Source organism: Lepidochelys olivacea (assembly GCF_965140295.1).
Source record: "Lepidochelys olivacea isolate rLepOli2 genome assembly, chromosome: 6".
Taxonomy (NCBI): domain Eukaryota; kingdom Metazoa; phylum Chordata; order Testudines; family Cheloniidae; genus Lepidochelys; species Lepidochelys olivacea.
In genome coordinates, this window is record NC_140416.1 from 66194633 (window position 1) to 66266721 (window position 72089).

General features: G+C 42.8%; 1 protein-coding gene across 1 annotated transcript; it reads left to right on the top strand.

Moving 5' to 3' along the window:
- Nucleotides 1-7040: 7040 nt before the first annotated feature.
- LOC311521677 (cytosolic phospholipase A2 epsilon-like) lies at nt 7041-44843 on the top strand (the record flags this gene model as incomplete). The annotated part of the gene is made up of 21 exons (XM_084630136.1): nt 7041-7154; nt 7793-7879; nt 11405-11477; nt 12230-12366; nt 12760-12891; nt 15869-15909; nt 16642-16684; nt 17694-17766; nt 20377-20546; nt 20669-20755; nt 21947-21984; nt 22668-22803; nt 35435-35571; nt 36021-36243; nt 37047-37161; nt 37560-37697; nt 40604-40711; nt 41333-41524; nt 42955-43121; nt 43518-43704; nt 44635-44843. The coding sequence occupies 21 exons, from the start codon at nt 7041-7043 to the stop codon at nt 44841-44843; spliced, it is 2607 nt and encodes an 868-aa protein (XP_084486262.1).
- Between the last annotated feature and the right edge of the window lie 27246 nt (nt 44844-72089).

Consider the following 72089-nt stretch of genomic DNA (forward strand, 5'->3'; position numbering starts at 1 on the left):
ATTCCTCCTGCCTTCAGGGGGTGATGTAGGAAGCCTGTATAAAGATACCCCTTCTTTCCCACCAGTTATGTTCCCAGTTCTGAGGTAACACTGAACCCAGGAGGGGGCACCAGACAGCACTTAAGCAGGAGCCATGCATTCAGAAGTGGTGCATATACTGCATAAAGCAAAGTATCCACACCATGCTGGTGGCATTTGATCCCCGAAACTACTTTCAGTTTAGCAATTATCTTGAAGGTCTGTGTCAAAGTGTCTGGAAACGCAATAAGGAGAAATGCCCCACACAGTCATACAAACAGAGCAGTGAATGGCTTCTAGTTGTGTAATGAGCCCTCTTAGATTGGGTGAATCAGACACATAGGTAGAGTAGGATACTGGAGAGTCAAACGCTGTACCTGCAAGCTCCACCCCACCGGTAGCTTGGGGTGGATAGCACCTGTAAAAAGAGTGGTGTTAGCAGACCTATATGTGGGATCAAAGACTGACAGGGCTTGCCATGGGGTTACATTAAAAAAAATACATATTTTTTTAAGGAAAGTGTCTTTCCACTACTGTGAGAGCACCTGGTGTTAGCTGTAAAATGACATACATACTGTAGCAGGCTTTGCATTTCACAAACAAGATATGTTGACAGTAATTCCCACTTTACTAATAAACTTAATGTCCTGATGCTGCAAAGCTACAGCTCAGGGCCCAGATATCAGTTTTTAAGAACTCAGAGTTGTGAATAAATCTGTGTTTTTGTTCCTTTTTTGCAACACCTTCTACAGTAAACTCACTAGCTTTAATCTCTGTACGCCACATCAGCAACATAAGAAATATCACCCATTTGAACCTCCAATCCCTGCTGTGAAGGAAACGATTGGTTGTTTTCAGCCATAGCACTTGCACAAGTTGGGATAAAATGTTAGTTATAAGCAAATATTTCATGTTTTTGTTATGTTGCACAATAAAGGCTTGCTTGCAAAAGGTAAAATCAGCCTCTGCTCATATATTCAACTGATGCACTTCAGAGACAAATTTCATGACCACATCATGTTCTTTGTCACAATAATACAGCCATTATTGGGACAAAGAGCATAACAAACAAAGCTTCATTATGAATATAGTGAATAAAAGAACAAATTATCCACAGTTACCCGATTTCAGCTGTCTTTTTGAAAAGCCTGATATGTGAGTTGATCTGGGGGCATTTGATTCCCCTTAACTGCATTTAGTATGGTTTACAAATGTTATCCATGGTAAGTCAAATCTGAATTATGATTTCCTGCAGCCTATAACTTGTGCAGAAGGATGTATACCATTGTTAACTCCCCTCTGCACAAGGAGCATATATTATACTTTGTATTCCCTGTGGGATTTTCTTGCACTTCATCATCATATGTTCATACAATGTTATGATATCTAAAAAGGACAAGCTGTGTTCTCAGTTGAGTGTCTGTTTATGGGGCCAACTCTTCAGGTAGTATAAATAGTGTAGCTTCATTGACTTAAATGGAGCTATGCTGATTTAGAGCAGCTGAGGATCCAGCTCTAAATATCACAGTTAGTATTTTCATTATAGTATGGGGACCACTGCTGTACATAACACAGCTATGCATTGCACTCTGGAACTGCAGTGCCCTTGCTTTTCCTCATCCACTATTACTAGAATAGGGCGATTTCATTACTAAATGTATTTCAGTTTACCAAGAGCCACCACTGCTAGAGAGCTCTATAAAGCGCCATTACTAACTTGATGGAGCCATGTGTTGCAGTAAAATATGCAATCAGCTCACACTGATTAATGAAAAGCAAGGCTGTGCTATTGAGTGCTGATCTCAGAAATCCAAGCCAACCACTGACACCTGTGGTTGATTTAGTTAGACTACTCTGTGGAAACTAGTTAAGTGTTGCTTTGGGCTAGCAAATTATAGCAGATCCAACTTGTCACCAAGGATATGTGTATGCTTTCTGACTGTCTGAGTTGTGCTCAGCACCATATAATAATGGATAAGAAATGTGATTGAGTACTTTCCCTGATGAGATAATATACTGTGTACTGTCTCCTAGTGTGACTAGTACTCCCACGTGCTGTTCAAATATATACTTGCCCATTGCATATTTAAATTAAAGATTGTAATGAATTCAGATTATTTGATATACATATTTACCCAGCCCGACTCCATGGGAAGAAGAGAATTTCCATAGGGATTAGCCAGAGGAGATTCTGCAGCATCATGTCTTCACCTCAGGAGTTCCCTAGGATCTGCGCAGCCAATGTTCCTGAACCTTTCTTCATACTGAATGGGGCTGGACATTTGTCTGGTTGGAGATATGGACAGTAAGATGGAGGTAGGGCAAGAGGTTGCTTGTTGGAGGGATAGGGAAGGAAAGGGTTAATATCACAGTTTGGAACAAATTTAATTATCTTCCCGGTTCTGATCCACTAAGCCTCTACATTCTGTTTGTTCTATCTATTCCCTCTGAAAGACTCACTTTTTCCATGGTATCCTCAAAAAGTCAGTTAATAATTACTACTTATTGTTACTGGGGGGCATGACTTGAACGAAGATGTGCATATGCCTTAATGGAGTAGCTGGGTGATTTTTATTGCTTTAACACTTCCTCACTCATCCCTCCCTACTGTTTGTTTCCCTACTCTTTGCACCCTCTCCAACACTGGATTGTAAGCTCATTGAGTCAAAGTCCATGTCTGTTTCTTGCTTCTGTTAAAGTATTTGTAGAGACATGGGTTTCTGAAGCAGTGTCCGTTTGGTCTGCATTGGGCCTGGAGACTATAAGCAGAAGCTGCTCCTTTCAAGCACACCCAGTTCTTTGCAGTATTTTTTGAATTTCACTTGCTTTGATGTCAGTACTCATCCTCATACCATGTAATCTTTTAGGGCCTGATTTACAAAGGTACCTAAAGATGCAGATAGGCAGCTAGTAGAATTTCCAAAACTGCCTAAGGGAGTTGGGTGCCTAACTTGCTTATGTACTTTTGTAGATCCCACTGGGGTATAGCTACATATTTAGGCACCTAAATATTTTTATAATCTGGCCCTTAATATTTAAGAGTTGAATTTACAAATTCTTCAGAGATTGAGCAGCTCTTTACTGGAACTGTGCCAGGAATGAACTGCTGTCTTGACTCTGAATAAGCTTAACCCAGAAACCAGAATTTATTTCCTGTTTCATGCCAAACCCTCCACTATCTTCTTTGCTTTCATCTAGCTACACATTTAGGCCTTGTCTAGACTAGAAAAAGGTGCTTTTTTCAATTAAGTTTTAGCAGATCAACTTATAGCCTAGGGTTGTGCCTTAGCTATAACTGACATGTTTGAATCAAGCTAAAGGTGTTAAATTCTACCTACATTTGTGTTAAATGATATTTCCAATTGAGTTAATCTAGCTTGACTAAGATAAATAGACTGAATAAAATACCTTTTTCTTTCTTCTAGACAAGCCTCAGAGATTAGCATTTGTGGTCCTGTTTCAACTCAAATTGTTGACCACTGCCAGTTTGAAATGTGGCAGGAAGTTCTGGTTCAGCCACCTTCCTTCAATCAAGAAGGGTTCCAGATCGCAGTCCATTGGCTCAAGTCTGGGAAGGCACCAGCAGTTTGTAACATCACCCTTGAGTTGCTAAAGACAAATGAGAGTATTGTTGTGATGGGGCTGCATAGAGTCTTCCAGCCAGTCTGGTGCATTAATATCCTCCTCCAATAACTAGAAGAAGAGTATTATTTTGCCTCTGTTCAAAACGGGTGATAAATGTAGCAATTATAGAGGCAAAGGGAAGTCTTTGCTTCTGTGTTAATGTTTGGAATCAGCGATGTACTTTGCGGCAAAGGCCTGGACGTTCAGTGTGTCATTCCACTCTTGATCAGATCTTCACTTTGAGATAACATTTTGAGAAGATGGTTGAATTTAATAAGCTCTCTGCAGCACTTCTGATAGACTTCCATCAGGCCTTTGATTCAGTGCCTTGAGCAAGCTTGTGGCATCTGATAAGGCAACTTAGTGCCCCTAGGCTGATAGAGTCATTCATAGAAGAGATCTGTAATGGAACAGAAAATTGTGTTTTAATTCATGGTAGATACGTGACATGATTTCCTATTTCCAGGGGCGTTTGGCAAGGCTGCATCTGAAACCAGGTTGCAGCCAAACCAGCTTGAAGAACTATTTAAATATTGTCACAGGTGGTGCTTTCTCTCAAGGAAGGTTATGTCCCTTTGGGATTTGCCTGGATTGTGATATAACTCCAGTTAATTGATTGCCAGTTAACTCAAATTCACTAACACATTTATAAATGCTAGTCCAGATTCTCCACAAACATTTGTATACTAGCCTAAACCACAAATGTTTGTGTCTTAGAGCAAATGTATGTAGATTATCAAGACTCGCTTTTGCAGATGTGCTAATTTATTCAGCAATCAATTAACTCTCATTAAAACAGGGCCACAAATTTTAGTCTAGACATCGCCTAAGGGCCTGTTTTTCTATTTCCCTGCACATTAAAGAGTCAACTTTATCATTGCCAAGTGGATGTAGAATGCTGCCAACTCAAAATGGTACTGATTTACACTAATTTTGCCCTTATATAATGACTGCATAAGATGCAGAACAACAGAGAATCAGGCCCTAACTGTACATTCTGAGGTCACCAACGTCCATGATTAAACAAGGTAAAATTTAAGGATAACGATATTAAGCAAATACAACACATTACCTAACACTAGAAATTGGATTTTATTCTGGACTTTTTTGCAACTGTAGTTGATGCTTTCTAGGGAAAATAAGTTAAGGCACTCTTCCCATTCTGCAGCAATTCCCCACAACAATAGACGTCCCATGAAATCCTCCCCTAAAGCATAAAATATCCTTAAATATAATTAAGATATGTTTAAAAAGAAAAGGAGTACTCGTAGCACATTTTTTTCCCCACTACATGCATCCGATGAAGTGAGCTGTAGCCCACAAAAGCTTATGCTCAAATAAATTGGTTAGTCTCTAAGGTGTCACAAGTCCTCCTGTTCTTTTTGCGGATACAGACTAACACAGCTGCTACTCTGAAACCTAAGGTATATTTGCGTCAGAGGGATGCTGCTGATGGTTGCTGTTTTGCACCGAATTCGGAATGGCAAGGTGTACACATGTTATACTTAGTAGTAGAGCTGCTCAGGAATTCGTCAAGATATGCCAGTTCATCAGAACCAAAACTGTTGTGAAACAGACTTGGGTTCAACAAATTTCCCAATTTGAAAAAAATGCTGAGAAAAAAAGTTTCCGAATTGTTGAGACATTTTGCTTCAACATTTTCTCAATTTCAGTTTTCTGGTTCAAGACTTTTCATTTCCAAATGTAAGCTAATTAGACTGAAAAGGGTTTCAAAAAGGGTCAAAATCAAAAACATTTCAAAATTATTGAAATCAACTATTTGATTGACCCAAAATTAAAAAAAATTGTTTTTCCATCTGCGTATATTTTTGAGATTTCAAGGTTTCATCCTGATTTGAGGTGGGAAAATGTTTCCAACTTTTGAAAATATTAATGGAACAGGAAAACTGTTTCCCGTTCGCTCTACTTATCAGCAAGAGCGATGACAGAATGAGACCTAAATAAAAAGTGCATTTCACAATGCTATATTATTATAGCCTGCATACAGAGAAATTGCACAATGCATGCAGGTGTTATACTTTGCAGTGTTTTGAAATAATGTAGCCCATGGCAAGAATTACAATATTGTGCTGACTATGCCAATTGCCAAATGATTTGGCATGGCAGTCAGGGAAAGACTGTCTCTAATTTATGTAACCGATTTGTGATGTAATTATTGGTAATACTAGCTGCACCTATGTTTTAATATATTTGGAAATATACAAGCAGTTTCACATGCCTGGAAATTCTTCATTCAACTGCTCCACCCCAGACAAACCAGAAAGGCAACACAAGAATCACAGTTGTAGCTGATGCTGGCAACTGGCCCATAGTTCTGTTCTTTTACAGAGTAGCAAACCCTGGTGAATTTCAGATCTCTGCATAAGTGATGGCATTGTCTTCAAGTTCTGAGCAGGCACTGAAAGAGATGATAACCCACCCTTATTATAGGAAGCCTCACATAATCGTCTGGAGTGGTCACAAGTCATTCCCCAGCATTCAGCTCCTCCCTGATGCCAAGTGAACAAACAGGCCCAAGAGAAAAAGCTCCCAACTGTGGTGGCAGGGCATATACTGAAGAAGTTGGCCTCTGAATTAGATTCTAAGTCCTTGTTCCGAGATACTACATTTGTAGCCGTTAGAAGATCTGGTCTTTGAGGTTGCTGAGCTATGTAATTCAGACATCAGCTTGAACTTGTCCCTTGAACTCCTGATCACTCCTTCAGTGATTCAAGCACTAATGACAGACGCAGAGGCTAATGAGCACCAAACACGCAAACACAGTGGAGAGGAATCCCTTAACAGCAATGTAGGTCAGGGATCTTGGGGACACTCGAAGCAGTTTTAAGCAGTTCAACTCAAGAGGCCAGCAGTTTCTTGTTCCTGGCCAATGCTATAACTATTATTCACATCCAGCTGATTTGACCTCTCATGAAGATACAGAAGACCAGTGTCTTTGATAGCTCCTTGTCTTCAAGTTCATGTGGGGTTTGGGCCCTACCATGCTGTCTGCTAATTGGTTACCGCTGTCTACAATCAGAGGTACTTACGTTTCAGTGGTGCTCTAAGTGCATAGTTTGCACAGGTCTTTTTTGGATTCCTTTGAGAGGAAAAGTGCAGTATAAAGGGGAAAAAATAAATTTTGTTATTTATTACTATTTCCTAAAATCCCCATCACTGGGAAGAATAGGGCACTGTGGCTTCAGCATCTCCGGTCCTCCAACCACTGTATCTGCAAAGGAAATCTTCCCCCTTGCAGTCACCCAAAAGACTCACCTTCCTAGGGTGAGGAAACGGGGGAAGATTCTTTTCGTTTGCGAAGTCAGAGAGGGGTGAGGCTCTGAGTCAGTTTATAAAATAGCTGGTCAGCTGCTTCTGCTGGTTTAAAAACTATAAATATGGTTCAAGAGTCACTACCCTTGAATACTGGATGTGGTATCCAAGTGCCGTTGATCGCATTGGACTTGCGTGTAACAGATATCGCAATGGAATCATGTGCCAGTTTACCTCAGGTAAGAATGCTTGAAATTCCAGTCCATTGAGGTGTGTACAGCACAAAGCAGGTGCTGTTCATCCTGCTTGGTCGTTAATTATTGTGTGTCGCTCTTTCCAGACAGGGGAGAAGGTCCTTGTCTCAGGGAACTTACAATCTCAATGAGAAATGACAACAGGCTGGGAAGAGAGGGGAAACCTCTTTGGAGAGAGAGAATTCACTTACAAAGATATCAGATGGCCTGGGGCTTTTTGTGTGTTTCATGTTTTTCTTGTTTTGATACGTTAGTTTAAACTGTGATATGATTAGCCCCTAGGGAGGGAGTAGGCAGCTGAGATTCAGGTGGAAAGCAAGGCGGGTGAGTCTACAGGGGGCAGGTTTACTGTTCCTTTTATAGAGACAGGTGAGAGGAGCCTTCATCCTCTGCTGTTTCGTACAAACAGCCTACATTCATACCAATTAAAGTAACTAGGGTGTGCAAAATGACAGTATTTGGTGCATCAGACGAGCATTGCCACATTCTGGGGCTCTGTGATCCACAGCTCTGAATCTGGCCTTTTCAGCCTTTGTTATAGCGGTTATGCATTTATAATAGTGAATGATACTGGATGGTGAGAAGTTTCTTTTCAGTGTTACCATTTTTCTCTCTTGCTTCAGGACCTGAACACTAAGACTAATCCATTGGGAATGAGAGAAGCCAAGGAGAGGGATCTGTACACAGTGCAGCGGACTGCTGACAATAAGGTACTATACAAGAGAATTTCAGAGTCAAACCATGTTAGGGTTGTTTCTGCCGGTTGAGGGAAGGGGAGGACAAATTTATTCACTGATAATTTGAATAGCTCCTTAATGGCTAAGCAATCCCAGCTTCGTGGGTGAAACATGCTGATGTTTAACATTTGAATCATTCTTTGTTCATATTAAAGTTCTGTAGCTTTGGTGCATGGAAAATTTTAGTATCTCCGTTACTTGAAAAGGGACTGGTTTAATGGACTTTCTACTGTAAAATATGTGTTACTACAGACGAGGACAAATTTACTGCTGGTGTGAGGGGTAACTGACATCAATGAAGTGGGGCTATTTGCATCTTCAATGAATCTGGCGCAGTGTCTCATTGGTTTTTCAAATGGTGTAAACCCAGTTTCATGGGTCAACATTACTTCTGGCCTCTGCTGGAGGGAAAGTCATCATAACACAGAGCTTCAGGGGGAATTAATACACATTATATTAAATCCTCCAACGGGAAGTCAGGGTACCAGCTTTACTCAAGAAGACACCTCTTCACGCTGGCAAACTCTCCAGTTTTCACCCTGTCTCTAACCTTCCCTTCTGTTGGTGAAGTGTATTGAGATGGTGACGCTAGTGTCATCCAGAATCCTTGCATTTCACTTGGTCCCTGGCTTTAGACCTGGGCATGGTACAAAGACCACACTGGTCTCAATAGTTGGTGATCTCTTCTGAGGAATATATTATGTTCATGTGTCTGTGCTGTTTATCCCTTTTGCCTTAGGTGCAAATTGGAATGGTTCACCTGTGTGTACAAGAGTTTGCACCTGCAAAATGTGCTTTTGTTTACCCAAGTGGAGGTTGATGACTAAAAATCAGGCCCTATAAACCAATCTGTCAAACACAACTCTGATGTATTTGAAGTGCCACTTAACCGTAGAATCATAGAAGTGTAGGGCTGGAAGGGACTTGGAGAGGTCATCTAGTCCAGCCCTCTGTACAGGCGCAGGACAAACCAAACCTGGATATTTATATTTTATGTATGTTAATATTTGATAAGACCTAATCCTGCATCACTGAAGTGAATGGGAGTTTTGCCACTGACTGCAATGGGTGCTGGATTAAGTCCATAGTGCATAAGAGAGTTAAAAAATGGTCCTATTGCTCCCTGTCCATCCACTGTAGAATACACTTCTATTACGGAGCCTCTGAATGTGGCATGGCTGAATAGATTAAAAACTATATATGTAAATGACAGACTTTGTGTTTGTTAGCAATAAAGGGAATATGCTAACACTGAATAATAATTCTCAGATCATGAAGGATTTGAATGGTTTTCTCTCGAATCTCCATGGGAAAATTAGCAGAATTAGAATCAGAGAATCATAGAATAGCAGGATTGGAAGGGACCTCAGGAGGTCATCTAGTCCAATCCCTGCTCAAAGCAGGACCAATCCCCAATTTTTGCCCCACATCCCTAAATGGCTCCCGTAAGGATTGAACTCACAACCCTGGGTTCAGCAGGCCAATTAAGAGAATCTAGCTCTCTAATGTCATGGCATTTATTAAACTATTTAGGAAACACCACCTATTTTTGTCAGGTGGGATCACAAAATATTGAGTTACAAACATCATACTGATTGTTTAAGAAATTTCCCCCTTCTGTTCATTAATTAGATGTAACACATTAATAGAAAAATAATGCTGCACTTCCCTAGAGTCTTTCATCCACAGTTTAAAAATTGCTTTACAAACTTTGAACCAAATCCTTCAAGCCTTCTTTAGGCAAAACTGCCATGGATTTAAATGGGAGATTTGCATTAGTAAAGACTGTGTGATTTGGTCCACTAATTATTTAAGCCCTCACAATAGCCTCTGAGATCTCTTGAGTATATAACTTGCACTATGTACAGTGTGTTAAGTTGGAATGTTTTGAGTAATGATTTACTTCAATTAATGTTGTGTCCTATTTTGTTTTTTTCCCTTTCTGGAACCTTTAAAATGGAGGGTTCATCGTAAGTAAAGTGTGAACTGAATGAAAAATATAAATAAAATGGGGGAAATGAAGACGACCCCAAGAAAGGATCAGGGGAGCAATGTGAGAGGTTGGGGGAGAAATGTTAAATCTCACCCCAGGAGACACAGTCTGGTTAAAAGTAATTAAACAGCTGGGTAGAGGAGATGAGGGATTTTTATGTGAAACAGGGTTAAACATGGTAGTTTCACCTGAGTTTCACTTCACATTTCTGGTGCAAACTCCAAGGGTCCAAACCCAGGTAATTCAAAATTAAAGGAAAGATTCTCACAAATCTCTGGTTTCAGAGTAGCAGCCGTAGAGCTTAGCTCAGTGCTCTCATGCAGTTACAAGAAATCACTTCAAAGGAATCCATATTCCATGGTGGGTAGCATGAGGGAGGTATCAAAGTAGAGAGAACTGAAATTGAGACTAGAAGTAACCTGGGGACCCTGGAGTAAATATTGCCCGCTGGAGGCTTCAACACACTAAGAAGAGCTCTGCTGAGAATAGCAGCCATTTCCCCTGACTCCCAAACCATGTGTGCTGCACCAGTGGCAGCTGGATCTCAAAGAACTAAAATTGTACCGTTTATAAAAACCTCTACAATTTTTCCTTTTCTCACCTAAAAACTTCATGAAAAATCCAGCTCCCAACTAGGCCCTGAATTATACATACTAACACAACTGGACTTTAGTTAGAAACCAAACCAAGCTCCCCTAAGGGGGCCATTTGGGGATCTGGGGCAAAAATTGGGGATTGGTCCTGCTTTGAGCAGGGGCTTGGACTAGATGACCTCCTGAGGCCCCTTCCAACCCTGATAGTCTATGAAATTGTATGAATCTGTGTCTCATATTGTTTTAATCACAGAATCTGGCTTAGATGGTTAGTAGTAAAATATCCGGGGGTAGCCGTGTTAGTCTGTATCCAGAAAAACAACAATGAGTCCGGTGGCACCTTAAAGACTACTGTGCAGAGAAAAGCGGGTGACGGCGGACAGAGGGCTCGCTCCGCTCTCTCTTCTTGTCCCGTGTCACCTTCCTCCTCCACAAAGCTCCTTTGCATGCCCCCTGCTGTCCCCTTCCTTTCCTCTCTGGGCTCTGCCCCGCTGGGCAGCGGCCTAGCGCTATGGGCCACTGCACCTTGTCTGGGTACCCCAGTGACCTGCTGTGGATGTGCCTTTCTCCCCTTAGCCCCCTTCCTTCCCCGTCGGCATGTCCCTGGCGCTCCACAGCCATGTTGCTCAGACATCAGCAGGGCCTCTCCCTGTCCCCCCCGGCAAGTTAAATGCAGGGACCCTTCCCAGTGCCCTTGGCTGTGAGGTTGTTGGCCCTGTGAACCCAGTCCAGCTTAGCCCCCAGTTATCCTTCCCCAAATAGATTTGTTGACCATTTTATTATCATACAGAAGCTGCCTGAGCAGGTTGCTTATTTGTTAGGTATTTCTCCCTCCCTCATGACCATTTCTATCTACTAGATCTACCCCACATTTTAATGTTCACCCTGGCCTTTTGTATGTTTATTCTGCAGACAGAATCATCTCCTTGTTACTTACTCACTGTAAGAGTCATAAGGGCAAGGAATCTCCATCAGACAGATACCTGTGAGTAACTTTCCTGATCTAGAGGTTCCACATAGTTCTGCACTGGGAATGGTGCTGAGCTGTTCTGCTCCAGGGGGACCTGTACTCCTCCAGGGAAGAAGAAGGCTTCCTAGACTTCCTCAGTGCCCAGAAGGAGCCCACCCACTGCTACACCCTTTTAAGAGATGCAGCATATTTACTTTTGTGTGCTGATCCAGGGTGAAGTGCCAGAGTGGAGGGGGAGCAGACAGGGCAATTGCCTGCACCTATTGCACACCTCTCCTCATGCTCAGAGGGAAATTGAGGAAGCAGTTCCTGCTCTCCACTGAAAGCAAGGACTGCAACTGTGTCTGACCCTTATGTAGGTTGTGCAAAGGTGGGGGAGGTTCCTTGGGCTCTCCCCCATACTGTGCCCTTACGTTAGGGCCAGGCATAGATTGGTGCAGTATAGCTATGTTTTTTCTCACAGGCTATATAAAATATTCATGCTTTTTTCCAAGAAAAATAATAAAAAGCTTAATAAGAAAATAACTGCTTCAATGTATAAAATGGAAAAGCTTCTTTTAAAAAAAATGTGTTTATTGCTGCAGTTATATAAAGAAGGATCAAATTCCTCCTCTTCTCCATCCCTATTATCTGGACTGGGCTGGATATGTTGGACAGAAAAGAAAGCTTTCATTTTGTTCAGTGTGTTCATTCCCCCTGGTGCCAATTAGCACTGCATAAATTGCTGTGTTGTCATTTAGCAAGGTTGTTTTTGTTTTAATATGCAGTAAGCCAGTCTGATTGCTATGTGACCCTGTGGCTGCCGACAGCTTCGGCTGAAAAGTTCTGGACTAAAACCATCAACAACTGCAAAGACCCAGTCTGGAATGAAACTTTCTACTACAGGATCCAGAGCCAGGTCAAGGTAAGGCCTTGAGAACTCTCCCTCTTATCTGTGCTCTAGAGAGTTCTCTCCTGCAGAAAGGATGATGGTAATGTTCCTGGCTGGCAGAAGATGTGAAAATGACACATCTCAACTCAAAAGTTTGCCATCTTGCCCCAGGCAGTGGAAGCCAAATGTATCAGTCAGCCACATGCCTAGCTTTGGGCTGGGGAAAACCCGCATTACTTAGAGTTAGAAGATGTCTTTTCAAAGGTAGATGTTTCCGTCATTTCCTCATTCCTCCTCTCTCCCACCATACACTCTCTTTCTCTCTCCCCCCCTCTTTGTGCAATATTTTCCCCAGGAGTCCCTGCTTCCTGGGCTCTGTGAAAGCCAGAATGCAGAATTTCTAAACTCCCTCATCTCCCTTTCCAGAATGTGCTGGAGCTGGGTGTCTACGATGAGGATGATGTTACCCAGGACGATCACCTCTTCACTGTGCGCTTTGATGTGGCTAAACTTCCACTTGGAGAAAGAGTTCTCATGTACTTCAAGTCTGACCCACAGGTGAAGTATGAAATAACAGGGAGGGCTGGGTGAAAGGGACGCACTCTCCTGGGTTTTCTGCCTACACTACTATTTGTAATGTATTACTGTTTTCCTTCCTGCATGTTGGATTACCCACCCTAGTAGTCTGTCATTCTAACCCTCTGGAAAGGCCTCTTTGCTGGCGCTTCCTCCATTACAATGAAGGCTTTTGCCTTCATGCTCTTGGGCAATGGAGGCTGGCGGAAGTGGGATGCTCTTTGCAAAGCAGTCTCTTCAATGAGTTTGCCGCCAAAGATGACCCTAGTGGAGATTATTCTTCCCTCCAACGGGTATCACTTGAAGTTCTCTGTCACAACTTGTTGGCACCAACCCAGCAATTATGAGGTAGTAGTTCTGAGATCTGGAACTGATACTAGACTGTATCTAGTACTAGTTTATGCATAGCTTATAATTATACACCGTGACACTAATTTTGGCACATGGCTACCTAAACAAGATGTCTAAATTGCACAGCTGATTACTTAAATTGACAAATAGCTGTATAAAGTCCTATTTAAAGTCACATCTGGAAAATTGTTACTTTTTTTAACAAGTTTCCTAAATGATCAATTGCAGTGTAATATACAGCTGGTGTGAAGGGGCAATTAACAGGAAAGCTTGGTATCAAGAGATCTATCAGGTATCTTATGTCCAAGCCACCTCACTGGCATTGGTACTATCCATGCTAAGGTAAAGAGTATTGGCTAGGTAGGAGAGAGGAGAATATCCTTTGGGTGTTCATGTGGAGAATCTCTGTGTACTTTCACAAGGTCAAAGCAACAGGGGCATAGGACTATAGTATTTATATAAAGTATCCCCACATGGACACAAACAGTGAGAACAGCTCCTGTGTTGCAAAATAATGTCAGGTACGGTGTTTTTTGTTTTTTTTTAAGACTTGAAAAGATGAAATAAGCTGCATCTGCTGCAAAAAATTGAAGGTGACTTTGCAACAGCACTTTCTATACTGGGGTCAGGTTTATACACGCAACAGGGATTTTCTGAACAGGAAGCATTATCATGTTCAGGGGTTCTTAACGCTTTTCATATCATGGACCAAATCTATTGGAGGGATTGTCACATTTGCCTCCCAACATCTCAGTCATCATCCCATTTGCGATCCCAAAACACTCCTGAGAGAGCTACAATAATAGCTTATATGCAAAAGTAATAGTTGGAAAGAATGTGGGTATGTTTTTAGCTGTCTTTAATGTGATAAGTGTATTGTCCTTTTTAAAAGACTATATTAATCACACAGAATCCTTTCACTCTTCAGTTATCCATCTCCTCTCTTCCCATCTGATCCTCCCACTCCTTTGGACATGGTTTCCTGCCAGTTGATCCCCTTCTTCTCCAGGCCCCATCCATGCTGCCCTAATTCCAGATTTCCTTCTACTCTGCTGCCCTGGGCATATTGCCAAGTGACCTTGTCCTCCTCTTCCACTGTTCCCCTGCATGTTTCTAAGGGATGTCTACACTTCAAGTTGGGGGTGTCATTCCCAGCTCTGTTTGAGGTAGTACACTAAAGAGAGTGTACCTGCAGCAGCACGAGCAATGGGAAATATCTCATTGTGCAACGAGTGTAGCTGAATGCAGGTTAAGTTGAACAAGTCTTTATTAAACACTTTGGACTGCTCTGTCCATGTGACTGAGTTGCTTTCAGCCTAATTCTTAGCATGACCGCCTTTCCTTTTGTCCTCTCAAGAACAGTCCCTTCAGGGAACATGGCCATCTGACTCCACTCCATTGGGATATAAGATGGGGTGGGATCTGAGTTACCCAGGAAAGAATTTTCTGTAGTCTCTGGCTGGTGAATCTTGCCCATATGCTCAGGGTTTAGCTGATCGCCATATTTGGGGTTGGGAAGGAATTTTCCTCCAGGGCAGATTGGAAGAGACCCTGGAGGTTTTTCGCCTTCCTCTGTAGCATGGGGCATGGGTCACTTGCTGGAGGATTCTCTGCTCCTTGAAGTCTTTAAACCACGATTTGAGGACTTCAATAGCTCAGACATAGGTGAGAGGTTTTTTGCAGGAGTGGTGGGTGAAATTCTGTGGCCTGCGTTGTGCAGGAGGTCAGACCAGACGATCATAATGGTCCCTTCTGACCGAAATATCTATGAATCATCACACATGAGGGGCTAACTGCTCTGAATATGTACGTAGTGTCTTGGCCAGGCCAAAGCGACACACTATTTTTAGCCCACTAGCTCAATCGGAGCTAGTGAGAGTACGTCTCCTCGAGCTGGGAATCACATCCCCCTTCCCCCTGTTTGAAGTGTAGACACACACCCCCTCAATCTCCTCTCCTACTAGCAGTCTGTCTACACTGCAGCTGGGCGGTGTGATTCCCACTGCGGGAAGACAGGCTCATGCTCGCTCAGCTGAAGCTAGCATGCTAAATATAGCCTTGTGGAAGCTGCAGCATTGGCAGCAGTTTAAGCTACAGACCTAGGGGGTCAGGGAGGCTTGTAGCCCAGTCTGCGACATCCACACTGCTATGTTTAGCAGGCTAGCTCAGCTCAAGCTAGTGCAAGTCTGTCTACCCACGCTGGAAATCACACCTCCTAGCTGCAGGGTAGACATATACTAGAAGACTTCCTTATATTGACAGCCTCTAGCTCCTCTCCCACTGATGGGTTGCAACTCCAGTCCTACTGGTGGCAGTGATCCCAGACAGCATCTCATTCCCCCCACCCCTATTAGGTAACAGCAGCTCCTGGTCGAGGAAGGCACACTAACACCTCTTCTTTGTTCACAGCTGCTTTTACAGACATCCAGGCCCTTCTTAGCAATGAAGAGCCTTAGTGCTTGTGTAAAAGCAGCTAGAAGCAAGGAGGAGAAGCCAGCACCAAGTGAACTGACAGGTATCCATGGAGTGCTCCACAGATCACTAGTAGTGCATGGGTCACAGTTTGAGAACCTATGTTATAATAATCCCGTTAACTTTCTTTCTTCAGAGAAAGGAGGAGCTGGAGGTGGAATTCAGACTGGAGAATATGTAAGTAAAAGCCAAATGCTATAGAATCTGTAAGGGAGAGAAGCAACAATTGAGAGACTAATGAATGAATCCATTTCATTGGCCCAGAATGCATCATTCTTTGACACTACCACTAATAAGCACAGTTTACAATGAGATTTATGGTATCTGTAATATCAAAGAATGGCGCATTCTGGGAGAATCATCAGTGAATCACGACAGGCAGGAGAATTTCACAGAGGGGGAAGAATGATTAAAAAGCTAGTTAAGTTTTTTTCTGTGCTGAATACCCATTAAGGCGTGATTAGTGGGACAGTCTTCATCTGTATCTGGTATTAACTCAAATTTCACTTTAGCTTCATAGTTTGACTTTGAGATAAATGGGGCAATATTGTTCTCTTAATGGTATCTGTTTTGTCTGGAATATTTCTTTTACATTTGGAATCTTGATCCAATGAAGCCAACTGTAATCTCACTTTAGTGAATGTCAGAAAACAGTCACATGGTGTGGCCCAGTAGGAAATATTTGTTAGCTTGATGACTAGAATGGCATGAGCTTTAGTGGTTTTGCCATGGCAAAGCACTATAGGGGGACTTGCACCATGAGATTTCTAGAATGATCCTTTGTTCAGACACAACGATTCCAAAATTTAGCACAAAACTAAGATAAGCCAGATAACAGTTGGGAGAAAGGTGTCTCATTAAATTATATTGCACCCATTACTAAATATGCACTTTTCATTTTGTTTCTAGTTCGGATCCCTCTGAAACCATCGTGACTAATGGAGTTCTAGTGGTAACTTTTATGTTCTGTTATCATCCCTGTCCTGTAGCAGTACTCATAATGCAGGTGAGATGAGGGTTGCCAATTTTGATTGGACGTATTCCTGGAGGTTTCATCACATGACATCTTTAATTAAAGATTAATCTTTAATTGCTGGAGGCTCCAGGACAATCCTGGAGGATTGGTAACCCTCAGTGGGACTAGAGAAACTGTGCTGCTTCGCAGTCAGCAGGGCAAGGCACGCTCCTGCAGAGAGAGGCTGAGACTGAAAATAGATGTGATTTCCTTCTTAGTCATCTGACTCACACCCATCTCCTCCCGTGTATCATGTTTGGAGAGCTATGACTGGAGCAGCTGCGAGATCCACCAAGCCAGCACTCCTACAATAATGCAGAGTGATTCCTTCTGGCAAAAATTGGGAGTGGTATAGTGGTGAGTTGCCTCAAAGCCAGCATTCTCACCTTATTGCTTGCAGTGGGAGGCACTGATCTCTGTAAAGCTATGAGCTCCCCCACAGACTTTATTATTCAGTCCCATCCTCTGACACTGTATGAAATGGTGGAGGAACAATCTGCTTCCCCATAGTCTCTGTTCCTATACCATTCCCCCCAAATTACTGGCACTTAATAACAATAACACTTCCCACAAGGGCTTTGCTTGCCAGTGATACTGGTTCTTAGTAGCTTTTTCTCCTGAATTAGTCCTCTGTGCCCCTTTCTGTATCCTGAGAATGCTGTTAGTTTGGCCTGCCTCACACTCTTCAGAGAAGCTGTGTTGTAAGTCACAACCACCCATCCTTTCTTACAGCTGATGACTACATATGACTCCCTACAGTTATTCAGTTTCATTCATAATCAGATAGCAAGGTCACTGTAGAACATTTGGTTTTCCTAGGGGCTGAGCATGTTGCCTACGAAGCATTCAATTTGTCCATCAACAGTAATACACTAGGATGGGAAGTAGAACCTCAGATCATAATATTCTCCATCATGAGTTATTTTATTGTTCTTCTCGGTTACAGTCTCGCAAAGTCTGCTGTTTGGAAATCCAGGTGGATGAGAAGAAGAGGGAAAAGAAAAGGAAGCCTTCATCACGTGAGATTGTTGCTTCATTAACTGGCTATAAGTAACCAGATATTGATTCTACTATGGTGACTGGCCATTCTATGAATCATTAAAATAAATAAATGGAATAAAATAATATTTCCACATGATACAACTTTCTTAACACCAATTTTAAAATGAATAATCCGTTATCGGTTACATGGACTGCATCCCATACATCTGCATAGTGAACTCCTTTAAAGTAACACTAAAGCTGAGATTTTAATCACAGAAGGGTTAGAGTTATGATTCTGACAGCAACCTTAATTTTGTTCACTTGTGTGAGCTGATGTCCATTACAAAAGGCTTTTCATTAAATGATTACACAGCTTAAGGGAAATAACTCGAAATACAACATAGAGAAAAGAGTACAATTTCTTTGCTTTACATTGTGTTGAACTGTTTTCCAAATATTGAATCATATTGTCCAGTGTGGTATTAATTTAATGAGAGAGAAATCTATCTCGGGCAAATATTCAAGTGTGTAGAATTAATATTGATTTTATAACTAGAATTGTCTGACCTTTCTGTGATTAAAATCTCAAGCATGGTGTTATGTAATATTGTTTTTACATATTCTTTCCTTTGTTTGTTTATTTAAAAAACATATTACAAATTCAGTGAAAACTTCCAGTATATTACCTCATAATGTCTCCTTTAGAGGCCTTTTTTACAGATTTAGTCTAAAATGTATTGTTCATTTTTATATTGTATTAGCACTGGGGTGCCCCATTGTGCTAGGCATTAAACAAACATACCTGTCTAAACTAGGGAAAAAGGCTTGTTTAAAATCACTTGTTAGTTAAGACATTTTAATCAACATTATTTCTAAAGCCCATTAAGCACTTAGGCTCACATGCTCAAAGGTATTCAGGCCCCTAACTCCCTTTGAAATCAAGCACCTAAATACCTTTGGCCCTGGGGCTGATCATGACCATTTTTAAAGGTGTGAAATCCTGCCTATACTTAGTTTTAAGTAGTGTTTAAAAATGTGGTATTTTAGCTAATAGGTTGGGTTTTTTAAAAACACAACCACCTCTTCCCCCCCTACTCTATATAAGACTATAGTAAGAGATAGCCTGCAGTGAAGAGTTTACAGTCACAATGGACAGAACAAAGGAAGGATTGTGATTCCCATTTTACAGCTCAGGAAATGAGGCACAGAGAGATTAAGTGACTTACCCAAGGTCACACAAGAATTCTGTGGCACAGCTCAGAACTGAACTGAGATTTACTGAGTACCTTAACTACAAGGTCACCTCAGTCAAACAGTTGTGTTGCTGTGGAAATAACAGCCCTTAAAGAATTATAAGGCAAAGTGTAGTAATACAAACCTTTTATTTATAAAGGAACTAAAGCTACAACAGACATACCTAGATAAATTGCTCCATTCATTCATGGAATCAGACCTTTTTTAGTACTATTAGTGATTATCACATATGGTTAAGGCTGCAATTCTTTCACAGAGGTCACAGAAGTCACAGATTCTGTGACTTTCCGCAACCTCCATGACTTCCTCACAAGCTGGTGTGGCTGACTTCAGGGCCGCCTGGCCAGCTGGCCCCAGGGCCTGCTGCTCTGGCACTCCACAGCCAGCCGTACTGGCCGCTGCTGGAGTGACCTGGGCCAAGCTGCTCCAGCAGTCCCTGGGGTCAGCTGCACAGGCCCCTGCTTGGGAGGCCCTGGGCAGCTGGCTCCAGGGACCCGCCTGAGCAGCCCCTGGTGCGGCTGGTCCTGCGGACTGCCCGAGCAGCTGTCCTGGGGGCATCCCCAGGGAGCGTCTGAATAGTGGTCCTGTGGGCTGCCCCATGGCTGGCCGCACCAGCTGCTGCTGGAGGGACCCAGGGCCAGCAGCACCGGCCGCTGCTCAGGCGGTGGCTCCAAGGACCACTGGAACAGCGGTCGGTCTGGCTGGCTTTGGAAAGAACCTGAGCAGCAATCCTGGGGGTTCCTTGGGAACCCCTGAGCAGCAGCATTCCTGGGGTGGCTGAAGCAGCCCCAGAAGCCATCCAAAGAGCGGTCCCCAGGAGCAGCGGCTGGGGGACAGTCAACCCCCAGCACTGGAGCAGGTCCTCCCAGCAGGGGCCCCCGAAGCAGCAGGGCCCCAGAAGTAGAGATTTAGTCAGGGGTATTTTTGGTAAAAGTCATGGACAGGTCACAGGCCGTTAGGGTTTTCTTTATTTATTGCCCCTGACCTGTCCATGACTTTTACCAAAAATACCCCTGACTAAATCTTAGCCTTACATATGGTACATTAGTATAGATTTGCTCTATTGGAATAAAATAAAAGCAAATAAATGGTTCCCATATCTCATGAAACCCCACGTATCTGAGCCCCTTCTCGTGCAACTTGATTTTATCCTAATTTCTATCAATATCTCTAGGGTAAATTACCTACCCCAAAATTTCCTTGATTACCCAACCCCTATTTATCTAAATATTATAATAGAATAATTTTGCTCAATATGTGGTCTCTCTTAGCTCAGTGTAAAGAACTTCTAATCAATTTAATGAAGGTGGGGTTTTTTTAACACCCCTATTATGCTATGTTTCCAGTCCAATAACAGTAACTTCTGTGTGTGCTTTGCCTCATTCCTTTAGGGAAAGACATCTCCCTCACAGTGAAAGGATCCCATGAAGACACTCAAGACCTTACATTGGCCTCTGATCCCATCATTAGATCCTCATGTCCCCCGAAGTTTCACTATGTCAAGTATAAGCAGTCAGCATTGGATGTTATTCTACCAAAGCAGAAACCATATTACTCCTTTGTAAGTTATCATTGGCTTTAATATACTTAGTAGTAACTTTAAAGAAACACATGCATTAGATAGCAAAATTAATCTATCTTCACTTTACTCCTTGTGATATAAACTTCTATGTATTTCTTCAGTGTAGCTGTTCCTATAATACAAAGGCGGACTCGCCAAATGTGGCTCTCAATTCACTTCCCACAGGAGAGAAAGTAACAATAGCAGAGGTGAGTGCCTATTGTTAACTCTTAGGAATAAACACTGATCCGTATCTGGATTATTACCAGTGTAACAATAATGGCCTAGGTTGCCTCCTTCCTTGGAAACAATGTCGGAAAGGGGATAAGAGGAGGAGGAGAATGAGGATAATCCCCTCAATGAGTTTTTCTGGCATTATCCCTATGGTGAAAGAGGTTAGGGAAATTTGATTTCAAAGGCAGGGCCCCTTCCCACCTCCATGAATCTTGGGAGCCAGATCTCTGTCTGTCCCACAGGGGTCAATTGACTCTCCACGTGTTCTGTTGTCTCTGACAGTGGAGCTCCAGCTGTAGCCATGCAACCATAGTGCTCCAGAATGCAATCATTGCAGCCGTTGCTCTGGAATGCAATCTTGTATTTATGCACCTGGGATGGGGAGTTCCAAGATTCCAAACTCATTACCATGGGCCTAAGTGAATGGAAGGTGGAGGACAATGGCTGATATAGCAGAGATCTCAGCCCAGTACACGGGTGCAGTTGCCTGAAAAGGCTGGGAAGTTGGGAACTCCTGATTTATTCTATGATTCTGAAATTTTATGGTGATTAACAATAGGCTTTATGATTGTGTAAACCCATGTTAAAGGGCCACAGTTACATGATGTTGCTAAGAGCCAAAATTTAGCTTTTGAAAAGAAAACACACTACTACTCACAAAAACCCTGGATTCTACAAAAACTAATAGCTATAATGAGATTTTCATGATTAGCCAAGCGAGTCACCTTAAACTGTCATTTATTCCACCAGTTCTCAACCAGTACTTGCCTCTTCAGGCTTTTGTGAGTGACACTCTAAACACTCCATCCTGATCTTAATGATAAATCACTGTGCTAGGTCTTGGGGCACTGCTGCTCATCTCTTCCTGTCCGGGAGGAGGGCATTCTAACTAGCCATGAAACTACATCACACACAGGCGCATGGGAGGAGACAAACACTGGCTAGGAACCCCAAGGTGTTCATCTGTTTAGAATGGCACAGTCACTGGAAAATGCTGAGCAGCTTTACAGAGAATGAATGAGTGGTGTTGAATCCATATACATAGCATCTCAGGTTGGTGTCTGCATTGCTGAAAAGGGACAAGATAAAACTCACTCAAAAGCTGAAGGGAGGGGAAACCTTAACAATGTGATGGCACTTAATGTATTTGTATTCTTGGTTTTCAGGATAAAAAATTTAATTTGTATGTGAAGGCTACAGACTGGTAAGAGATCTATCGTCTTTGGATGTTAATGATTTTATCAGTTGAATTCTGCTCTCTCCCTGTCTGTTTATAGAAAGAGTTTGCTTACTGTATGTCAACAATTTGTGCAAACAAATTAAAAGCACACAACCTTTAATTAATTTATATAGAAAGCTGGAACTTTATATATAAAAAGAACATGGCATATTCTGTACCCAATATTTTCATCAGTTTAATGAGACTCATGTATAAGATAGAAGTAGTGGCAGAGTTAGCAATTTGATATCTGTATTTGCCCTGTTGTGTTGGTATCCTGTTCAGCACAATCCATAATCTGTCATGATGCTGTTTAGATATAAAGTTGATCAGTTACAGTCAGCAAAGCTTATTCTACTACAGCTCTCAAAAAGGCATTGGGCTTTAAATACAGCCACCAGCTTATATCTAAAATATAGCAGGATCCTTCAGAAATTACTTATAGGAATTAATTCCCCCCCCCTTTTTTTTCTTGCTTCTCTCTCTCTCTCTCTCTCTCATGCTCATGTTAAATCAGTTTGTCTATATAGGACTGTGGGAAAGAGTTTTCTGTCAGATTGACTCTCTTTGGAAATGGTTGATTGTCTGCACTGTAAGTTCTAAAATTGGCTATCAGTAACAACATGCAATATGTGTGCCTGTGTTTTTTTTCCTGGTCTGTGCTCCAGCTCAGAAGACCTAGACATGCGCTTAGGGTTTGACTTGTGCACAGAGGAGCAGGATTTTCTGTGTAAAAGGAAGAAATATGTTGCTGCTGCTCTGAAAAAGGTTCTCCAGCTAGAGGAGGATCTGCAGGATGATGAGGTACGTGCAACAGAATCCCAGATGTTCCCCCTCAGCTCAAATGAGCACTCAGCAACTGGACACCTAATGTGATACATTTACTATTATCAAAACTTCTGAATGGTCAGGAGGCCCTCGATTCAAGCAGTGGCCCTCTGATACCAGTATTCTCATCCATCACATCAATAGACTTAGTTGTCTTATCCCTCCCCTCCTCTGTCTCCAACACGCTTGACTCCTTTGCCACACAGAGTCCATCCCAATAAACCTCAGCCATGGCTCATTCCAAAAATCTGCTTCCTCATTTCCTTTCCCGTGTCACCAAAAGCCTGTGAATGAAGTATCATGACCCCACTGTCTTACTCCAATCACATTTGTTCTCTCTTTTTTAGTTCTGTCACAGTCCTGGTCAAACAATACTACTTTTGTCTCATTGACACCCATGCCCACAATTCCTGTTATTCATTTGTTACCTTTGGCTTCCCTAAAATCTTCCCCCATTCTGCACCCTTCTTTCTTTCCATGAAAGATCCTGTCAATTTCACCAAACAGAAAATTGACACAGTCCTCCATGATCTCTGTCCTCCTTCTTCTTACTTGCCCCATCACCTTCTACTACCCTCTTCTTCCTTTCCTGACTACTCTCTCTACCAATCTCAGCAACTCCATCTCCTCCCCACTCCAACCCTTCCTTACTATCACCCCTCCTATACTTCTTCCTTAACCTATCACTGTGCTCTAGCTACTTTCCGTCACAATATAAGTATGTTCTAGTCTTTATCCATCATAAGCATCTGTACTTCTCACCACCTGCCTCTCTAATGACTGCCCGACCTCCTTTCCTCTTTCACCTCACAACTGACAGAATGCACCATTTACATTTGTTGCCCTGAATTAAATTTCCTTCTGCTTCATCTTGCATCCCATCCCAGCTAGTTATCAATTTCTCCCTCCAGCAAAATTGCTCGCACTCAAAGATTTTAATAACGTCAAAACCTCAGGCTCTACTCCATCCTCATCCTCCTTCTTCTCTCCAATGCTTTGGACACTATTCATAATCATCTCCTTCTTGACATTTTCCCTCCCTGAGCTTTTGTGATACTATCCTCATTTGGTTCTCTTCCTGCCTTACTATTTGATTCACTGTACCTCTTTCTGTATGTCTGTTTTGTCCCCAGGGAAAGAACCGTTCCTCTTTTTGTGTTCATACCAAACAGTACATTTTAGGTACACTGGAAACAAATAACAATAATACTTGAACAAAAGCAACTTCTCCTTCTTCTTTGCCTTCACCTGGAGGCTCTTGTTCTTTATCTCCAAGCATTCCTATCGAGTGCGTCTTCCAACGTGTCCTCTTTACTAATATAGAACTACCTTTCTCTTGGTCTTCCTCATGGTCTTTGATCCATGACAACCAGATCTTATACTCTCTCACCAGCATACCCCATGTCTCATCATTTCATGTAACCCAGAAATCTAGGTCAAAACTCCCTCAACTTTTCTATGATAGGGCTACCCACTTCATGGCTCATACGATTTCATTGTGTAGCCTATCAGCTCTTGTCTTACCCAGCATCCACCTGAGCATTCTTATTTCAGCTGTGTAACATCGTTGTTCTTCTGTCTTCCTACTTAGAGTATAGCAGTAAGAATATATTACTGACCACCTGAACAGGGTGGTGATGGTGGTTGTGAAATGCTCAGGGAGATTATAAACACAGAAAACCTAATAATAATGGGGAATTTCAATATCCGTTAATTTGACTGGCTACATGTCACCTCAGGACAGGATGAAGAGATAAAATGTTTAGACACCATTAATGAGTACTTCTTGGACCAGCTAGTCCTGGAACCCTCAAGGGGAGAGGCAATTCTTGATTTAGTCCTAAGTGTAGCACAGGATCTGGTCCAAGAGGTGAATAAGCTGAACCACTAGGTAATAGCAACCACATTGTTATTAAATTTAACATTCTTGTTGGGGGGAAAATACCAAAGAAACCCACCACAGTAGCATTTAACTTCAAAAAGGGGAAACGACACAAAAATGAGAGAGCTAGTTAAATGGACATTAAAAGGAACAGTCACAAGATGGAAATGCCGGCAAGCTGCATGGAAACTATTTTAAAACACCATGTAGACTCCAAAACTAAATGTATAAACCAAATTTAAAAAAAACAGTCAGAGGATAAAAAATGCCACAATGTCTAAACAACAGAGTAAAAGAGTCAGTTAAAGGCAAAAAGACTTCATTTAAAAACTGGAAGTTAAATCCTACAGAGGAAAATAGAAAGGAGCATAAACTCTGGCAAGTCAAGTGTAAAAGTATAATTAGAAGGCCAAAAAAAGAATTTGAAGAGCAACTAACAAAAGACACAGAAACTAACTGCAAACATTTTTTAAGGACATCAGAAGCAGAAAGCCTGCCAAATAATCAGTGGGACCACTTGATGATCAAAGTACTAAAAAGCACTCAGGGAAGACAAAGCCATTGTGGAGAAGCTAAATACATTTTTTGCATCAGTCCTCACTGCAGAGGATGTGAGGGTGGCTCCCACACCTAAGCCATCCTTTTTAGGTGACAAATCTGAGAAACTCTCCAAAATTGAGGTGTTGATAGAGGAGGTATTGGAACAAATTGATAAACAGTAATAAGTCACCAAAACCAGATGTTTTCACTCAAGAGTTCTGAAGGAACTCAAATATGAAAATACAGAACTACTAACTGTGGTATGTAAGCTGTCGCTTAAATCAGACTCTGTACCAGGAGATGAGATGATAGCTAATGTAATGCTGATTTTTTTTAAATGTCTTCATAGGCAATCTCAGTCTGGTAAACCTAACTTCAGTACCAGGCAAATTGGTTGAAACTATTGTGAAGAAGAGAATTATCAGCCACATAGATGAACATGATACGCTTTTGTAAAGGGGAGTCATGCCTCACCAATCTATTAGAATTTTTTGAGCGTATCAACAAGCATGTGGAGAACGGTGAGCCAGGGGATATAGTATACTAAGACTTTCAGAAAGCCTTTGATAAGGTCCGGCAACACAGGCTTTTAAGCAAACTGTGCAGTCCTGGGATAAGAAGGAAGGTCCTCTCATAGATCAGTAACTGGTTAAGAGGTAGGAAACAAAAAATAGGAACGAAATGGTCAATTTTCACAGTGGTGAGAGGTAAATAGCAAGGTCACCCAAAGATTTGTACTGGGACTATTGCTGTTCAACATAGTCATGAGTGGTCTGGCAAATGGGTAAACAGTGAGGTGACAATGTTTGCAGATGATACAAAATAGTTAAGTCCACAGCAGACTGTGAAGAGTTACAAAGGGATCTCACAAAACTTGGTGACTGGGCAACAAAATGGCAGATGAAATTGAATGTTGAAAAATGCAAAATAATACACATTGGAAAACATGATCCCAACTATACATACAAAATGATGGGGTCTAAATTAGCTACTACCACTGAAGGAAGATCCTGGAGTCATTGTGGATAGTTCTCTGAAAACATCCACTCAATATGCAGCGGCAGACAAAAAAGCTAACAGAATGTTTGGAATCATTAGGAAAAGGATAGATAATGAGTCAGAAAATATCATAATGCCATTATATAAATCCATGGTACACCCAAGCATTGAATACTCCATACACTTCTGGTCACCCCATCTTGAAAAGATATGTTAGAATTGGAAAAAATAAAATAATTAGAATTGCCGGAGAAGGGCAACAACAATATGGAACAACTTCCATATGAGGAGAGATTAAAAAGATGGGGACTGTTCATCTTACAAAAGAAACAACTAATAGGTAAGGCTATCATTTTGTCATAGAGGTCGCAGAAGTCACGGAATCCGTGACTTCAGCCCACAGCAGCTGGGAGCTGCAGGGTCTCCCTGCCATCTCTGGCGGTCAGGAGCTGTGGGGTACTGCGGGGACCCCAGGAGCTGTGAGCCGCTGTGGCTAGGGTGTCCAGGTGTCCAGTTTTCGACTGGAATATCTGGTTGAAAAGGGATCCTGCGCCAGTCCAGAGCACCCTCCTACACCCCAAACCTGTCATCACCAGCTGGAGCCCTCACTCTCCCCCATAGCCCAATCCCTTGCCCCATCTCTGATCCCCCCCATGCCCTCCAAACCCCTCAGTCCCAGCCCCACCCCAGAGTCTGCACCCCCAGCCAGAGCCCTTAGACCCCCTGCACCCCAACTCCCTGCCCCAGCCCAGAGCTCCCTCCTGCACTCCAAACCCCTCAGCCCCTGTCTGGAGCCCTCTCCTGCACCCCAAATCCCTCATCCCTGGCACATCAGAACCCACACCACCAGCCGGAGCCCTAACCCCCCCTCCCACACCCCAACTCCCTGCCTCAGCCTGGAGCCCCCTCCCATACTCCAAACCCCTCAGTCCCAGCCTTCTACACCCCTAATCCCTCATCCTCTGCCCCACATCAGAGCCCTCCCCCTCCCCTCCCTGCACCCTAACACTCTGCCCCAGCCTGGAGCCCCCTCCCACATTCTGAACCCCTCATTTCTTGCCCCACCCCAGAACATGCACCCCCAGCCAAAGCCCTCACCCCTTCCACACCCCCACCCCCTGAGCCAGCCCAGTGAAAATGAGTGAGTGAGGGTGGGAAGAGCAAGTGACAGAGGGAGGGGGATGGAGTGAGTGGGGGTGGGTCCTCGGAGAAGGGGCAGGGAATGAGCGGGGCCTCAGAGAAGGGGAGGGGCAGGGGTGGGGCAAGGGTGTTCTGCTTTGTGTGAGTAGAAAGTGGGCAACCCTAGCTGCAGGCGGTGTGGGAATCCATAGCTCCTGGCTGCCACGGGCAGAAGAGGGCTCTGAGCTGAGCACCTCACGGCCACTGTGGGTGGCAGGGGCTCCCTGGAGCTCCGAGTGACCACGGGCGGTGGGGCTACCCCGCAGCTCTGAACTGTGGGCGATGGGGGACTCAGAGCTCTGAGCCAGGGCCCCCACAGCTACCCAGCCGCTGTGGGCAGTGTGGGGACTCCACAGCTCCCCATTTTGTCATGGATATTTTTAAGTCACAGTCAGGTCATGGGCTTCTGTGAATTTTTCTTTATTGCCCGTGACCTGTCCGTGATTTTTACTAAAAATATCTGTGACAAAATCTTAGCCTTACTAATAGGAATTATGATAGAGGTCTATAAAATCATGAATGATGTGGAGAAAGTGAATAGGGAAATGTTATTTACCCCTTCTCATAACAACAGAAGCAGGGGTCTCCCAATGAAATTAATGGACAGCAAGTTTAAAATAAACATAAGGAAGTATTTCTGCATATAATACACAGTCAACCTGTGGAACTTGTTGCCAGGGGATGGTGTGAAGGTCAAAAGTATAACTGGGTTCCAAAAAAGAATTAGATACGTTCATGCAGGATACGTCCATCAGTAGCTATTAGCCAAGATAGTCAGGGACACAACCCAATGCTCTCGGTGTCCCTAAAACGCTGACTGCTGGAAGCTGGGACTGGATGACAGGTGATGGATCACTTGATAATAGCCCTGTTGTGCTCATTCTCTCTGAAGCATCTGGCACCTGTCACTATCAGAAGACAGGATATTGGGCTAGATGGACTATTGGTCTGACCTAGTATGGATATTCTTTTGTTCTTTATTGGCCAGCATTCTTCATTGGCCAGCCATACATCACAACAGACCTAATCATGTCTTATACACCTTGCACTTTAGTTTACTTAGCATACTCTTACTGCAAAATAAGCCAACTGCCTCCACTTGCACCAAGCACTCTCCACGTGATTCCTAACATCTGCATCAACATTCCCATCATGGCTCAGCACTGAACTATGGTATCTGAATTGTTGCACACACTTTAACTCTATACCAACTAGTTGTACTGGCTTCTCATTGTCCCTCTTAATAAAGCATCACATGGATTCCATCTTTTGTTAGTTAAACTATTTTCTTCTACTGCTGCCCTCCATTCTTCTAGATCTCTTTCCAGTTTGTATTTATCTTCATGGCACAATATAATGGCATTGGTGAAAAGTATGCTCCATACAGCCTCTCCCCAAGCCCCTTGTGTGAAGGAGTCAATTACAATCGGGAATAGAAATAGATTTAGGACTGATCCTTGATGGAGACCTACCTTCACAGTGAATGGCTCACTGTCGTCACAACTGTTTCTTGCTGCTGTTGTGCTACCCTTGCAAATGTCCATAATAGTCTGAACGTATGTCTCCAGCAGATGGTGCAAATGCAGACACCACCATATCACTCGGGTCTCTGTGAACTCTGTAAGAAGCCTTCTCTAAGTCCACAAACTAAATGAAATTTCTTGTATTTCTCCCTCTACTTCTCCTGCAATGTGTGGGCTGCAAACATTGCATCCAGCGTTGACCCTTCTGGCATAAACTTGACTTGGTTGTCACTTATTGATGCTCCAGTTGCTTGAAGTGTCTTTTCTCACTAATTCTTTCCAGCCATTCATCACATGACTCATTAACTTGAGGGGTCAGTGTGATGGGGTGTACCAGGCCCCCTGCTGGACGCCGCACGGTCCTATTGCACCTTGCCCCAGGAAAGCAGTGGCAAAGGTCGGTCCTCTAGGCCCGCCTAAAGAGGCTTCATAGAAGCAGACAATCACAGCCCAGCAGGCTCAGATAAAAGGAGCTGCAGGGCCTTAGCAGCTTAGTGCCTGGCTGGGACCAGAGGGCCAAGGAAGGGTCCTCTCTGGCCACAGGAGCCTGAGGGATAGCCAGTTTGTTCTGGCTGCATTTTGCTTAGCTGGGTTTGCAGGAAGAGAGAGGCCCCAAGAACCTTAACCCTGAAGTAAGGGTGAAGAAAAAAGGGGCTAGATAGGAAGAGGCCCAGGGAAGAATCAGCAATGAATTGAGATTGAGCAGTGCATAGCTGCTGTTTTTAGGGTGCCTAGATTGGAACCTGGGTTGTCAGGAGACCAGAGACTAGGCAGTCAGGCCTAGTGGTTGGAGTCTGATGGCAGGACCGGTTGAGACAGGTCCAGAACCAGGAAGCAGGGCTAAAGGTCAGAACTGGAGTCAGAGTCCGAATGCCACAGCCCAGGGTCAAGACAAAGTGGGTGTTGGGAATCAGAACCGAGGGTTGGAACTGGATTACCGGGAGTCAGAGAAGCCAGGAGCCAGGCTGGGACAGGATAGGAACAAGGCTGGGTACAGGGCAGGATCTGGGCTGGAGCAGTGGAAGACCAGAGCAGGAGCAGGGCTTTGCAAGAGATGGGCACAGGGAGGCAGAGGGTCTGTTGGCACGTGCTTTGAGCAGCCAGCAAGCTATTCATGCTGAGGTTCCTCAGCCAATCAGGCATGGCAGTCCATCAGGCAGCCTAGCTGGCTCATTAGGGTGTCAGGAGTACTGAGCAGTGTCACCTGCAGGGTCTTACTCCTGCCACTGGAGTAGTGGGCAGGTCTGGGTTCCCCTATCGGCTAAAAGCAAAGCAGTGTAAACCACACAAAAGGGCCAGGGCTGAGCTAGGAACCCAAACAAAGGGCTGCGTTTAAAGGAGACCAGAGCCAGGACTGAAGATTCTTCTAAGCACAAATAGACTGTTCCTTTATCAGACAGTTTAATACCCCTAAGGGATTCATTTGGGCTTTGTGACTCGGTCGGAGGGCCAAGCCACGGAAGACTTGCCAAGTGAGGTCAACAAAGCTACAGGAGGTGATAGCAGTGGAAAAAGCTTGCAGTACTGCAGCAGCAGCTGCAGGACGTGCGCAAGAAGTAAGTGCCCTTCCCCATTACAGTTAGTAATTACTATGTTCTTCCACATCCCCTTTATGCTTGAAGATAGAGACCATATGCTCTTCCCCCATTAGCTGGGTATTTTTTCCATTCTGGAGGATTAATTTAAAGAAGTTGATCATCACCACCACCACTGCCTCATGGCCCAGTGATTTAAATACCTCAGTTGCTACACCATCTGGTCCCTCTACCTTCCCATGTGTCATCTTTGGTGCTGTCTGACTCACTAACACAGTGATAGCTCTTGTGAGGTGGTTGTTTGCACATACTTAGCTCAATGATTTCCTCAAATTCTCTCCATTGAGCAATTTCTCATAAAACCACTGACGTCTCCTCATGATTTTGCTACCTTCCACCAGTACTCTTCCATTTTTGTTTTTGATACACTCCACAATTCCCAAATCCCTAGTGCTTCTTTGTCTGATCCTCGTGAACCTCTATATTCCATTTTGCCCTTCCTTCCTCGATAATCCTACATATAAAGCTTTAAGTGCCTGACCCTTAGCTTCTGCAACCATTATTTTCACCTTTTTCTTTACCAGCCTATATTCCTCATAACTGTCCACTGTTCTTACTTTCTGCCATCACTTAAACCTTCCTTCCTTTTTTTATTTTCTGTTTCCTGCACATCATTAGACCACTACCATATCTTCTTTCATTTGTCCACACACAGCTTGTGAGCTTTCTGTATTATATGTGGATATTTTTCTCCAAACCTCATTGGTATCATCGTGGCTGGTTTGGTCATTGTCTTACCTCTATAGAACCTCATCCTTAAATCTCAGACTAACTTCCCTATCTGCAGGCCTCCACCACTTTATCCTTTGTTCCACAGCTCATCTTTTAGTGTCCCCTCCCCCACCCCAATTGTCTTTTTCACCTAGAAGTCTGTTACATGCAACCTATGTTGCTCTGCAATCTGCTCCTGGGATCACTTTAAAGTCTCACATTTTTTTAGATCTTTTCTCCTTGTCAGGAAGTAATCTGTCTGGGACCTGTTGGCACTGCTCCTGTATATAACTAAAAAGAAAAGGAGTACTTGTGGCACCTTAGAGACTAACCAATTTATTTGAGCATAAGCTTTCGTGAGCTACAGCTCACTTCATCAGATGCATATCGTGGAAACTGCAGCAGACTTTATATATACACAGAGAATATGAAACAAAACCTCCTCCCACCCTACTGTCCTGCTGGTAATAGCTTATCTAAAGTGATCATTAGGTGGGCCATTTCCAGCACAAATCCAGGTTTTCTCACCCTCCACCCCCCCACACAAATTCACTCTCCTGCTGGTGATAGCCCATCCAAAGTGACAACTCTTTACACAATGTACATGACAATCAAGTTGGGCTATTTCCTGCACAAATCCAGGTTTTCTCACATCCCCCCCACCCCCATACACACACAAACTCACTCTCCTTCATCCGATGAAGTGAGCTGTAGCTCACGAAAGCTTATGCTCAAATAAATTGGTTAGTCTCTAAGGTGCCACAAGTACTCCTTTTCTTTTTGCGAATACAGACTAACACGGCTGTTACTCTAAAACCCTTATATAACTAAGTGCTTCTCCCTCTTTGTGAAATGTATATTGGCAACAATCAGGCCATGGGCTCCGGCTAACTCTAAGATATCCTCACCAGCTTCATTTCTGGTACCAAAGCTTCATCCTCTGGCAGTCATTCTAGCTCTCACTGTGTTCTCTCATATCTATTGAGATCTGCTATGATAATCAGGTACTCAGAGTGTGGTACTTCACTTATCACTTGGCCCATGCTATGTGGAACTCCACCTTCTCTCTCATACAGCCAACCTGTGGCACATATCAGCATATAACATACAATTTTTGGTCTCTGTCAGTGCTATTCTAACTTTCATCAGCTGGTCACTCTTTCTTTGGATGTCCACTATCATATCCTGTAATATTTCTGCTACTATTATTCCTACGCTATTCCTCTTCGCTGCTGAGCATCATCTTGTAGCCTCCTTGATGTACGTGGATTTAAATCCCTTCCATTTTGTCTCTCGTATACAGGCAGTGTGCACTCTCCTTCCCTTCATCATCTCAGCTACTACTTTTTATTTCCTTTTCATTGTTCCCGCATTCAGGGAAACCAGACATTACTCTTAGGCTTGCTATTTTTAGCCATATGTACCACAATGTGGTAACTTGACCATTTTCCACAGTCGTCAGACAAAGAGGTTGTGTGTCACTTCTGGGTAGGGTGACCATATTTCCCTATGCTGAATACAGGACACCTGGTAAAATTACTCATATTCAAGTGAGTTCAATAGCAATCAATAGGAACTATGCAGTACAAACGTTCAAATTAACATCAAGTTGACTGAGACCCTGTTAAAAAGAAATACTGAGTAGTTCGATTCTTTTTATTTACCTTCTTATCTTTAAGGCTTTAGGGTTCATATGGGGAGGGGTGACATCCCCCCCCATCCACACTTCTGTACACCTCTCTCACACAGGGGGAGTGACCGACCTACCCCACCCTCCCTGCCTGGCGCTCTCTGCCCTCCATGCCTGGCTGGGCCCCTGGGATGGACCCGCCTCTTCTGGCATGGGAGGGATGGGACCGCAGCATCACATACCCCCTGCCCCAGATTTGTGCCAGGGTTCACACCAGAATGTGACCAGCCGCAGCCTTTCCGCACTGTACGGGAGGGAAGGGACAGGAGCTGCTTCCAGCCACAGGGGAAAGTGGGGGGGGAAAGGAATGACCTGACAAAGGTCTTTGCAGAGCTCATTTCTTCTCTCCCCTTGTCCTTTCCTCCTCGCACAGTGTCAAAAGACAGCTAACAGCTCCAGGCTGCTATTGGCCACCAACATAATCCAACTGCCTCCGGCTACAGCGTGGGCTGGAAGGGGTTAAGCCCTAAGGATGCATTGTGCACCAGGGCCCAGGGAACCTGACTGCAGGGGCTTCATGGAACCTAGCCAGGGAAGTTGCTCAGCAGAGGAGGGTGTCTAGGGGGCGGAGCAGCCCCGCGCTCTCTGGGGGCAGGACCCCGGGCGAGGGGGGTTAGGAGAAGAGGGCGCTAAGCTCCTGCTCTGGGGCGGGAACAGGCTGGAAATCACTCCCTGCCCCCACTCCAGAGCTTAGCTGAAGGGCGGATAGGCTTCCCCATACCAGCGCTGTGCGGGGCATTGGCACATACAGGGCTTGGCTCCTCCTGACCAGTGCCCTGGGCCGGAGGGTCTTGGGCTTTCCCGGGGCACCAGCCCAGCCAGAGGCAGTGGGGGAAGGAAGGAGCCTGCTGGCCAGGCTATTGATGAGCTGAGCACTCTGACCAGGGGCTGGTTCTCCTCACAGCGCTGGGAGCGGGATGCACCCTGCAGGTGAGATATGGAGGAGCAGCGGGGCTGGGAGGGGGGCAAGGGACAAAGCAGGGAGAGGACAGCAAGAGGGGGAGCGTGTAAAGGGCCAATGGGTGGGCAGCAGAGGCAACATGTAACTGGCTGCCGCCTGGTGCCTGCCGCACTCACCAGCCACCGCAGAGCACAGCCAGCACCGGCCGGAAATGGGGGGGGGGGCGGAGCCCTGGTGACCGAGAGCCAGCACGCGGGGGGGCTGCGCTGACAGACTAGCAGGGGGAGCAGCTGGCCCCACGTGCTGCATCTTTGCCTCGTCACCAGCCTTGCACACCTACCGCCATCATCGGCCACTGGGCCCCCACCCACTCACTGCTGGTGGGCAGGTGGTTGGCTAGCAGGAATCCAGCCAGCAGCAGGACCCGCCAGTACTGATGTGGGGGAGACAGAAAATATGGGACAATTTGCCCATTTTTAAGAAAAAGTTGGGACACCTGCAGGAGGGCTTAAATATGGGACTGTCCCTTTAAAAATGGGACATCTGGTCACCCTACTTCTGGGGGACACCTTACCCTTTGTATTGATATACTTATTGAAGATGAAGACCTGTGGAACATGTGTGAATGACACAACTTTTACAAACTGGTTAGCCACGCTTGACATTCTTGGTTTGAAATTGGAGTTTTTCCTTCTCCTAGGTGGACTGCCTGCATGGTTAGAGAGCCCCCATCTGCCTGGGGCAAGCTGCTTATAATGCGCCAGACCCCCATCCCCCCCCCCCCACACACACACACACTTCCAGTTAAAAACACCTCTGCCATGAGAAGGCAAGTGGTAGGAGTTTGGCTGTTAGAAGCTATGTATTGAGCCAGCCATATGAGGCATTTTCTAGGGCAGTGGTGGGCAACCTGTGGCCCACGGGCCACGCACGGCCCGTCAGGGTAATCCAGTGGCAGGCTGTGAGACAGTTTGTTTACACTGACCATCCGCAGGCACGGCCGCCCGCAGCTCCCAGTGACTGCGGTTCACCATTCCCAGCCAACGGGAGCTGCAGGAAACAGTGGCCAGCACATCCTTGCAGCCCGCATCGCTTCCCGCAGCTCCCTGTGGCCAGGAATGGTGACCTGCGGACACTGGGAACTGTCGGTGGCCGTGCCAGCAGGTGGCCAACGTAAACAAACTGTCGTGTGGCCCGCCAGTGGATTACCCTGACGGGCCGCGTGCAGCCCATGGGCTGCAGGTTGCCCACCACTGTTCTAGGGGGAGCCCATCCTTCAACCCATCTCGGCTTCAAAAACTCTTTAGGAGGAACAAAAGCAACTGAACTTATAATAAGTCCTTCCCTTCTCTATTCCAAATCTATTCCAAATAGAGAAGGCCTGAGCTACAGAGGTTGGGTCCAAATCAGATTCTAAACTTCTCCAGTGTCCAGGAGTCTGTGTATGTATTTCAATTTTGACATTGTCAGAAGAAAGACTATAGTTGTGATTTGGAACTGGATTGGGTCTAGTGTTCCATTTCAGGTTCATCTAAATGTTCATATGTCATTTGCTTTGCAGTAACGTGCTCTCTTTGTATTGAACAGATTCCTGTGGTGGCCATCATGACAACAGGTGGTGGAATGAGATCACTGACAACGTCATATGGCAGTCTATTGGGTCTCCAGAAGTTAAATGTCATAGACTGTGCTATGTACCTAACTGGTTTGTCTGGCACGACATGGTAAGGAAGACGTGAGCAGAGTTTCTCTATGCTCCTGATACAAAGATCTATGCTAAAGAAATATTATGGAGCTGCCAGTAGCAGCTCCCCCATAGCCAGCGTTGTGACCCAAGCCCTATTTTTGATCCATTTTGCCAGAAAAATCTCTTTTCTGGACTGGGGAATTTTTATAGTTAGTGTCAGCACAGAAGTATATGTTTAAAAAAATGTTTTAGGGAAATTGGCCGGTCATTTTAAATTTACCAGGCAGGGGAAATGTAATGTTTGTGATTTTAAAAAAATGTAATGTTTTTTGGGGAACCTAGAACTCAAAGGCAGCATAGATTTAGGACATTAAACCTTTGGTGAAGTTTACATTAACCCTTCAAACTGAAAACGTTAAGTTTAGCACCTTCTCTAATAAACGCCTCAGTTTGTTTTTGTTTTTTCCCCTTCAATATATTTCCCAGGACTATGGCAAATTTGTACAGAGATGCTGATTGGTCACAGAAGGATCTGTCTGGGAAAATCCATGAAGCTCGAAAACATGTGACCAAATGCAAGATGGGTTCTTTTTCCATGGAGCGTATCAAGTATTATAACAAGCAGCTGTGTCAGCGGAAACAAGAAGGACACAGGACATCTTCTATAGATCTGTGGGGGCTCATTGTTGAATATTTGTTACATGATGGGGTACAGTATTTCAAAGCATGGTTTTATTAAATCATTATGGTGATTAATATTGCACTAATAATCTTATCCTTATGGCTGAGGAAACACTTCCCTTAAAAGCCACTCAGTTTTCAGAGGCTTATAACTTTCTGAAACTGACCCATTTGGGACAATATTTTTTCATGCTTGTTCTGAATGCAGGGTGGGGGGAGGGACCATTTTCACTAGTAGGTTTTTGGATGCTTTTTGTTGGAAAAATCACATTTTGAAAACGTAATAGTTAAGTGCTGTAGGCATATTTTGAAGATGAATTATTTAGAAATAATTAAATTATAAGTGTTTTAGAACAGCAAACAGTAGGCTATTATCCACTCATTTTTCACAGCACATGCAATTGCAGTACTCCTGATACAAGCATGCCCAGTCCTGTGTACAGCTGCAGTATTGTACATTAAACTAGGATGTCAGCTGGTTAGGAGACTCATTTTTAACTGAGACCACTCCAGAGTCTCTACGCTGTAGGCATCTCTTTCTCCTTTTTAGACATTCCCTATCATGTTGTCTGAAAGTGCCATCAAATCATGTACCATGTAATTATCAAGAACTTGCAGCCACCATGGTTGTCAGCTGTTCATGAGAATTTTGGAGAGTATGGAAGATCCCAGACATATTAACCCCTGCATACAATGCAGTCATACAATGGGGAACGTGGCTGAAATGCAGGCATTTTACTGTATTCTAAGTACAGACATAGTGAGTAGATTCCTGTGTCAGTTCCTTCTCCCCACCCGCCCTCAGTTTAGATACTTTTCTTGTAAAAACAGAAAGACAACCATAAACTCTCGGATCAGCGACAGGCAGTGCATCAGGGTCAGAACCCACTGCCCATCTACGTGGCAATCAATGTCAAGGACAACTATAGCACTTTGGATTTCAAAGGTAAAGATATTCCAGAGCTGTACTTGATCTTAAGTCTAGGAGGCGGCTCAGTTTTGTGTGTAAGACCTCATATAGATTACATAAAACCCCCTCTAAATTAAAGACCAGATCATGGCCTGGTAAAAATTGGCATAGTTCCACTGAAGTCAATGGAGCTACATCAGCTTACACCAGCTGGCATTTTGTAATCACTAGTTTTAATTTTTGTGATGTTTCTATATTTCTGGTGTTTGTGCCGGATCGGAAATGTTTGGAATAAACTTTCAGTGGTTCAACCTTTTTTTAACGCCTTGTATCCATTTGATAACAGCATAACTCTTTATCCTCAGCCCGGTATCTGCTCTAAAAGATTTGTTGGGGTTTTGTTTTTGTCTTTTTGTTTGTGGCTCTGTTTGCAGAATGGCTGGAATTCACCCCATATGAAGTTGGATTCATGAAATATGGAGCCTTCATTCGCTCTGAGGACTTTGGAAGCGAGTTTTTCATGGGTCGGCTGATGAAGAGGCTCCCAGAATCCCGGATCTCCTACTTGGAAGGTGATTTATTGTTCTGGAAAACTATATAAACCAGGCACTGGTGAATCACTGGTATGTGATTGGCAGCAATGGTACAGTATCACCTGCCAGAATATGTGCCAGTACCTTATATGAATTAACATTTAATAAAGTGGTTTCCTTTGCATTGTTAAAGCAGGAAACTTAAAATAACAGGTGAATGGCAACCACTAGACTTTAAACATTTTCTATCTGAAATTTTCTAATTGATTTTGCATAACAATACAGTTTACCACCAGTCCAAGAATGAAATCCTGGCCCCCTGTGAAGTCAATAGGAATTTTCCATTTATTTCAACTGGACCAGGATTTCATCCAGAGGCCGTATCTACACTGTACAATAGGGGTGTGATTCTCAGCTCGCACACACATATGCTAGCTCTTATCTGAGTTAGCGTGCTAAAAATAGTGTAGCCATGGTGCCACGGGATTAGCCATGGATTAGCCACCCTGAATATGTACCTGTGTGTGTGTGTGTAGTTCGTCGGTTCGACAATGATGTTTTCATTCTATCTCTTTTTGTGGATTCTGCAGTGACTCTGAAGTCCCAAATGTGACACGCATGCTCGTGACCATATAGGGCAGACAGTCATTGGGCAGCATCTTGGTAGCTATAGCGGTAGTATGACGCTTTTCCCTGGCAGCTAACAATTGATTATTTCTGTCCTCTTCAAAGGCTTGGAAAGCTCTGAGTGTTGTGTGCTGCCCTGCTGATCTATTTAACTCAGCCTTCTCAAGATCTTTCGGTTTTATTGCACCAAAGTGTATGCTGTTCTTGATGCTGTCCTTGTAGTGCTTTCTGGGGCGGCCTTGATTCCGGTGTCCTTGTGCCAATTCTCCATAGAAAATTTTTCTAGGGAGTCAATATTCAGACATCCTAATGATGTGTCCAACCCAGTGTAGTTGGACTTTTATCCGCATGGCCTCAATACTTGTGGCATTTGGCTTTTGGAGAACTTCCAGCTTGGTTATTTTGTCTTGCCAGCGGATCCCCATAATGGCATGCAGAGACCGCATATGGAAAGCCTCTAGCTGTTGGATATGCCATATGTATGGTGTCCAGCTCTCACAGCTGTAGAGGAGAGATGTGAGCACAAAAGCATTATAAAGTTTTATTTTTGTTGAGAGGGTTATGTTGTGGGATTTCAGGACTTTGTTATGTAGCTTTCCTAATGACTGAGAAGCTTTCTGTATCCTGTTCGTGATCTGTTTACCGAGAGACTCTTCATTTGAGATATTGCTGCCGTGATGGGTAAAATTGTCAACTTGCTTTAGTTGGATTCCATTACTGGAGGTGCTGGGGGATATGGCAGAGAGCAGTGAAGATAATTGATGCAACACCACAGTTTTCTCAAGGCTGATTGTGAGGCCAAACAATTCTGATGCTTCAGTGAAGCGATCTACAATGAACTGCAGATCTCCCTCTGGGTGTGGTAGGAGGACATTAGCATCTGCAAAGAGTGCTTCTCTTAGTAGTAGTTCTGTTGCTTTCCTTTTTGCTTTAAGCCTCATAAGATTGAAGACTGAGCCGTTGTGTCTGTATCTGATGTATATGCCTCGGTTGAGCCCATCTGTAGCATGGTTGAGAACTTGGGTGAAGAAGAGGCTGAACAGTGCAGGGGGCAAGGAAACAGCCTGGTCTGAGTCCATTTGAAATGGGAAAGGAGCCAGTGAGATCTCCATCTCTGTAACAGTGTAACAAAAGGTGACTAAATCTCACAAGTTCAGTGAAACAGGAATGCTCTGCAACACAAACACACCAGTGACATTTAGAAAATAATATAATAAAACTTGACCCTTCTGAGAATCTGACATACCAGTGCTGCCCGTATTTCAAAATTCTGCAGCGTTAATACACTCCTTGACGGGGGGAGAGAAATTAAGAGCTGTAAGCAACAGAGAAAAGAAAGATGCTGTGAGAAGGACAAGAATGGGTGATCTGGAGAGATACAAGAAGGCTTCCATCTTATGCGGGATTTGACCTGTAACCTTCACTGTGACAGATGATATGAATTAGAGCTAGGCAAAATTGTACTATTCAGGCAGAGACCTGTAAAGAACTGCACTGCCTGAGAAATTACTCGGGCGGGCTGGCCGGGTGGGGGTGGAGGTGCGGCATTGTGCCCCAGGAGTCATAAATTCCTTTTCAAGCTCTCAGCTGTGCATGATTATGCAAGCTGCACCATGCTTTGAAGTGGTTAAAATTGTTCCCTTGGTGCACCAGGCCTGGTCTACAGAGAGAGCAGCATACATGAAAAGAGAGCATCCCTGCATTTCCCAGAGCACAGGCACTGTCATGGCCCCTTTCAAGGCATAGGCAAGAGAGGAAAAGTCCTTGCATCCCGCCTGCACACCCGCACAAAGCCAGACGCAATCTGGTCCTTAGAATCTAAAGACCCCCAAGTCAGATATTAAAAGCAGAAGTTTGGAACTGTGCAGACAGATGCCTGCAAAAAATAGAAGGTAATGGAACAACTTCAGATGGAAGGATAAAAAGGCAATTTTCAATTAAATGCTCCCAAGACTAGAGCATAAAGGTCTCCATAAAATCTCTAGCATGGCCCACTCTCATAATTTTATCACAAATCTTGAGTTATTTGGTGTTTTTTTTTTCTTGAAGTCTACAGTCATGGGAGTACATGAGAATTGCAACTTTCATTTAAAAAAATATTTCTTAGCCCTCATGGCTTTAGAGCAAACCTTGAAAATGTTCACAAAGAGTGCCCTAAAGATTTAAAAAAGCAGAAAACAAATATAAAGAACTCAACATTTATTATTTAAAAACAAATCTCATGATTTTTAATCCAATCTTTTATGACTTTGGAGGGCCTGACTTAGGATTTTTTAATGTTTAGGGTTGGCAATACTGATATCGCTCTCCTTTCACAGGCATGTGGAGTAGTTTATTTTCCCTGAATCTGTTATATATCTGGAATTTGTCACACACTTCAGAGGACTTTTGGCACAGGTGGACCCGAGACAGAGTAAATGATATTGGTAGGTTACTTTATACCATTGCCTTATCATTTATTTATCATTATGCTTCACAACCATCTGTTGTGTAAACCATGCACTTGCTTTCTGGAGTTTTATTTTTAAAAATCTGCAGATGCATCATATCTTGCCTGGAAGGAACTAGTTTCAAGAGACTAATATTGACTACCATCATGGGATCATTTCTGAATAACCCATAGACTGCCCTTTGATCATGAGCAATAATCACTGAATATGTAAGAGAGTAAATATATTCAGGAATAATGATCCTGGTTTGCAGATAATTAGTGACACAAAAAACACCACATGAATATTTGCTGAATTTTTAATTTGACAAATACAGTTCAACTTGGCTTATTTTTCAGGATTATGATTTGTAGGTGGTGTGGCATTGAATGGCTTATTGGATGCTGGGGCTTTGTTTTTAATCCAGCCCTGGGGTATCTTAAGAAATTTTGTCTTAATAGAGCAAAAAAATGTTTATCTACCTTTTGTTAAGGTGCTCGTGAGACCTTTCATCATGGACACCATAGACTAATAGTGTAGAGATTGTTATTCCTATTTTGGGGGCTCCTCAGAAACATTTATTTAAGCAAACAAACCCTTTAATTACTTCTTTTGCAGAGGAAGAGTCCGTCCTATCTATGAGGCCACATGAACAGAAGACTCAAGTATTCACCACGGCAAGCCCCCTTTCCCGTGCTCTTCGTAGTGCCATTACAGAGCGCACATCAGTTGCCCAGTACCACAGTTTCCTGAAAGGCCTCCAGCTGCATAATGACTACCTAGAGAATGACAAATTTTGTAAATGGAAAGGTAATAGCACTTACCTTTCAGCAGCATCCTTTGAAGGAATTTGGGGTCTGCAATATAGTGAGGAGATCTGCATGACTTGGGAGAGAATGAACGGATTTTATTTAACAACAAAACAAAACAGACAATGCCCACTTCCCCCTCGAAAACCCCCCTGCTTCCCTTCATATCAAAGTTTGAATCTACTTTTAAACAGAATTGTTTGATCAATCAATTGAACAATACAGGGCTGAAAATCTTTAGTGACATGGATTTGATGGGGTTCAAGCTCATTTCTCTTTGGGCTGTAGCCGGTTGATTAAATCTCCATAGTTTGGCTCAGTGTGTTGGCAGCATTCATAGTCTTTATGAACAGAGACGAGACGTTAAGGCCCAGAGTCTCAAAGGTATTTAGGCACCTAACTCCAATGGGAGTTTGAGCGTCTGTGCCTTAATGGGTAGACAGAAGAAATCCTTGATCACTAGAAGAGGGTGCCCCTGCAGGTCAAAAGGACCAAATGCCGGCTTCCTAGAGACCCCCGTTCTGCTTATTTAATGCTCCAGTAAAGGATCTGCATTTTAAACAGAACGACAAATTAATTTATTTTTTACTGTTAGCAGCTAAATTCTGTGGGTATGTCTACGCTGCAATTAGACACCCGTGGCTGGCTCATGGGGCTCGCGCTGCAGGGCTGTTTAATTGCAGTGAAGACTTCCAGGCTCTGGGACTCTCACAGGGTACCAGAGCCTGGCCTCCAACCCAAGCCCAGTAGTCTTCACTGCAATTAAACAGACCCACAGCCTGAGCCCTGTGAGCCTGCCAGCTGGCACAGGCTAGCTGCAGGTTTTTAATTGCAGTGTAAACATACACTGTATTGCACATTATTGGAAAAATGTGACCCGTCCTATGGCACTGTGGTAAAATAAAATATAGACTGATCTTGTAATGGAAAAGCTTTCAAAGCCAATACGTCCATGAGAGAAATACCAAAAGGTATTTAGGAATTTGGTCACCCTTTCTAGTGTACTCATAGGAGAAGGGCTCCCAAGCCAGCAAGCCAGAATCTTTAGACAAGTTCTTTGAATATTAATCTGATCCTGAACATGTAACGTGCAATGTAGTGTGTTAATGTTTTCTTGTAACTTTGCCTTAATAAAAAAAAAATCAAATAAATGCATCCAAAAGAAAAACAAGTGGGAGGGAGGATGGGTGGGCTAGCACAATTTGAATGAGCCAGGTATAGAATGAACATGGAGAGTCTGACTTCAGAAAAAATAGTTGTTCTAATTTAAGGCTGAGCAACAGTGATGTAAATAGTTTGTCAAATGTCTAATGAAATTAGAGATGTGGAATGGGGCTGCAGACCCTTTTTTCTCGAACACTGTGTTCATCAGAGCATCAGCAAACCGCTCTTCTGTGATTTCCCTTATGGCAAGAAATATATTCCTTTTAGATACTGTGCTGGACACATCACCCAACCAGCTGACTGAAACAGCAGAGTACTTGTCCCTGGTAGATACTGGATTCTTCATCAATACCAGCTGCCCTCCACTTCTGAGGCCAGAGAGGAAAGTGGACGTCATTCTGCATTTAAATTATAGTGCAGGATCACAGATACTGGTGAGAGAAATCAGTGTATTCTGTTTTCTCCATTGATAGTCATTTGTCTGTACGTTTTTAGCGATATTGTTCCTATTAAAAGCCCTGTGTTAAGTATTCTGAACCACAGTATTTTAGCTTAATGCTGTAGCTTAAAGTTGTATTCACACCCTGTAACCTAACCATTTTCTTTTGTGGTACTGAGTGTTTGTTGTTGAGTACTCCAGGAAAAATTTAAAAACCTGTCCATGTGTTTTCATATAATGCATGTTTCTCAAACCACATTCTTTCCAACAGGAAAGCCAGTGCTATCCCAGAGGTAGCCTAGTACAATTTAGTCTTAGTTGCTGTGCTTTTAAGAAATCCTGATCTCAGCCTAGTCTCTGGTTTCTCATATTGTTCTCTTCCTTGATCCAGCCTCTGGATCAGTCCTGTAAGTACTACTCAGAACAAGGAATTCCATTCCCCAAAGTTGTGCTGAGCGAAGAAGAGAGGAAAAAGCTAAAGGAGTGCTACCTCTTTGATGATGCCGAGACTCCAGGAGCTCCCATATTGCTATTTTTCCCATTAGTGAATGACACCTACCAAAGTTACAAAGCACCTGGTAAGTTATCAACAGTAGCCAAGCATTCAACGAAGGTCATCCTGGCTAGCTTACCAACTGATTGAATTTCACTCTTTAATTCATTCCTCTCCACTTGTTCATTTCCCTACAACAAACCTCTCCATTGCCTAACTTACCATTTTTACTTAGATCTACTACATATTTCTTATTAAGAAGAATAGGACCCTGTTTTATTTCCATATTCACTTTCATCTGTTATACACCCCTAGTTATCTTGCTGTATATTAGTGTAAATTGTTGTAATAAAAATGCAAAATCTTTAAGGTCAAAGGAAATGTACATTTAAGGAGAAAACCCAAAATAATTACAAGCTTTCTTCTCTTTTAGCAGACTTTTCTTTCCTTCTTTTGGTGTCTCTAATATTGGGTCTCTGTCCCAAGTACTAAAAGGCCTGTGTCACAACTCTGAGCCTTGATGGGTATGAGAGCTTTGCTTTCCTTGTAAATAACCTGTTCACTGACTGAATCGCTATTCCTCTTTTCAGTAGGAATAGCCTTTCCATTGAACGGGACACTGTTTCACCTATTAAATACCTTTTGAGGCTTCTACTCTTCTTTCGGTTCCATTCCCCTTCCCCAAATCCTGCCATTTGCCATGTCAGTATTTCCCTTTCTTGCTTGAGTCACAGATGTGAAGACGTCTCTAAGACTGTTATGAGCAGACAACAGGAGACACTCATAGGGATAGTCACCTATACCCCTCCCTTCAGCACATCAGGCAACTGACATTCCCCTGATCCAGGGATCAAATTACTGGATTGCAACAGAAACACTTGTAAAACATGCCCAGAGCATTTAAATGGGTGAGCGCTCTTAGTGCAGAGAAATCTCCCTCTCTGGGCTGTTACTGGTGGTACATGACAGAGATAAACCCAATACTACAGCAATTTCCTGTTGAATTTTTCCCTAGGTGTGAAGCGCTCCAGCTCAGAGATGGAGGAGGGCAAAGTTGATCTCACCAGTTGCTTTTCCCCCTATTCTACATATTCAGTCACATACAAGGAGCAAGATTATGATCAGCTGATTAAACTGACTGAGTACAACATCCTGAATAACAAACACCTGATTCTTCAAGCCTTGCGTAAAGCAGTGGAACGGAAAAGGCAACATAAAAAATAGTCACCATGCCAGGTGCCTTTATCCCTGGGAGGATGTTTATGTATCCTCGGGCATATGGATAACCACAGCTTTTCTGAAGATTTCAATGGATTCCAGTTTGACCCTATTAACTGGCTGTCCCTGATGAGCAAAGGTCACCAAATAAGGAGAGACCTTCCTTATTCCCCAAAGAATTTCATTGCTACAAAATTAATTTAGGAGAATAAAGTGCAATTTGCAGCATGTTGGAAATACAGTACATGGGTAGCCATACACAAAGAGCTGCTGTGGTGGTGGCATGGTCTAAATGCCAAGAGAGTGAGTTTAAAAATATATAAGTCCAAACTACAGTGTACACACTGGATTCAATTAATCTTTAAATAATACTAGTTCTGCCTTGTTTTAGTGGCTGTTCTGTGAACTATTGTCCATGTGCCAGAATGTGACTTGTTGCGCGAAGGTGCACTGTAGGGAAGAGGACTAGGAATCTTGCCAGTCAACCCATTCAAGGCTCAAGGACAGCTACCACCCCTTTGCTGAGGGGGAACACAAGGACTGCTCTCTCTTAGATACTTACAGGTGGTCTTTAAGGTATAGTCTTGTTTTTGTTCCGAGATTGCTGCAGACCTCCCCCTCGGTGCCTACAGGGTTAGGCAGCAGCCAAGTGGATTGCAGTGGAGCCTAAAACTGGGATTTAGGTTTGTCTGAGGTTTAAGTTCCTAAGTACCTTTTGGATCTGGTCCCCAGTTCTTGTAACACACACTGCTTAAGTTTATCTTGAACTGCCACTTCACATTGGTTTTTCAACATATAAACTGAAACTTCTAGTCTTTAAAGTAACATAGGTGCCCTTTTCATTATTATCTGTTTTTAATCAACAGTTCTAATTTAAAATAAACATATATCCTGACTTGACCATTGTCTGGGACTTGATGGTATTTAAGGGTGATTTTAAAGGCAAACTGACCTAGAGTGCACTTTCCTTTTCTTCTTCACTCCATACCTGTGTAAAGCAGCCTAGCAGGTCGTCATATATAACCACATGATCGGACAATTCTTTTTTATCACTACTCTTCTGTGTGGAGTCAGAGCATTAGAACCATGTGAATACTAGTTGGTGTAGCCTGTTCAACCTGGCATCAATATGTTTAACAGCAGCTTCAAGTGTGTAGCTCCTATTTTTCTGCAGCTCTGGTGATGGAGACTCAGAAGTATTGACTCCTTCAAATTCGTCTCCCCTCAGCATGCATTTCCTCTTTGGAGAGTCCTGATTGACTTTCATTTCTGAGTTTTAGTATGGAACTTTCAAGCTTTTGTAAATCCTCAGACAAGAGATCGACTCCTTGAAAAATAAGAGACTTCAGTCACAATTTTGATTAAAACCAGCATGAAATAAGATGTGCCTACATATTTATCTATCTTGATCTCCTTGAAAGGTTTTATTTTATATGCATTTCTGAGAGATTTCCCTAGGAGATTTTACAATTGCTTTGGTAAAGTCTTTCATTGTCTGGTTACTAATACAATTTAATCCTTTCAGTCAGCCCTATTTTGAGGACCAAAGTGGTGCATTGATCTTGTCCTGGACTTCAGCATAGGGGTAAATTTCCCCCTGTGAGGGTTTATGGTATGATGACTAGATCCATCTACCTGCCTATTCCCAACTCCTATGCTCATGTTAAAAGCAGACTGCAGTGTTTTGGCACACTCAGAGGAATTGCTTTTTATTGATAGTATCTGTGAAGAATCAGGCATTTTGCTTCAGTAAGTGTACAATGTATGCACAATTGACTGTACTTGTGATATGGACACAATATGGCATGGTAATGCGGGGTAATTCTTAGCAGAACCTGTGCTTGCTAGCCATCGCCTGCATGATGTGCTGTGTACAGCTCTGCATATTGCACAATGGGTCACAATGTAGTAAGTCATCATAGCATTGGAAGGGCTTCAATATAGGGTGAGATTCCAGATGTGAGAACTGCTACTGTGTAAGTATCATTCCCATACAAGAACCAGGCAGCATCAGTGACTGGGAATGTTAACATCTTGAAATAGACATGGGTGAACACGTCATTCAGCCCTATGTTTCAACATCTTAACCAGCCCATACGTGACACCATATCGAAACAATGTCCAAAATGTGTAGAACACCTTTGTCTCTTCCTCTCCCAAGTCACACTGTCACCACTACTGCTTCTTGTATTCTGTTCCCTCCACAGCCTGTGCTTCCTCGCTCTCTCCCCAGGACTATAACAGAGGAAGCTATCAGCCTTGCAGCAGAACTCTGGAGCACTGCCAGTAGGAGGAGAAGCAGGCAGTACGTACTAGTGCAGTAAAACTGGCTGGCTCTGTCTAGCTCTCTCTGATTAGCAGCAATCACTTGATCCTCCTGCTGTATTGCATCAGTGACAGGGAGGTTCTAATCTGGGAACCACTCCCGAAACCACAGAAAAAACTCAAACTATTGCATTTTCACTGAAAGTCAATAGGCCTCCCTTCAGCATTGCCATGTGTTTGATGTTGTCAGGCTTCTGATGGCTGCAGCTATGTTATGGGAATGAATAGAAACATTACTGAAGAACCCGCACAGGCTCCTTTCAGAGTAAGCATAGGGAATGCTGGTTGGTCAAGGGAAATGCTTTGAAGAACAGGCAGAGCCTGCAGCTATAAGGCGTACACAAAAGGGAGTGCACAATGGTTGAACATTTTGGACAATACCCAACTGTGTTCCCCAAAGGTGGTAATTTTTAGTCACTCCTTACTGGTTGGGGTGCTGTGGTATGGGTGCAGTCGCTTTGTTTTGGAGTGCTGTTTTTCCACAGACCCCTAGGTCTCTGCTCTGTGTTACGGGGGTGTGCTGTATGGTTGTGATGATAGAGTGTTTCCAAAGGACAGAATCTGCGTTTTGAAGCATGTTACATTTGGTCAGCCAGTCATGAGGGGGTGTTAGCTGCTGGTCCCTGGAGTTAAAAACCAACTCTTCCATAGAGCAGAACTTAGAAGACAATACAACTAGCAGCTGCAGTTGGGAGTTGTTAGCCGACGGCCAAGGATGTTTGGTGAGGTGCCAGCTATGCCCGTTTATACCATCCGTGACTTTAACCGCTAGGATGCACTGTCCCTTCGCGGCGGGCAGCCCGGGCTAGGCTGACGGATGCCCCAAGGTCCTAACCACCCGTGACTTTAACTGCTAGAGCTCAGAGCTCCTTCGCAGCGGGCAGTCAATACTGACTGACAGGTGCCCCAATGGCAGCACTAAGAGCCTCTCCACACCCGTGACTTTAACTGCTAGAGCTCAGAGCTCCTTCGCAGCGGGCAGCCAGGATTGACTGACAGGTGCCCCAAGAGTTTGCCCCGTGGAGGCGGCACAACTCAACGCTAGGCTCTTAGTACTCTCACCTAATGGCCAGGTTTTAGAGCCAAAACGGCTGAGGTTCTTTAATTGTGTTGGCTGCTTTACAGTAAACCAGAGAAAACAAGTCAGGCTTATGCATAAATGGTTACCAAAATTTATTAAGCTAGATTCTAATCATGTGGTTACAAAATTGCTAGTGCCTACTTATTTAAATGTAGAGATGTTACACACACAAACAAGTTACAAAACTGAAGCCACAATCCCAAAGAAAGAAAACAAAGTATAGAGCTCTATTTCAAAATATGTGTACACTAAAGATAGGAGATCAGGTGTGGGTGCTTCTTACCCTCCTTGCATCTCTCGATTCCAGCGGTGCCAAGCCAGGATCGGTCACTCAATTCCGTGGAAAGACGAATAAGGGACAAGGCGTAGGGACCCTCTTAGCTGCAGAAGCCTTGGGAGGCTGTCACTTATCTGACCAGCAGATAGATAGTGAAAAGCACTCAAAAATCATGGTGCTGTAGGTCCCCTACTTATACCTCTGTACTCCTTTATTCTCTTTCTCCTTTCTTATGCCAAATTGAGGCTGGTCTGTTGGGGTGACGCCAGCTTTCGCAAGAGTAGTTTACACTTGCAAGGGAGAGAAACAATAAGTTTCGACTACTGGACATTTCTTTTATCAGGGTAAATATTTTCCCACCTAGGATGTTGGTGTGTGTGCATCACGCTATTTAGTAGGGGCTAAGAGCCATGTCTGTCACAGGGCCTCTGCCTGCTGTGAGCTTAATCCTTGTATCTGCTCCCAGAGGCACATTGTAGCAGCACACCTGTGCTTTCACAGCTTCAAAGGCTGTGCTGGAATATATGTTAAGTGCCCTGTTCCTGCTTCCTCCTGTGTTTCCAGCAATGCTGGTCTGGGGCTGGCTGTCTGGCTACAGGAGTGTATCTGTATGGGAGATACTGAGCACAGGAAACAAAGATAAGAACATGACTAAGACTGGCCAGACAGGCTTCATCAAGCCCAGTATTCAGTCTTCTGACAGTGACCAGTGCCAGATGCTTCAGAGGGAATGAACAGAACGGGGCAATTATTGAATGATCCACCCCTGGCATCCAGCCCCAACTGCTGGCAGTTAGAGGTTTAGGGATGGGGTTGCGTCCCTGACCATCTTGGCCAACAGCCATTGATGGACCTATCTTCCATGAATTTATCTAATTCTTTTTTGAACCCAGTTATAGTTTTGGCCTTCACAGCATCCCCTGACAAAGAGTTCCACAGGCTGACCGTGTATTATGTGAAGAAATACTTTCTTATGTTCACTTTAAATCTGCTGCCCATTAATTTTATTGGGTGACCCTGAATCTTGTGTTATGTGAATAATGCATCCTTCTTCACTTTCTCCACCCAGTTCCTGATTGTATAGGCCTCCATCATACTCCCCATTAGCTGTCTCTTTTCTAAGCTGAACGGTTCCAGTCTGTTTAATCTCTCCTCTTGCAGAAGCTGTTCCATATCCCTGATAATTTTTGTTGACCTTCTCTGTACCTTTTCCAATTCTAATTTTTTTTTTGAGATACAGTGACCAGAACTGCACTTAGTATTCAAGATGTGGGCATACCATAGATTTATATAATGTCTAGGGCTGTCAAGCGATTAAAAAAATTAATCATGATTAATCACCTGATTAAAAAAATTCTTTGCAATTAATCATGCGATTAATCACACCGTTAAACAATAGAATACCAATTGAAATTTATTAAATATTTTTGGATGTTTTCTACATTTTCAAATATATTGATTTCAATTACAACACAGAACACAACATGTACAGAGCTCACCTTATTTTTTATTACAAATATTTGCACTGTAAAAAACAAAAGAAATAGTATTTTTCAGTTCACCCAATACAAGTACTGTAGTGCAACCTCTTTATCATGAAAGTTAAACTTACAAATGTAGAATTATGTACAAAAATTAACTGCATTCAAAAATAAAAACAATGTAAAACTTTAGAGCCTACAAGTCCACTCAGTCCTACTTCTTGTTCAGCCAGTCACTCAGACAAACAAGTTTGTTTACATTTGCGGGAGATAATGCTCCCCACTTCTTGTTTACAATGTCACCTGAAAGTGAGAACACACGTTCACGTGGCATTGTTGTAGCCAGCATTAAAAGGTATTTACATGCCAGATGCGCTAAAGATTCATATGTCCCTTCATGCTTCAAGCACCATTCCAGAGGATATGCATCCATGCTGATGACAGGTTCTACTCGATAATGATCCAAAGGAGTGCGGACCAACATGGTTATTTTCATCATCTGAGTCAGATGCCACCAGCAGAAGGTTGATTTTCTTTTTTGGTTGTTTGGGTTCTGTAGTTTCCACATTGGAGTGTGGCTCTTTTAAGACTTCTGAAAGCATGCTCCACACCTCATCCCTCTCAGATTTTGGATGGTGCTTCAGATTCTTAAACCTTGGGTCAAGTGCTGTAGCTATCTTTAGAAATCTCACATTGGTACCTTCTTTGCGTTTTGTCAAATCTGCAGTGAAAGTGTTCTTAAAATGAACAAAATGTGCTGGGTCATCATCCGAGACTGCGACAACATGAAATATATGGCAGAATGTGGGAAAAACAGAGCAAGAGACATACTATTCTCCCCCAAGGAGTTCAGTCAAAAATGTAATTAACGTATTATTTTTTAACAAGCGTCATCAGTATGGAAGCATGTCCTCTGGAATGGTGGCCGAAGCATGAAGGGGCATATGAATGTTTAGCATATCTGGTACGTAAATACCTTGCAATGCCGGCTATAAAAGTGCCATGCGAAAGCCTGTTTTCACTTTCAGGTGACATTGTAAATAAGAAGACATCAGTATTATTTCCCATAAATGTAAATAAACTTGTTTGTCTTAGCGATTGGCTGAACAAGAAGTAGGACTGAGCGGACTTGTAGGCTCTAAAGTTTTACATTGTTCTGTTTTTGAGTGCAGTTATGTAACAAAAAAAATTTTCATTTGTAAGTTTCACTTTCACGATAAAGAGATTGCACTACAGTGCTTGTATGAGGTGAATTGAAAAATACTATTTCTTTTATCATTTTTACAGTGTAAATATTTGTAATAAAAATAATATAAAGTGAACAATGTACACTTTGTATTCTGTGATGTAACTGAAATCAATATATTTGAAAATGTAGAAAAACATCCAAAATATTTAATAAATTTCAATTGGTATTCTATTGTTTAACGGTGCGATCAACAGCAATTAATTTTTTGTAGTTAATCACATGAGTTAACTGCCATTAATCGACAGCCCTAATAATGGCATTATGATATTTGGGTCCTAACAGTCTGTTAGCTTTTTCAACTGCTGCTACACATGGAGCAGAGGTTTTCAGAGAACTATCCACAATGACTCCAAGATCTCTTTCTTGAGTGTGTAGCCTTTTATTTTATTTAATGTTAATTATGCTACTGTGGGTTCAGCTCTGGCAGCTACAGTTTCAAGTTCAACAGAATCATTTGTTTGTTCTGGATCTAGAGCCCATAGGAACACCTGAAACCATAGGCAAGTAACACATACAATCACAAGAACAAGGTCCACTATCTCTTAGCAGTTTTATTAAAGTTACCAACAAAGATATAAATGTCACAGCACATACAATTCCTAAATATATCCATGTACCAGTTATAACTACAGACATACTCACATCCTCCTAAATGATAGGAGAGTCTGGTGGCTCTCTGATGGATTGATCATCAATACGGGGGTGATTCCTGCTGTAGGTTCTCCTAGGAAGCTCAGTTTTCCTGCTCTGGGCACCCTTTTTTATAATGTAATTTCTGTGCATGTACATGAAAGTGTCAACCCTCTCTTTCTTATTATCTGTGTCCCCTAGAAACACAAAGGACCCCAAATTCTACAGGATGTGTAGGTTGACATTAACATTGATGTACCACCTTTATCCTGTGATTAAGACACATATTGGAGACAATATTTGCTGTTACAGCAACTGCAAATTTAATCTTCAGGCTAGACTTTTGAAATATTACCAGTTAGTACCTCTTTTCCTATAATCTTAGAGCATTGGGTTATTTCTTCATCATTGACTTATGTTAGCATTTCTTGTCTCCAAGGCCTAAAATAGCTAAGCTAAAATCTTGCAGGCGTCAGCCTACAGGTTCTTGAGTTTCAGCTTGTCTTACTTATGTCTAATACACGATTCTGCTAAATACTGATCAATCTTATATTTTTATAATCCTACAAATTAACTCTAATTAACATTCATTGAATATATATGATAACATGTTGATTAATCATAACATCACACAATAAATGAATAATAAACTAAAATAATTAGCTACAGCTCCTCCCCTTGTCAGGGTGACTGTTTTCTCATTATCAAGTGATAATTAGACAATAAGAGCCCCGTCACATACACATGATAGTATACAGCAATGATTAATACAATACAATTGATATATTGCTCAAATCTTATGTGTAACTTAAATCTATGCTTAAGGCTATATGTAACTTAACTCCATCTGCACACCATTATTCTATACTATTAGAGATTGGTTTTTACTCTAGGGATCCTTTCAAGTGGTAGATCAATTACTCCTCTGCATTGTGGTACATAATTATAATCATATGGAGCTTCTGGAACATGATGTGGATTTATGTTTCTCAATTCTTCGTAAGTATCAACATCCTCATATACCTCCCTCATATTAGATCTGGCTGCTTCTGGTGATGTGACGGTTTGCTTCTGGTGATGTGACGGTTGACAACAAGGGAAAGGAAACAGGCTGAATCGTGTGTGGCAGGAGGTTAACCCTTCTTGTACATATGGTTCTAAGTTTTCCTCCCATGTAACATAGGGAAAAGATGGTGCACATCATAAGGATACTATGGCCAATAATCCATCCCTTCCATCCAATTCCTATTCCTTCAGGTGTACTGTCTTGTGAACTGACACTATCTAAAATTTTAACTATTTCTTGATTTGCTTTATCCATGTCATTACTAATTTTAATTAAATGTGAATCTTTTCTTTCTAATAATTGTTTTAGCTGTAAGGTTAGTGGTGGTATATATGCGTGAAACACTGGAGTACTTTGATCAAATCCTGATAATCAGGGTTACTCAGAATAGTGGTTTCATTTTCAAAAGTGGGTATTGGAGATATTGTTGTGTGACCAATCATTTTAGGCACTTGTAGTTTAAAACAAAAATTTGCATTTATGACCATATATCTGCATTGACCATGATAGAATTCTGTATGGTCAGTTACTACGCAATACTGTCTTCGTCCTGCATAGGCTATTCGTTCCATAGGAGATATCCATTTGCTTAGTTATACTGGACATGATATCTGTGTTGCATTCACTGCCAGTAAATCTCGTTGGCACCTTTCCAGCTGACCAAATAGTGGAGTTATTACCTCAAAGACATCACACCTACAGATCCATTGATGTCCCTTTTGAGAGCAACAAGCCATCTTCAAGACTCTCCATGTTTGGGTATTGTGAGGATACACTACAGCAGAGTACTTGCATCTGTTCCTTGTAAATGTCATCTTCTAGGTGGCCTATAGACTGGACAGTAGCCAATTGATCAAATGCATCTTTATCCGGATTGAACACAGGTAGCGATAGCGTGAACGAAGCATATAAGGATTGTTTCATGTCACAGGGTTTTCTTAAATAACCTGTCGTGATTTGGATGTGGTGTCACAGATTCTAGGTTTCTAATTGCCCCAAATTCTATTTTTTTACATTCCATTTGGCATTCAACTTTCTCTCCTCCACACTTTTGAATACGTTGTGGACTACACCAATTCAAAATTTGCTGGTCTCTAATCAATTCTGGTACCTTTTTCAGTTCCAAGAATTGTAAGGTATTCTCAACGGTGTTGATTACATATTCTCCATATGCTGAAAAAATAATTTCTTTCCCAAGATAAGGGTTTCTGTCCTGATCATTATTATAGTTTACCAATTGATTTATTTTCTTTTGGGTTTCATAAAATGGTCTAGCTAAAAATGGAGATCACCGCTATCCAAGTAGTTCTGAGAGCACCCCATTATGACAGAAGGAAGGAGACCATGCTAATTTATCCCAAAGAGAGCACCTCAGAGGTGGGGCTCTCCCCCCTGCTAGAAGGAGAATGAAGGCAATACTTGCAACCACTGATTTCAGTGTGGAAATGAAGAGCGCAATCAGTCTGGATGTTGTCTCATCAGGAAGCCAAAAGGAGTGGACCGGAAGGGAAACGATCCCCAGTCACTCCAAAGGGACCTTAAGTGACCAACTAGCCCCAAAGGTCCCACTGAGAGACAGTTGCCAGAAATAAATAAGAAATTGAGAAACCCCTGGGACTAATAAGGTGAGACATGTTAAAATCTGGTATAGATGTACTTGGACAGAGAACCAGTAACCATGAGTTTAATTGTAATATTTAAAGGATAGAAGGGAATTGTTCATTGACACCAAAGCAGCATGCTAAGCTAACTAACACAGTGGGAAAAAAATGTCTGGTTTGGTGTATCTTGAATGGGTTTAAGTAGCATCTTTGTGGGACACTGATGCACAGGTATGCATAGTGCCATGCCAGTGTGTGAAGGAGAGCCTTCCTAATGTACTAGCCAGGGAGCTCAGAAAGTTGCTTGAGAGAGATCAAAGCCTGAGGCTCACAGATGCTAATGGTACCCCTCTTCCCTAAGATGGGTGGATTGCAACACAGTGTCAGCTGCTAAATGGTGGGAAAGTACTTATAGCTCCCATGCTGGTCACAACTCAGGAGATGCAGAGTCCTATAACTGGATATAATGTTACTGAAGAGGACGTTAAACAGTATTGTCATGAATGGCCAGAAGACACAGTACCCCCAGCCCTCTATAGTCATTTGTCAACTGCCTTTTCCCATTTCAGCAGAAAAAAATGAATGTGTTAGTACACCTTTGAAAGGCCACAACGTCTGCGGACATTGGTATGGCATGCATAGGTAAATGTGGGATCAAAATTTTAAAAGGGGACATGATACACTTGAGAGGTTGGACTTCTATAAATTGCCTTTCTGCTGGGGTACCAACCATTTTGGAGCCAGGGATTTGGGGTTATTGGCTAGAAAGGTTAGCGATTAAGGAGACCCTACTCAGAATTCCACAGGGGTCATGGCAGAAAGCCAGTATTCCCATCAGTAATTCAATCCAACATGGATATTACATTCCACCAGCACACAGTGCTGGGATGGTAACAGATGATTCAGACAGTAATTCCACTGCCAGTATTAGACCTAGCTCTGAACCAGGCCAAGTTCAAAGAGAGCTGGGTGTGACACTGTTCCTAGTGGTAATAACACCAGGTCAAATCAGCCAGCTGGGAATTCATGCCCTTGTAACACCTTAGGCTACCACTAGTTAACCTTGATCACTTTAGTAAGGAACAGCAGGAGGCCATCTAATGCATGTTATGAGAGGTGTCAAGAGCTTTTGCAATGATCAGGACATAAACCAGGTTGAGAGTTTAAAGATGCACATAAAGCTCCATGAAGCCCAACCCATAAAGAGGGATTATCTAGCAGTCCCCTGCCCCCTCTACTAGGAATTAAAGAATTATCTGCAAGATTTATTGAACTGTGGATGGGTCATGAGGTCCAGCTCTTCCTACTCTTCATTGGTTGTCTGTGTGCAGAAAAAGGAGGGTAGTTTATGGCTCTGTATTGACTACTGAGAACTGAATCAAAAGACAGTGCCAGATTGTCCACCCCTTCCCCATATATGAGATGAGTTAGATGGCATGGGTGGGAAGTCATGGATTTTTGTTCTAGTCCAGGGCAAGGCCTACCAGAGTGCTGAGATCTTACCCCCTCACAGCCTTTATTACACCCTGTGGGTTGTCTGAATGGATTCACATTCCATTTGGGATTATGGATGCTCCTACCACCTTCCAGAGGTGTATGGAAGACTGTCCTGATGGTCTGAGAGATCAGAGTTGTGTCCCATATTTAGATGATGCCCTAGTCCCCAGTAGAACTTTTGAGGAACACCTTAAGCATGTTTGGGAAGTCTTTCAGCAATATCAAAAATATGGGATAAAACTAAAGACTGAAAAGTGTGACTTTTATTTAGAAGGGAGGTCCAATATCTGAGTATGATTGTAACAGCTGAGGGATATAAAATGGACCCATCTGACAACTTTGCAGTAGCAGCATTGGAAGAGAAGAAAACATTGCAATGTGAGCAAGTTGTGGAAGGTATTAGGCTTACTAAATCATTATCACCAGTACATTAAGGACTTTTCAAAAGTGGCAAGGCTTTTGTATGACCTGTTGTCTTTTCCACCTCATAATAAGGTCACTAGTAAAAGCATCCGTGGGGAAAAGTGCCTTGCAGAAAGAAAAAAAAGAATAGGGAAGTCAAGTGCCTCCTAGCCAACCAATCACCTAGACTGAGGAACATCAGAAAGTATTAGAAAAGTTGCTTGACATTCTGATACAACCCCTAGTAATAGCCTATTCAGATTTTCCCCTGCCATTCATTTCACATACAGATGCACACTTCTGATGGGTGGGGAGCTGTGGGGTACCAGTGACAGGAGGGCAAATTCCAAGTGATATGCTGTGGCTCTAGGACCCTTTCTCCTGTAGAAAAAAAGATATAATTTGCATTCTGGGAAACTGGAGATTCTGGCTTGAATTGGGCAATTACACCATGATTTGGGAATTATTTATATTATGTGTAATCCTTTCCTGTTTACCCAGATAACCCATTGATGACATATTTACTTATGTCAACTAACCTGAATGCCGCTGGACAGCAATCACTGGATAGTTGGTTGACTTTAATTTCTATACCAGATACTGGCCTGGAAAATCTTACATTGATGCTGATATTTTGTCCTGCATGCCATTTGATATAAGTCAGTTCATGGAAGAGTGTACTGAGGAAACCTCTATTGAAGTTGTAAACGCTGTACTAAAATTAGTACAGGCCCAGGAGGAAGGGCTCATATCCTGTATAACTGCTATCACTATGGATGGGAGGAGATAAACTAACAAGTGCATCTTCAACAACAAGGCACATCTCTTGGGAAGAACTATGTAAAGCACCAGAAGCCGACCTGACAATAGAAGTAAAATCCAAAGGATCCAGGCCACCAGTATGGAAAAGCTGAAGACCTTTTCTCCTTTTGTATGGGAAAGCCCCTCATTTGCCAATTAACTTTATATTTTGTTTAATGGGGAATCAGGAATTAGTGGAGAACTGTGGTGATTACTTGCAAAAGTAAAAAGCATAGATGAGAGAAGCTTTTGACTTAGGCAACAAAAACTCCAGAAAATTGGCGGCAAGGAACAAGAATTATTATTATTGCACAGCAAACATAAAAGGGAGTGCACAGTGACACAAATAGGGTTGCCAATTTTGGTTGGACGTATTCCTGCTCTGTGTTATAGGGATGTGCTGTGTGTTTGTACTTAGTGAGATCATAAGGAATCCTGTGCTCTCGAAGGACAGAATCCATGTTTTGAAGTGAGTTACATGGAACCCTCTCAGTTAAAGAAAGCTGTCAAGGAATGCACAACCTTTGGACTCTCAAATAACAATGATGGCTAGAAATGCCTTTCTCTGCTTATAGCTGGCAAGGAAAGTGCATATTTTCTTGCCTGATGAGGACTTGGCTAAGCTGAGCTACCACTTTGTCATCTCCAGGGTAGATGCTTTTAATGGGATCTGCCTATCTGAGGCTGACCATAAAGAGCAGCTGAGGTTAAAGGTGATACAATATACAATGGTCCACCTGCTGAGCAAGATGGAGAATCAAGAACATATCCTACAAGAACTTGGTGCTTTACATTGGCTCTGCAGTGCATAGGAAGCCAATGTCAAGATCCCAGTCATTTAGAAAGACTTAAAAGGGCTGGAAATTGGCTATCTCAGTGACTACCTCTTATTCTGCAGCCTAAAATGACATCTTCATGCATGCATCTGGGATTCTCACACTATTGTAGTCCAGGATATGTCATACAGGTTGTAGGGGTAAAGCTCTAGTTAGTACAGCAGCCATGGCTATGAAACTAGAGATGAAATTGACTGGGAATCTTGTCAGCTCTAAGAGATTCAGGTGTTTTCTGATGTAAGCAGGGCCTGAATCAGCTCATCCCTGACATCTAGTGACGAGCTCAGGAAGAAGATTTCAGGAACTGACCTTGTTTGCATAGACACACGCACTCTGCCTAGGTGCATAGCATGATGGATCTGCTTTGCCCAAATGATCACTTTTGGTGGATGTTGGATTGTAAGTCACTTTGTTATTGGGTATGGGGTGATAAAGTGTTATCCTTGTTCTGTGAATCAAGGGGACCAGAGTTGTGCTTGTCATGCTCTTATTGAGGGGTTCACCCTCAACTGAACTGTGCTTGCTAAGGAGCAGGTAGGGGTGCCAAAGGCCAGTGGAGATGAGAGAATGCAGGGATACATGTTTGTACTTAGTGGCATGGGCTCTGCCTAGGGGTCCTGGACATCATTTGACCCTCCTTCCCTCCACTGTGTAACGAAAGAGCTGACTAAGACTCAGTTGAGAATCTTTAGTTACAGATCAATAGAACTGTAATCACTGAGAGCCAGGTCTAAGCATTAGACCTGCTATGGGGTAAAAGAGACTGCCTAGTCTGCACTAGTAGTGAGGTTCCCCCACGAACAGCTGAAATCAGGAAGAGCTGAAAGCCGGGTTAAGAGGTAGGACCTCAAGACATCCCAGGGGTTGCAGTGAAGCAAGTGGCTGGTGGAGTGAATGAGCAGCAGAGCAGCCAACGGCAGAGTGAGCAGCTGGCGGAACAAGCAGCTGACCAGCAGAGCAAGCAAGGTGCCTCCCTGTCAACCCCAGAGTGGGAGATGAACTCAAATGTGAACTCTGGGTCTTCACTGGCCAAGGACAGCAGCAGTGAGTGGGGTGTGATGGAGAGAGAGGAGCGGAGAGGGGCACATTGAAGGAACTTTTGTTTGTTGGACTTTCTCACCACAAGATGAGAACCTGAGGTAAAGGACACTGCCCAATTTACTCTGGGGTGGGTGTTTTGCTCATGGTCATATTCTTCTAAATCATGCTTGACGTGTTTTCTGAAATTAATGCTGGGTTATTTTCCCCTTTTTATTAAAAGTTTCTTTTCTACACACAGACTCGGAGCTTGCAAGAGGGGAAGTATTGCCTCTCAGAGGCATCCAAGAGTGATGTGTATTTTCCCAGGTTACTGGGAGGGAGCTCAAGCCGGTTCTGTGTTGTCTTGTTAAAAAGAATCCCTAGATATTCAACCCGGCCCTTATCACTGTCACCTCCACCTGGCACCTCCACCTGGTTAGACTTAACAAATGGATGGGGTTGCTTAGCTCCACATGGAGTCTAATAAGAAGCTATGAAGGAAGATAAAAGGTAGGAGAGTTATGATCCTGTTTGAGACATGCCTTGTAAAGGACAAGGTTTATGCCAGAACTTTAGAAATTAGTATAGTTGTAGCAGTGCACTCCACCTGTGCCTATTGCACAGGTATGCTACTGTGTAAAGTAGTAAATATGCCAGACTTACAATAGCTATTATCTTCCTTACTTATGCTTAAAATCATACCTTTTAGGTTGCAGGAATTTACATACTATATTCAGTGGCAAGATTGGTCCAGGATGCTAAGCACGTCCTGAACTGTCTGTTCAATGGCATGTGCAACAGGGCTTTCTCTGGGTTTTAAAAATGTCAGCACTGAAGCATTTCATTCACGAGAACAGGCAATAACAAATTTCTCCACTATGAAGCCAGTACTGGAGAGAACGATCTGAAGCTCTCACAGGAGCCAGAAGAGTGCCCTGGTGACTGCAAATCCTCCTCTTCTCCCTTTTCCCTATATGGGCCAGATGAGGCACAAGGGCACCTTCACTCTACAGTTCCTTACTCTTCACAGGAGCGGGGAACACTGATGGGTTCTGTCACTGTGCTTCAGTGGGTCGCAGCCGAGAATACCAAATTCAGGACAAACTGCTAAGAAATAGGTCAGAAGACACACCCCAAAACTGGTGGTGGTTCTCCCATAAGATATACCAGACCAGCAACAAAATTAAACTTCTGTTTCTCCATACTGGCTAACAACAAGTCAGAAAAACAGTCTCCTTAGGCATTCCAGTCCTCATATCACCACCAAAAGCACTAGACTTAATGGTGAATGGTTATTTAAAACCAATTTCATCAACCAAAGGGGTCTTCTGATCCCAAAGGACCAGCCACATACTCAGGTCAATATATAACTCAGATCTTACCCAATAATCACGCTGTTGCCAGTCCTTTAGTATCTAATATCTAAAGGGTTATTTATAAAAAGAAAGAAAGATGAGAGTTAAAATTGGTTAAAGGAATCAAATACATACAATAATTGCAACATTCTTGGATCAGGCTTGTAGAAGTGATGGAATAGACTGCTGGCTTGTTAAGTCTCTGGTTGTTTCCAAATCATTGAAAGGTCCACAGTCCTTTCGTTAGAACGCTCCCATTAGTATAAGTTCATAGTTCAGGAAAGGGGCATAATGGGGATGTTTTCAGGGCCTTTTATATCTTCTGTCATGTTGAGAGAAACCTATTATTCTAGTTTGTGGGAAATAGCAGGTAACAAAATAGAGTTTGGAGTCATATGGGCAAGTCACATGTCCTTGCATTCTTCTCTTAGTCATAGCAGAGGTCATTACCCATACTCTAGTTAGAACATTCATAGGAAAGTCCATTAAGTGTAGATAGGTTTCAGAGTAACAGCCATGTTAGTCTGTATTCGCAAAAAGAAAAGGAGTACTTGTGGCACCTTAGAGACTAACCAATTTATTTGAGCATGAGCTTTCGTGAGCTCATGCTCAAATAAATTGGTTAGTCTCTAAGGTGCCACAAGTACTCCTTTTCTTTAAGTGTAGATAGGCATCTTCTGGGGTCCATTGTGAGTTAAGTGTTCTTTGATGGGCCATTCAACTTGAATAGTTCCTTCACAATGTGCTGGCTAAACACCTTGTTGGTGTTACCACAGGAGCAAGCATTTGAAATACAGGTACATAGTTAATATTTATAACTTCTGATACAGAAATGATGCATGCATACAAATAGCATAATCAGACTCAGAAAATCATAACTTTTCCATAGACATCTTACATGACAGACTTTGTACATGATCTGTTCCAATTATATAACAGTGGTAGCAACAATTCTCTACATGATCATATTTTAAACATATAACATCACGCCCACCCCAAACTAGTGGTTATTCTTCCATAAGATATACCAAGCCAGTAACAAAAGTAAACTTCTGTCTCACCACACTGGTTAACAAGAAGTTAAAACTTCAGTCTCCTTAGGCATCCCAGATCTAGTTTCACCACCCTGACACTAGACTTTATGCTGAGTGATTATTTAAAACCAATGTAATCAAACAAAGTGTTCTTCTAATCCAAAAAGATCAGCCACATCGCCAGGTCAATATATAATACAGATCTTACCCAATAATCACACTGTTGCCAATCCTTTAGTATCTAATATCTAAAGGTTTGTTTATAAGGGAAAAGAAAGAGGGGAGAGTTATAATGGTCAAGGAAAACAATTACACACACGCATGACCAAGTTCTTGTATCAGGTTTGAAGCAGTGATGGAATGCTACTGGCTTGTAAAGTCTTTGGTAACTTCGAAAAGATTGGAAGGTCCTCAGTCTATTGGTTGGAATGCTCCTTTCAGTGTAAGTTCATAGTCCAGAGATCAGAGTAGGAAAGAGGGAAAATGGAGATACTTCTAGGTTTTTTTTTTATACTTTCTCCCATGTGGAGGGATTGCTCTCTGTCTTAGTTTGTGGAAAATGACAGGCACAAGATGGAGTCCGGGGTCACATGAGCAAGTCACATGCCCTTGCATGCTTTGATGAGTCATAGGAGCAGCCATTACCCATATTCTGGCTAAAATGTCCACAGGAAGGCCCATTGAGCAGGGACAGGCTTCTTCCATCCTCTGTTGTGTGAGCTAAGTGTCCTTTAATGGGCCATCAACTTGAATAGTCCTTTCACATGTGCTGGATGTAAATTACCATGTAGGTGTTAACCCAGGAGCAAACACATTTGAAATATTGGTACATAGTCAATATTCATAACTTCAGATGAAAAATGATACATGCATCTAAACAAGATAATCATGTTTAGCAAATCATAACTTTTCCATTGACACATGACATACTTTGTATAATGTTTGTAACAGTGGCAATATTAATGATATAAATGGTCATGTTTTAATCATACAGTGTCACAGGTGCTGAGAAATCTTTTCCCCTTCTCTACTCGTACAGCAGCTAGAACCATCCAGCTGCTGCACCCCGTGTATTTAGTGTTTGTTATTATGTAGTAATAACAAACACCAAATACATGGTTTCCATCAGCAGTAGCCCCACCATAACAATTGTTCCGGCACCCCTTCTCTTCTCTCTTCACTGGGGAAAAAGGGGCTCCTATGAGAAGGGGCTGAGAACTAAGTGTAGGAAGGATAGTTTAGTGGATCGAGCACTAGACTGGGTTTCAAGAGACCTAGATTCAGTTCCTGGCTTAGTCACCGACTTCCTGTGTAACCTTTGATAAGTTATGAGGATAATATCTATTAATCCTCAAATACTATAGTGATGAGGTCTAAATAGTCTTTTCTACCTCTGTACATTTATAAGATATACTGTAGGAAACATAACTTTGCCCTCTAGTATGCGTGCAGGTTTGGATCAACATATATTTATGAACATCTATGTGTCATTTTTCATTATGAATTTTGTTAAAAACAAACATTGTTCCAGTGTCCCCAATTCTCACTTCAGTGACTTATTTCAGTGTCAACAAAGCTGAACTCAAGTACTGATGACATGATGGACAAAAAGGACATTTAGAAACCCCCAGTAGACTGCTGTCAAGACACCCAAATAATGGTCAGTTTTTTCTATGTTAAGAACATAAGAATGGCCGTCTAGCCCAGTATCCTGTCTTCCAACAGTTGGCAATGCCAGGTGCCCCAGAGGGAATGAACAGAGCACATAATCATTGAGCGATCCATCCCCTGTTGCCCATTCCTACTTCTGGCAAACAGATGCTAGGGACACCATCCCTGCCCATCCTGGCTAATAGCCATTGATGATCCTATCCTCCATGAATTCATTTAGTTCTTTTTTGAACCCTATTATAGTCTTGGCCTTCACAAAACATCCCCTGGCAAATAGTTCCACAGGTTGACTGTGTGTTGTGTGAAGAAATACTTTCTTTTGTTTGGTTTAAAACTGATGCCTTTTGATTTTATTTGGTGATCCCTAGTTCTTCCCTAGTTCTTGTGTTATGTGTAGGAGTAAACAACACTTACTTATTTACTTTCTCCACACCAGTCATGAATTTATAGACCTCTATCATATCCCACCTTAGTCATCTCTTTTCCAAGATGAAAAGTCCCAATCTTATTAATCTCTCCACATACAGAAGCTGTTCCATACCCTTAATAATTTTTGTTGCCCTTTTCCAATGCCAATATATCTTTTTTGAGATGGGAAGACCACATCTGCACACAGTATTCAAGATGTGGACAAACCATGGATTTAGATAGAGGCAATATGATATTTTCTATCTTATTATCTATCCCTTTCTTAATGATTTCCAATATTCTTTTAGATTTTTTGACTGCCATTGCACATTGAGTGGATATTTTCAGAGAACTATCTACAGTGACTCCAAGATCTCTTTATTGAGTGATAACAGCTAATTTAAACCCCATCATTTTATATGTATAGTTGGGATTATGTTTTCCAATGTGCATTACTTTGCATTTATCAACATTTAATTTCATCTGCCATTTTGTTGCCCAGTCACCCAGTTTTGTGAGATCCCTTCGTAGCTTGCTTTGGACTTAAGTATGTTGAATAGTTTTGTAGCATCTGCAAATTTTGCCACCTCACTGTTTACCCCTTTTTCCAGATCATTTATGGATATGTTGACGAGTACTGATACCAGTACAGACCCCTGGGGGACACACCACTATTTACCTCTTTCCATTCTGAAAACTGACCATTTATAGACATTTACCAACTCTACAGTCCTTCCAAGCCTAGTTATAGATGACTTCACTATTTTTGATCCTATCTGGCCTTAAGTCTATGAGAACATTTCCCAGTGAGGGCAAACGATCTCCAAGAATGGTAGTAAATAACATAGAAGGGTTTAGACACTTAGGCCCTGATCCTGCAAACACTTATGCATGTGCTTAACTTTACTACCATGAGTAACCCCATTGATTTCAAGTACTAGTCATAGTAGTAAAATTAAGTACATGTGTAACTGGTTAGCAGGAAGTTGACCCTAAGGCCATGTCTACATTACCCGCCTGATCGGCAGGTAGTGATTGATCCCTGATCGCTCTGCCGTCGACTCCGGAACTCCACCCCGGCGAGAGGCAGAAGCGGAGTTGATGGGGGAGTGGCGGCCATTGATCCTGCACCGCGAGGACGCGAAGTAAGTGATTCTAAGTCGATCTAAGATATGTCGACTTCAGCTACACTATTCTCATAGCTGAAGTTGCACATCTTAGATCAATTCCCCACCCCAGTGTAGACCAGGCCTTAGATTGGGTGTTTCAAAATAAAGATGGTTAAAAGGATTAAGGTCCTGAGTCTGCAAAGCATTTAAGCTTTTGCTTAACTTTAAGTATGTAAGTTGTCCCATTGAACTTCAAAGTAATTATTTCTGTGCTTAAAAGGGTCATATGCTTAAATGCTTTGCTGTACAGGGATGGGATTAGTCATGTGTTTACAATTAATCACATATTTAAGAACTTTGCTGAACTAGGGGCCTAAAACAGTTACAATTTTGTAAACAATAAAGATACAAAAAGATGAAGATGGCAGAATGTTGTGGGAAACCATCAAAGTGATTGTAAGAGGAGAATGCATAAATGTTGCTGTTAATAAAACAGAAGATATTCAAATTGGCAGTGTGCTCTTTCTCAGGTGTTGCAATTTAGACCTAAGGTGAGGATAAGAAAGATAATGAAGTCATTTACAGGAATCTTGCCTTTTACGCCCATTGATGATTATCTTTGGACTAAGGTGAATTGTAAACAGAAGCTTATTAGAGTCCTGCATAATAATAATAATATATTCACAGCTGTATATTAGTAAGGTGTTCAGATCTTTACAGAATTACTTCCCTCCCCACTTTTTCCTACATTTTGCAACTGAAAAAAGTGGGGAACTTAGGGGACAAAAGAAGAGAAAGGAAAGGAAAAAATCAAAAACCTGAAAAATGTTTGGTTTTCTGTTTTGGTTTTTCATCAAAAATCCAATTTTTTGTTTAATTTTCAGAAAAAACAAATTGGGATTTCTCAACCATACCTTGTTATATTCCTGACTCTGCCAAAGATTTCTTGTCTGACCTTGGAGAAATCATTTAACCTCTCTCTGCTTCAGTTTCTTCATATGAAAAATAGGGATAAAATACTTATCTACCTCCCCACAGTATAGTATGAGACTAAAATAATTAATGGAATTGTATTAAACGTGTTTCACACAGGAGTGGTGGGAAGCATGTGTTTCAGTTCCTGGTTTCAGTAACCTGACCCCTCAGGCAGAGTTGCTAACTTTCATGATTTTATCACATCTTGTGACATTTGGCATGGTTTTTGTTTTTGGTCTTTCTTTGCTTTTGTTTGTTCATTTAAGATTTTTATGATCTCTTGATTTCTGGAATGAAACTTGTGAAAGTTTGCTTTTATTCAAAATGGCTACCATATACTATTACTTCTAATATGAATGAAACTGCTTGTTTTCCTGCTTGTTTTCCACTAGTTTTCTGCTTTCTTTGCAGGTCAAAGAGTGACTGGTCCTAGTAAACATGGCCATCATCTCCCAATGTTTCCAGTAACACTGAAGCCAAACTGCTGTCACGCAAGATGGCTGCTCCCTTTCTTCTGAGGTTAGGAGAGTGGACAAGAAACGATGAGAGGACAAGGGTATGTGCTAGAGCAGGAGGGAGGCTATGGAGTTTGTCATAGAATATGGTGCAAGATAAGACTGAAGGGGGAGGTAAAGAAATGTGGGGTACAAGAGGGAGCTGAGAGAGTACAGTGGAATGTGGAGCTCAGGAGGAGATTGAAGGGGATGCATGCAAATTGTGAAGGGAAAGGAAGGCAATTGAAGGGAGTTGCAGGGGAGTATGGTGCAGAGAAAAGCATGTAACCTGCCACTGATCTTTTACTTTATCCTTAGCTGTCACTGCTACAAACCTAGACATGACCAACTCTCTCATCTAGTCACAGATATTTTAGATTATAACATCAAAATTAATTTAGTTCACTCATTGGCTGTAGCCTTGGAGAGAGAGAAAGAGAGAGAGAGAGAAAAAAACAGGCTTGTAGAAAAAGGATAATAATAGGCTTCCCTCCAATCTCAACAAAATGTCTTGGCCCCAGACTTTCCCAGGTTCCATTTGGGAGGGAGGATAGCTATGGGAATTCTGAGAGACTTGATAGAAAATTAACATTGCCTGCAATTGCTGTTAAGTGAACATTTAACTCACTTAGACAGCCAGAACCATTCAAAGTTTGGGGAACTTCGTAAGCAGAAGCATCAGGTCCATGAAAGAGTGCATAAGAGATGGCACTTTATTTAGAAACCATGCATAACTGTAATAGCACACAGTGCCTTGGAGTGAGATTAAGGTACAGGAAAGCAAAATAAAGAAGTAAATAGATTTGCTATTAGCTTTATTACCAGAGGCTGTCGTGCTCCTTACTTTTGCCGCAGCACCTGTAGGGTCAGGCTCAGATCCCCAGGAGGAGTCAGAGAAAAATAAGCATCTTTACACCCCAGCTATGCCTAGCTACCAGAATGATCCTAAGGGTCCAATGACAGCCAATGCAAACTAGAGCAACTTTAAGGCTGCTCTATCTTATGCCAGGGAGTGAAAAGCTGCCCCCAAGATGGCATTGGAGTAAAGGCATAAAAGTGGCTCAACACTATTTTTCTCCTCCACCTTCCTCCCCTTAACATCATAAAGCACATCGCCAGGACCTTAGACTGACTGAAAAGGAAATTTGACAGTTTAATTTCTACCTTATATATACAACGAGGAGACCAGTGGCACCTTAAAGACTTAATAGATTTATTTGAGCATAAGCTTTCATGGGTAAAAAACTCACTTCTTCAGATGCATGGAGTGAAAATTGTTGTATTTGTGGATACAGGCTAACAAGGCTACTCCTCTGATACTTGATACCTTATATATATTTCCAAAGTCACTGTTCTGAACAAAGTTGATGTACTGGCACTTACAATATTAAATTTTGTATCCTCTACTAACCTTTACAGCAAGAACTGTGCTATTCATTACCCAAATGCATGATCAATGTAAGCTTTTCATTTGCATATTAATCAAGCTCTGCCTATGGAGTTTTGACACAGTTCTTGCAATACAGAACAACCACCGGTTAACAAAATGCCCAAGTTCCTGATTGTTCTGTGTTTTCAGTATCGGTGAAACTTTGGAAACAAATAATTGAAGAAGATGCATTTTAAAGATTACTCAATGTGTATGTTGTAACAGGAAAAAGACAATTGTAATTTTTGTGTAACTGTGAATGGGAACACGCTTTGCAAAGAAAACCTAATATTGAACTCTGACATCACTCCAAGTAGCTAGTTAATTGTGTCATCTTTGAATCAAAGGAAAACTTGCTTGCATCTGCTTTGGGGCTTTGGCAACAGAGATTAGCTGTTAGACAGCAAGCAGCTCTTAGGGCTTGGCTACACTTGCAAGTTAGAGTGCATTAAATCAGCCCCGGGCTCCCTAACTCCTGAGGTGTCCACACTGGCAAGGCACGTAGAGTGCCTGGACTCTGTGGCTGGTGTGCCCCTGGTAATCCACCTCCACGGGAAGCATAGAGCTTGCTGCGCCCCAGCTGAAGCACCACGGTGCCAGCGTGGAGGCCCTGGTCTATTAATGCGCTCTGATTGGCCTCCAAGAAGTGTCCCACAATGCCTGTTCTAGTCATTCTGGTCATCACCTTGAAGTCTACTGCCCTGCCCTCAGGTGACCAACAGTCAGACCCGCCGTTTAAATTCTTTGGGAATTTTGAAATTCCCCATCGTGGAGTGCTCTCAGCACATCTTTCCAGGTGACCATGCCTCCATGCGCCAGGCGATCCCTGGTATTGTCTCTCTATCCTTCCTGTTTAGAAGATGATGTTTCTAATGCCACATCTACACTACTTTTGTCAGTATGACTTAAGTCACTCAGGGGTGTGAAAAAACACCCCCCTGAACGACGTAAGTTACACCAACAGAAGCACCGGTGTGGACAATGCTATGTTGGAGGGAGAGTTTCTCCCGCCCGTCACGTGTGGAGGTGGTTTAATTATGTCGACTGAAGAGCTCTCTCCCGCTGACATGGAGCGGCTATATGAACGATCTTACAGCAGTGCAACTGCATCAGTACAGCTGGGCCACTGTAAGCACACTAGTGTAGACATGATCTAAGTGCTCTAAAATCCCCATGCTTGCACAAATTTTCATGGCATTTGCTATGCCTGGTGGGAGTGCACAGTGGAATTAGTGACTCACATTTGGGGGTCTGTTGAGCCAGGGGTTCAGGACATATAAGTCCTGAAAAAACAGCTCTTTTCCCACCAGTTTCTAGGTGTTAGGTTTTTTTGTTTGTTTTGTGCAAAGCTAGAGATCAAGCTGTTGATGTGATGCAGGTCAAAATGGTCTCAATCAGTCCATTTTTACCCAAGATACTACATGGCGCCCACTAAGTCTTTGGGGAACCAAACCATGAGCAGTATTTAAATAGGGTGACCGTGAGCCCTGCCTGCCCCACTTTCTCCCCCCCGCCCCCCACATGGCTGGCTGTTGCTGTTTGTCGGAACCCTGTCTGCCCCCTCACAGATGTTGCTGTTCACCTGAACCCTGCCTCCCCACTGTGAGGCTCTCGTCGCTACTCACTGGAGCCCTGTTCCCACCCTACACTGACAGGGCTGGCGTCACCGCTCGGCTCCTCGCACGTTCCTCTGTGCTCCATCAGTTGGCAAGAGCAAATGGGACAAATGCCCACTTTTGCCAAAAAAGTCAGGATGGCCGGGACAAGGCTTAAAAAAGGGACTGTCCCAGCCAAAAAGGGACATACTGTATGGTCACCCTGTATTTAAGAACATGTTCACTTCTTCACTTTCATAGATGTGCACTCTGGAAGGATTACACTGTGCATGCACTAATAAAGAAAACACCATGAGAGGGTTTCTATGCAACCTCTTTTTGACTGGCCTGGGTATTTTGAGGGAATGTGTCAACACAGTTGCCCCTTTCAACACCCCGCCACTGTGTTTTCTTGTCCAAATCTTAGTACACATCTGCAATAAAGATTTAATAACTCATGTAGCTTGCTACAAGTTGTCTCTGTTATAATAAAATGTGCTTTTATTTTATGGGGAGGTTTACTGTGAACTCAGAAGAATAGTCAGCAGATGGTCTAACCAAAATGATTGTTGTATTGGGGGAAGAGCCGAAACTAGAAGTCTTTGTGTGTATGTGATGGAGAGACTGGGAGAGGGGTTGCAGCTACAGAGGGGTTAGGCAATGGGGATGGGAAAGCCTTGGATTGTTTGTTTGAGAAAATCTTGGGACAGATTAATATGGTGTTTCCAAAGACCAGTGCAGAAGTGTGGAACTGACTGTGCAGGTTCCTTGATCACTGAGGGAAAAGAAATATGTGCGCTCCCAGAGTGGCTAGTGTGTGGACTCTGGCTGATTTCTGGATCACAAGGTTGCAGAAGTTTGTGGGAGAGCAAAGTGGGAGAGCATGACATGGAGATTGCTCTGCAGGTTGATTTGCCTCTGTGTGCAAATTGTGAAATACGATGTGTACAACCAACTAAATGACTACTAACTCCTGCCAATAATGTATCTTTTCCTGTTAAAAAGACTAGGTAATTCAGTGGCAAAACTGACGTTAGTACAGAGTTAAGCTTGGTAGGTGGTATGTTGACCCCTTGCAGAATGTTGAGTAGAGCAGCACTCAAATTTCAGAAAACTAGGAAATGCTGAATTAAGATTGTCCATGCAACCTTAACTCTGCCCTCTTCAGCAATGCCACGATATGCCCATTAACACACATCCCTTTACTCTACTAACCCCACAGTTGCTGAAATATACAAACTCTTCCCCTCCTTGTACTATTCATTCACTCACCCACCCACAGGATTCCATGTAACACTGTTAAAGGACAAAAAGTTTTTTAAAATGTTGCCCTGGCACCTTCCCTCTGTTCCCCTCAAACTAGCAGTAGCCAAAGGGAATTATTTGCATACTCTCCAGGTGCAGTCAGTGTGTTAGTTGCACCTACATTAAATGGTGGAAGAAGGGCGTATTGGGATGTAAGGACACAGGTGGCTTCATTTGAGGTGTGTGACAGAGCTGTGATTATGAGATGAGGAAATCTGTTTTGCACCCTCCAATGTGTGTGAGGAAAACGAAGAGGTGCATGTATATCTTCAGGATGCAGTATGCATGGGTGGCAGGTATTGTTGGCCAGGGGAGGTTGAGCCTCCTCAAACAGCCAGGTGTGGCCCTGCCCGTGCTCTGCCCCAAGGGTGCATCCTGCTCTTTCCCCGGGGCCCAGGCTGGGGCTGGGGTTAGGGTGGGCCAGCCTCAGCTGCCTGTCCAGCGCTTTGGGCTGGGGGTGCTGGGGCTGCACTGCCCGGTACTCTGGGGAATGGGGGCTCTCAGGCTGGGGGTGCCTCCCTGGTGCTCCAGACCTGGGGGCACTCAGGCAGCAGAGGGGGTGTGGCCAGAGGACGCAGTAGGGGGATCAGAATTTTGGCGGGGCGGAGAAGTGGGGCTGGGGTCTAGCCTCCCCAAATGGGTGGTTCACACGCCACCCATGGCAGTATGCATCATTTCTATGCAGAAGTGTATAGGTTACGTCAGTAGCAGGGCATAGGGCTTTTATGACAAAGGCTATTGTCAGCAGAGAGGTGGAATGCAAGAAGATTCTAATGCTTTAATGATGGTGTCATAAATATAAAGGGAAGGGTAACCACCTTTCTGTATATAGTGCAATAAAACCCCTCCTGGCCAGAGGCAACATCCTGTTACCTGTAAAGGGTTAAGAAGCTCCGCTAACCTGGCTGGCACCTGACCCAAAGGACCAAGAAGGGGACAAGATAGTTTCAAATCTTGGGTGGGGAAAGGCATTTGTTTGTGCTCTATGTTTTACGTGGTTGTTCTCTCTTGGGTCTGAGAGAGGCCAGACAGAAATCCATCTTCTCCAACCCATCCTAATCCAAGTCTCCAATATTGCAGCCAGTATAGGTAAGCCAGGCAAGGCGGATTAGTTTATCGTTTGTTTTATGTGAATTTTCCTGGTGTTAAGAGAGAGGTTTATTCCTCTTTTCTGTAACTTTAACTTTCTGTAACTTTTGCCCAGAGGGGGATCCTCTGTGTTTTGAATCTGAATACCCTGTAAAGTATTTTCCATCCTGATTTTACGGAGATGATTTTTGCCTTTCTTTTTTTAAAATAAAATCCTTCTTTTAAGAACCTGACTGATTTTTCCATTGTTCCAAGATCCAGGGGGTTGGGTCTTTGATGATTTTGTAACAAATTGGTTAGGATATTATTCTCAAGTCTCCCCAGGAAAGGGGGTGTGTGGAACTTGGGGGGATATTTTGGGGGAAGACGTCTCCAAGTGGGCTCTTTCCCTGTTCTTTGTTTAAAATGCTTGGTGGTGGCAGCATACGGTTCAAGGATAAGGCAAAGTTTGTACCTTGGGGAAGTTTTTAACCTAAGCTGGTAAGAATAAGCTTAGGGGGTCTTTCAGGCGGGTCCCCACAT